The 67,729-nt window shown below is 52.9% G+C and overlaps 5 protein-coding genes and 1 long non-coding RNA gene across 7 annotated transcripts in view; 5 read left to right on the top strand and 1 right to left on the bottom strand.

Annotated features, from left to right (window-relative positions):
* Positions 1-1,401, top strand: part of GOLPH3L (golgi phosphoprotein 3 like) — a 7,108-nt gene extending 5,707 nt beyond the window's left edge. For both annotated transcript variants that reach the window (XM_055791912.1, XM_055791913.1), the window contains exon 5: positions 222-1,401. In XM_055791912.1, coding sequence (XP_055647887.1) covers positions 222-649 — 428 coding nt within the window. In that variant the 3' untranslated portion in view covers positions 650-1,401. The remainder of the gene's footprint in view (positions 1-221) is intronic.
* A 597-nt stretch (positions 1,402-1,998) lies between these two features.
* Positions 1,999-8,059, top strand: ENSA (endosulfine alpha). The gene is made up of 3 exons (XM_055791914.1): positions 1,999-2,172; positions 5,055-5,180; positions 6,947-8,059. Exons 1-3 carry the CDS (start codon positions 2,116-2,118, stop codon positions 7,115-7,117), a joined length of 354 nt encoding a protein of 117 aa, XP_055647889.1. The 5' UTR covers positions 1,999-2,115; the 3' UTR covers positions 7,118-8,059.
* Positions 8,060-13,786: 5,727 nt separating this feature from the next.
* On the top strand, positions 13,787-18,675 carry MCL1 (MCL1 apoptosis regulator, BCL2 family member). Its single transcript, XM_055791911.1, has 3 exons — positions 13,787-14,398; positions 16,169-16,416; positions 16,913-18,675. Exons 1-3 carry the CDS (start codon positions 13,834-13,836, stop codon positions 17,027-17,029), a joined length of 930 nt encoding a protein of 309 aa, XP_055647886.1. The 5' UTR covers positions 13,787-13,833; the 3' UTR covers positions 17,030-18,675.
* A 7,413-nt stretch (positions 18,676-26,088) lies between these two features.
* LOC129782887 (uncharacterized) lies at positions 26,089-42,180 on the top strand. The gene is made up of 3 exons (XR_008744999.1): positions 26,089-30,059; positions 40,515-40,691; positions 42,105-42,180. It is a non-coding gene; the product is annotated as an uncharacterized LOC129782887 (long non-coding RNA).
* A 3,310-nt stretch (positions 42,181-45,490) lies between these two features.
* Positions 45,491-50,830, bottom strand: LOC129782886 (hydrocephalus-inducing protein homolog). The gene is made up of 3 exons (XM_055792249.1): positions 49,671-50,830; positions 47,666-48,065; positions 45,491-45,923 (listed from the first exon to the last, which is right to left on the bottom strand). Exons 2-3 carry the CDS (start codon positions 48,035-48,037, stop codon positions 45,756-45,758), a joined length of 540 nt encoding a protein of 179 aa, XP_055648224.1. The 5' UTR covers positions 48,038-48,065; positions 49,671-50,830; the 3' UTR covers positions 45,491-45,755.
* A 13,149-nt stretch (positions 50,831-63,979) lies between these two features.
* The window catches only part of LOC106112476 (vigilin-like), a 10,353-nt gene continuing 6,603 nt past the window's right edge, over positions 63,980-67,729 (top strand). Inside the window, exons 1-5 of the mRNA XM_055792397.1 lie at positions 63,980-64,055; positions 64,193-64,367; positions 64,974-65,127; positions 65,678-65,893; positions 67,545-67,729. The exon at positions 67,545-67,729 is cut by the window's right edge and continues 22 nt beyond it. Coding sequence (XP_055648372.1) covers positions 63,980-64,055; positions 64,193-64,367; positions 64,974-65,127; positions 65,678-65,893; positions 67,545-67,729 — 806 coding nt within the window. The remainder of the gene's footprint in view (positions 64,056-64,192; positions 64,368-64,973; positions 65,128-65,677; positions 65,894-67,544) is intronic.

The raw sequence follows: 67,729 nt of genomic DNA, 5'->3' as shown, positions 1-67,729 counted from the left end.
CCCAGGGCTCCTGTGCCCTGCAGCTGCTGGGAGCTTTGCCAGTCTGAACTGATGGGGGAAGCGGGTCAGAGTCAGGCTCAGGGAAGGACTGAGGTTTCCTGCAGCAGGGACTGGTGTCTGTGCAAGCACAGGTGATCCTGGGCTGGAAGCAGCCTGGGTGCTGGTGCTGGGGGGCAATGCTGTTGCCGCCCTGGTGTCGAACAGGGTCTCCTCTCCTGCAGGGGAGACCTGGAACCCCTTCAAGCTGCAGTACCAGCTGAGGAACGTGCGCGAGCGCATCGCCAAGGCGCTGGTGGAGAAGGGCATCCTCACCACGGAGAAGCAGAACTTCCTGCTCTTCGACATGACCACCCACCCCATCAGCAACGCCACCGAGAAGCAGCGCTTGGTGAAGAAGCTCCAGGAGAGCATGCTGGAGCGGTGGGTGAATGACCCCAACCGCATGGACCGCAGGACTCTGGCTCTCTTGGTGCTGGCCCACTCCTCAGATGTGCTGGAGAACGTTTTCTCCAGCCTGGCAGATGACAAGTATGACGTGGCCATGAACAGGACCAAGGACCTCCTTGATATGGACCCTGAGGTGGAAGCTGCCAAAGCCAGGGGTGCAGAGATGATCTGGGCTGTCCTGGCAGCCTTCAATAAGTCCTAAAAAGCCCCCAACCCCCCCAGCCCCGTGGGGGAGCCTTGCCCCCTCAGCGGGAGGCCGGGAGTGATCTGGCATGGGCTTGCTGCAGCAGTGGGTGGGCTCAGCTTGGGGGGGCTGGGGGTTTCGCTCCCCCTGCCCCGGGCAGGGGTGAGAGGGTGAGCACCCAGCTGCGGGGGCAGGTCACGCTCCTCCCAAGGCTGGTGTCTCTGGGAGAGGCAGTGGCAGCTCTTCACCCCCCTTCCAGTGCTGCCCGCCGGTGGGGTCCTCCTTGGGCTGGTGTGGTGGTGGGAGGTGGCTGTGGGCCTGCGGGTGCCAAGCGGGCAGAAATGGGGCTGCGGAGCCACCCGCGCTGCTGGTGCGTGGCCGTGGCTCCATCTTCCCCGCATGGGTCTTGCCCTTGAGCAGCCCGGGATCCCCTGTGGGGCTGCTGGGGCCTTGGGGCTGGGAGCGGGGGGGTCGGGGCAGGGGGAGAGGGTGCTGGCCTGGGGCAGGAGGCTGGTTCAGGGGTTCCGGCAGCAGGGACCACCAGTGCGGACCACCTCAGGCACTGGCCCGGGGCCACGCAAAGCCCTGGGCACAGTTGCCATCGAGGAGCAGCTCGGCAGAGGCTGGGGAGCCATGTCCTGGGCTGACCCCCCCTGGGGCAGCCCCCCCACCGGCTGTGCCCCCTTGGGCTGAAGCCCCCCAGGCTGAGCCCCTGTTGCACACCTGCTCTTTCTAGCAAAAGGAAAAGTTTAACTGTGATTTTTTTTTTTTTTTAAAAAAAAAAACCCTCCCCGCCTTCCCCTGCCCCCAGCCTCCTGTAGTTCATGTAAATGCATTTCTCCAGCCCGAGCGTGTCCGACGTATTTAGATGTGTCCGAATAACGGGGGGCGGGAGGCGTCCCTGTCTCCCACCGATGCTGGTGGCCCTTGTGCCATGGATCTTGTGGGTGGTCCCAGCTGCTGCCCCGAGCCCGGGGGTCTGCGGGCAGCGCCCTTTCCCGCCCCCCCCCGTTTGGCCCGCCCCGGGGCCCATCCGCCCCCCACCCCGGTCCCACGCCTGCCGAGGGGATACTGCCGGGGGGGTCCCCGAAGCCGGGTGTCGGGGCGCCACCCCCCGGGGCCGGTGCAGTGCGGGGCCCCGGCTCCAGCCCGGCAGCTCCGGGGTGGCCCCGCCCGCGGTGGGGCGCTCGAGGGGGGCGGGGCCGCAGAGCCCTTGCCCCGCCCCCGCGCTGCTGCCTCGATTCCCATTCGCCGGTGGCCGCTCCAGCCGGAGGGTGCTGCCCCGCCGCTCTCCCCGCCCACCGGCAGGTGTTGATTGGTCAGGTATGATGTCACGCGGCCGCCTCCCTATGCCCATTGGGCACAGCGCCTGTCCGTCGGGCAGCTGAGACATTGGGGGCGGCGGCGGCCATTTTGGAGCAGAGCGCGGGGCTGCAGGGAGCGCGGGGTGCGGAGGGACCGTGGATCCCCCCCCCCTTCCCGCCATGGCAGCCCCGCTCGGTACCAGCGCCCGCGCGGAGGAGACTGGGCAGGAGAAACAGGTGCGGAACGGCGGGGCGGGCCCGGCCGGATCCCGTTGGCTCGTCTCTTCTGGCTGCCCTGCGGGCGGATTGGTTGTTTCTGTTGTCCGTCTGATAAATGTTGGTCTCTCATTAGCTGCGGGACTGGTGGGGGTTGGACTTCCGGCAGGGCCGGTGGGATAGCTCGGTCCCGGTGACGGCGTGGGGGGTGCGTGGGGGCCCGTGGGATGCCGGGGGCGGGGGGCGCTGGCAGAGAAGGCGGTTTGTGAGGCGGGGGGCAGCTGCGGGGGAGCGGCCCGGGGGACCCCGGCTGCCCCACTGCAGCGGGGTGAGGCCCGGGGGGCCGCTGCCCACCGGCGTTGGCCTCGGCCCCCGGGTGTCCGCCTCGGGCCCAGCCACCCGCCCGCCGGCGCCGGGCCGCCCGCCTGGTGCCACAGCGCGGCATGGGCCGTGGTTTCGGGCGGCTGCTGCGTCCCTGGGCCGTGGGCCCGACCCCGCGTGGCTGCCGGGCTCGGGCAGAGCTGCCGCCGGCCGCCTCAGCGGGAGAAGCTTTTTCTGCTTCCCCGGGTTCGTGCAGCTCTTGTGGGTGGGCGCAGGAGGGAGGCGGCCGCGCTGCCTCTGGGGCTCCGGGGGCGGGTGGTGGGTGCTCTCCCGCGGTGAGGGGGGTGTGTGTGCTGGGACGCGCTGCTGGGGGGGCCCCACATCCGCTGGTGGGTGATGGCGATGCCGGCGTGGCGTTGGCTCCGCTGGCCGCTGTGGGAGCGGTGCCTGCCAGGTGGGCAAGCAGCGGGGTGCAGCAGCGCACCCCACGCAGTGCGTGGTGATGGGAGCCAGTGGCGCCTGCAGCTGGGCAGGGAGGAAGGAGGCTCGGCGATGCAGGACTGAAGAGAGCAGGCTGAAATGATGGAAGGGCCGTGGAGGGCCAAGCTTTGGCTCCTGCTGCCAAAGCCCCCCTCAACCTGTGTGATACGGGGGCTGGTGGCACGCCTTGCTCTGCCGCAGGGCCAAGTGGCACATGCTGGCTGCAACTCTTATTCCTGGAGCTGTCATGGAGACAAGTAAGAAGAGCCGGGCTCCTTCGGGCCGTGCGTGGGCGAAGCCCTGCAGCATGCAGAAGCTGAAGATCGTGACGAGACTCTTGGCACCTTCCCCCGCCTTCGCTCCCCACTTCAATCCCCTAGGGACCCTCATGGATGGGGGCGTAAGGAGGAGCCTGCGCAGCTGAGGCTCCGAGTGGGATGTTCAGGGCCTGCGCTGCTGCTCCCAGCTCCAGTTGTCCCAGTTTTGACTGTCAGGAGCTGCCATTAACTCAGGTTTGCTTTGTCTTTTTGAGGCACACCTGAGGAGCTGTTTCATGACAGCCTCTGCGCGCGCGGTCTCACAGCCTCTGCAAAGAGCTGCTCCCCTGGGTCAGCGCCAGTGGAAGATCACATTGGAAACCTCTTGTCATGCTGGCAGTGCTTTCCAGCCTGGGGGCTCGTGGGCTGCAGCTTTGCCCTTGGCTGCCTAGGAAGGAAGGAAGGAAGGAAAGTCCTGGCAGTTGAACACGTGGGGGCACGTCTTACCACTGCCAGGCTGAGCTTCAGTGCCTGGTACCTGGGGAGCCCGGGACTCCCATCCCACCCGCCTATGCACTGCACGATTGCCAGGTGCATCCTGCCAGCTTGTAGGTCCTGTCCGATGCTGAGGGCTTTCCCGCTTCACAGATGGGGCAGAGGCTCACAGCAGCAGCGTTCTGCCATGCTTATTGCCTGGAGCTTGCCGTCTCTGTAGGCTGGGAGCAGTTCAGGGCCTCGGCACTGGAGAGAAGATGCACAAGGCATCCATTGGCTCACCTGGGCTGGCAGGGGCAGAGATGCCGCTGCCAAGTCTGCCAGCATCGTCCCTGATGGAAAGGGAACAGCAGTTAAGAACACCCCTTGCCAACATCCTGTGGAACAGCGACTCATGCTCACACAGTGGCTTGTCCCCAGGTGGCTGCTGGTGGAGGTGGCCAGTGTGATGTGATCCTGTTGGAGCTGGGCTGGTGGGCAGCCACAACTCTGCCATACTGCAGGTGAGGCTCTGCAGGCCCTGCTGGAACCCTCACTCCTTCCTGCCCCAGACCAAAGCTCCTGTCCCCAGGCCTGCAGCCCTTCCCTGGAGGAGGGAGCGCACCTCCATGAAGAGAGGCTGGTGGCTGGAGAGCAGATCCCAAGCCTGGGAACCCAGCCTCAGCATCGTTGCTCAGGTGATGCTTTTTCAGTAGCTGTGTTGGGAGTAGGCCTTAGGGCTCCTGCAGAGGGGCCAGGTGACAACCAGGGCCTGGCACCTCCTGTTGCAATCAGTCCCAGGCTTCAAGCAGGCTAGGTGGCATCTGGGGACATCCTGAAGCTCCTGTGGCTGTGAACCGGTGCCAAAGTGCTGCTTTGCTGCCTGTGCCAGTTGTCATTCCCAATAAACTGGTTCTGGAGCAGAAGGGTTTCTTCTGTCTCAGCTGTACTGCAACAGGGTGCAGCAAGGCTGAACCCTCCCAGCGCTGCTGTAGCCCATCGTGCTGGGCAGCTCTGGACTGAAATCTGTTGATGCTGGTCTCACCTGTCGCTGCTCAGGGGAAGGCACTTGTCCAGCAGCAGTTTGTGATGATGTTTTAAGCGCAGCTGGCAAAGCCTAACGTCAGCACAAGTGCCTGCAGTGGCTGTCATCTGGGGAAGAGGCAGAGAGAGAGTCTGCCTGTTTCTATGGGTACTGGACGTGAAAGCTGTTTCTGATGGGGAAGGTGTTCATAATCTCTGAGTGTGTCCAGGTTTTCTAGGGAACCACAGCTTGCTCAGCAAGGATGGACTGTTGAATATTGTGTTACGGCATCACAGGTGTGTCTCTGTGGGGCTGAAGGGTTTTCCACCCCGCTTTTTGTTTTTTAGGACACACAAGAGAAGGAAACTGTCACTCCTGAGAAAGCAGAAGAGGCAAAACTGAAGGCCAAATACCCCAACCTAGGCCAGAAGCCTGGAGGCTCCGACTTCCTCATGAAGAGACTGCAGAAGGGGGTACTTACTTCTCAGCCATGGCTTGTCTGCATTCTCTCCTCCCTCAATGGCACAGGCAGCCAAGCTCCAACCAGGCCAGAAAAATCACACCAAAATTCCCCAGGCCAAAAAGTCAGAACCCGTGGGCCAGGCCTGTGCTGGACGTGGTGCCCAGTGGGCACAAGCCCAAAGCAAGGCTGCTGTGACCAAGCAAGGCCTTGGGCATGCTCAGAGCCCAAAAGCAGCTGCCCCTTGGGTGGTTTTGCTCTGCGTACCTCCCCCACCAGATGTTCCCACTGGGGGAACCTGGGGTCTAGAGGTGAAACAAGCATAAACCTCCTGCCTGTTGCTGTGCTCCCTGGGGTTCAATGGGCCACTGAGATGCTGTGGGTCTGAGTTTTTCTCTTTGATCTGCACTTTGCATGGGTTCTGGGCTGGTGCAAGGGGCATGGAGAATGCCAGTGAGTCGGCTGGCTGTGTCTCCATTGCTGGTACCTGTGTAAAAAGCCAGCCCTCTGACTGTGCTCCCTGGAAATGTAATTAAATCCCTCTCCGGGAGCCATCTATAGCTGCTTGGGTTTTTGCTGCTGTCTCTCCTCCTTGCAGAGGCTGGTGCAGAAAACAAATCCCTTCTGAGCTGTTGGCAGCCAGTGGCTGCATGCCTTCCCCAGCTCTGAACACACGGTGTCTCCGTGTCACGCTGCTGTCACGCTGCGTAGGGTTTGGCTCTGCTGTGTGGCTTCCCTTTCAGCTTGCACTGACAGCTGTCTGCTCTGCCTGAGCAGCCACCCTGTGCGCTCGCTCTCACCGTTGACATGATCACCGGGACTGTTGTTTGATGTAATGGCTCCTAAAGCCAAGCACAGAAAGGAGGGTTTTGTTTAATGGCTTGGTATTGAAGTGGTGAAGGACTTTTTGTCAGGACTGGACTCTCTGGGCCCCGCTGGCACATTGGGGTGGAACAGGATGCTTCAGAGCTCCTTGTGCCCAGCACAGCCCTGTCTGTAGCACTGGCACAAGCTCTGTGCTGGTGTTCAGCCTCTCCTGCGCAGCCGGAGGGTGTGAAGGAGCACAGAGTCCCATGGTGATGAGTGTGATACAGGAACAAAATGCCCTTCAAACCCCAGGCTGGTGGTGCTGTGCAGCAAGGAGGTGTCCTCCAGCCACGCCTTCGCAGGCATTTCTCTGAGTTCTGTTGGGAGCCTGGGCAGTGCAGGGGGAGAAAATCCTGCCTCTGGCACAACCAGGTCATCTGTTCACCAAATGGGAATAAACTGTACCAGCAGATGTCCCCTGGCTTGGCACACTCTCTGCCTGGAGGTGCCTGCTGGTGTGGCTGTGCCTGCCTTTGGCTGTCAGGGGGTTCCTGGACAGGCATCGATTCCCTGTCACGCCGAGTGTGGTGCAGGGGCAGAGCAGGACATGCCTGGTCTTTCGCCGCTTGGCGTGGCGCTTGTTGGGTAAAGTTCACTGGCTACAAACGCCCCAAGTGGGTCAAAAGTCAAAAATGCACCCTGGTGTCTTTAGTCAGGCAGCTGCTGCGGGGCAGAGCTTCCAGCTGGGGTGGGTGTGAGTCACTGGGCTTTGTGGGTGGCTGCTAAAGGCCTTTTGAATTGGACCAGGCTCCCTTGCTTGGATTTTTCCCTTGCGTGATGTTTCTGTGACCTGGTTTTGAGCAACCCCAGCAGCTCCTTAAAGGATCTTATTTGTGGCCAGGTGTCTCTGTCTCTGCTATGTCCCCACACTCCTGCAAATCGAAGTGACCCAAACTCTTTTCCCTCTTCCAGCAAAAATACTTTGATTCTGGTGACTACAACATGGCCAAGGCAAAGATGAAGAACAAGCAGTTGCCAAGTGCAGGGCCAGACAAGAACCTGGTGACAGGAGACCACATCCCCACACCGCAGGACCTCCCGCAGAGAAAATCCTCACTTGTAACCAGCAAGCTGGCAGGGTAGCCTGCACTCGCAGGCTGGGTTTTTTCCTATTTTATTTTTTTTCTTTTGGCTAAATGGATTGAACTTCACTGTACCATAGGGATGGGAGCACAAGAATCCACGTAGTTATTTGAGTATTTACAGCAAACACGCACCAGAACTGAGAAGGTGAACGAGCGGTTTCAGTAGCCTGGGATGCACAGGCAGATTTGGTTGGGCTGTTCCTTTCAGCGAGTCAGTTTTCTGCCTTAATATTCATGCTGTTTAAAACCATCCTCGCTTGCAGAGCCACTGAAGCACTGCCTCCTTGCTGGGAGAGTCGAGCAGCCCTGGGAGAAGCAGGGACGTGCTCTGAGGAGTCGCTGTTTGCTTGGCACCGAGTAGGAGGGCAGAGCTCAGAGCTGTAGCATGTGAATGCTTTTCAGGCATCTGGTGTTGGCAGAGGAAAAACCAGCTGGGCAAAAGGTGTGATTCATGATCTGGAAGTTAAGTGTGTGCATTAGAGCTTCAAAGTGGAGAAATTAGCTGATAGGCAAAAAAAAAATTACAGGCTGTGTTGCTGGGCTGAACTGCCTGGGATCTGTCCCCTGCTTGCACAAGGCTGAGCTCCCAGGAGGGGACAGTGTGGCTGATGGCTGTGGGAGAGGGCCTGGTCAGCGTTTGAAACTGTCCCCGTGGCTTGGAGCTGTGGTGAGGTGTTTGCTGTTTCAGGTGTAGAGCCCCACCATAGCTGCATCTGAGTGTGGCTGTGATGGAGGGGTGCAGCGTGGGGCTCACAGCTGCCCCAGAGGGTTTGGGGGCAGTTTCTGTCTCCGTGGTCAGTTCTGGCCAGCGAGGCGGTCTGCTTTGCCGAGGGTGAGAGGCGGCTCCTCTCGCAGCTGCCGGGCAGGCAGCAGAGGTGCTGAGCTGAATCCCACCAGCAGCAGGGTGCTTGGGGCAGAGGAGCTCGTGGCCAAGCCACAGGCAGCCCCCTCTCTGGTCACAGGCAGCCCCCGCCTGGCGCTGGCAGAGCAGGGGCCAGCGTAGCTGGTGAGACGGATGTGAGCTGATGGAGCTGATCTCTGGAGGGAGAGAGGCAGGACTGGGAATGACCAGCCTGGAAGGGGAAAAAGGCATCCGAGACAGAGAACATGGAGAGAGGAACAGAAGCAAACCTGTGTTGACGGTCTCAGGCACCCCAAGCTTGGATTTCTTTCTTTTTTCTGTTTTTTGTTTTGGTTTTTTTTTTTTTTTTTTCTTCTTGCCTGTTCTTTGTTCCAGGCCTGGAAGAGAAAACAAACAAAACCTGAAAAACAAAGCAAAAATCCCCCCCCAAAGGTTGGCAAGATGGCTGCAGCCTGCAGAATGACGTGTGCACTTGGTGCATATACTGTCTGCTCCTCACGCAAAGTGGCCTCCCGTCCTGTGCAGTGGAAGGTCTCGGCATGCCTGTGCCAGGGCAGCAGTAAACCTGCCCAATTTAAGCCCAGTTTTGAAGGCATATGGACAAAAGGAAGTTGAGTGGATGGTGGGGTTTTGTGGGTTTTTTTGTTGGTTTTGGGTCTTTTTTTTTTTGGTTGTGGTTTGCTTTTTTTGGGGGGGGGGATTCCCATCAGGTCAGGAGAAACCAAGGCAGGGAGGCAATGGGCGATGCTCTGCATGGGCATGGCTTTTGCTGTGTGTTTTCGGCTGGCTGATTCAGGCTTTCCTGAGGACCTGTTTCACCCGTCACGCTTTCCTGCGGGAGTGAGGAATGCAGTGTTGTTTCCCAGGAGAGTGTTTGCCATGGGTGTGCTCAAATGCTTGTGTCTGCCTTCAGGTGGCTTGGAGCAAGCCAGCCACAGCTCCACTCATCAGGGCACTGTGGCCACAGAGGACAGTTTTCTCTTTGTGGAGTGGGCAAGGAGCGTAGCGGGGCTGGGGGCTGCCCAGTTGTCGCCACGGGTCTGTGCTTTGGTCTCTGTTATCTTTCCAGACCCTGCGTGACCTGGCTGGGGCGATGCTGTCAATGGCTGTGCAACCTCCTTGGATGTTCTGCTGTCTGTTCCAGCCATGTTGTAAATAGATATGAATCACATATATAAATATATATATAATTTTTTACATGTTCATTTCTCGTCTCTTCTAGAGTGCTATGCTTGCTTTTTGTTTTGTTTAAAAAAAAAAAAAAAAAAAGAAATGCAGTGAAGAATTCAAAGGGGCGTTGCAGCTTGGGAGCTGCGCCTGTGCTGAGTGGGGGCAGAGGGAGGGGACAGCTCTCAAACTACGTCTTTCCCCCGTTTTCCGGAAATGCTAGGCGTGCTTGTGCAGCAGGGGGAAGCGATTGTGATGACAGGATGAGAACCAGCAAGAGCAAGTCCGTACAAGGGTAGTAGCCATGGAGTGGGGTTATTTCCATTCCACCCCCAGAGCCAGGCAGACAGCGAGAGTGTGATGATGCTGTTCTGCCCCTCTGCCTCCCTACCTCTCACAGGAGGGGGTGCATTGGGAACTGCCCTGGATCTTGGAGGCATTTACATCCTTATCCTCTGCTCCTCATAAAATACTACCACCAGGATGAGCTGGGAGGTGCTTGGTGCCCCCCAGGGTTGTTGGACTGAGCCACCAGGAGGAAAAACATGTCTAGCACCAACTATCAGGGTGTCTGAGGGACTTGTGTGGCTCAAGCAAGTATGTCAAAGTACAGCCGTGGGGTGGTGTGGAGCACAGAGGGTGAGCTCACGGGTTTTATTGAGGCAGGGAAGGCAGGTGTGGCAGTACTGCACCCTGGGGGTGGGCAGCGGGTGAGAGGGGGCATATGGAGAGACCCTAATGGGTTTTCGCAAAATTGGTGAAGGTTCCTGCCTTTTTTTCCTCTTCCTCCTTCGGGGCTTGTTTCAGTGTGGTACCCCTCTCTGTGTGCTGTGCAGGGGCTATGGAGTTGGGGGTGGGGTGGGGGGCCGTCCCCCAGCAGTGCAGCCATGGGATGTGCATGGGGCTCACCCCCAGCTACAGGGTGTAGCGAGGGCTGTCCCCAGCACTGGGCTGTGCAGGGAGCCAAGCCCTGGCAGAAGGGCTCTGGGCTCTTCATAGGGCTGTCCCCTGCCTGTGGGGTATGTGGTGGGCCGTCCCACAGCTATGGGGCCCTGGGGTGTATGTAGGGCTTGGGTGTGCATGGGGCAGGCGGGTGGAGGGGGTATATGGGGGTCATGGGGTATATCGGATGTGTGTGGGCTGGGGGGGGGAACACGGGCTCTATCCTGCTGGGCAGCCACAGGGGCCAAGTGGGGCCAGTAGCCACCTTAGCTCACAGCTGAGAGACTTGAGGCGGGGAGCATGGGGGAGAGATGGTTTTTATCCTCCTGCCTTTGAAACAAATGCCCAGTGCCCTCCATGCTGTGGGGCAGGAGCTCCTGGTGCCCTCCCAGGGGTCAGGGCAGCCCCACAGTGGCTCCCTCTGTCCCATTGGCAGCCATCCCGGGGGCTGTAACTCCAGAATTTTCAGCCTTGATGTCACACGTTTCCTTTCTAGAGAGTTCAACAGCCCTGCTGATGCTGTCACCGGGGTGAGCTGCCGTTCAGACAAACACACTGACCCTCCCTGGGGCTGCCTGTAGCCTCAGCGCTGCATCTTCCCTCCCCCCCCCGCCCCACAACTGGCCGTTTCACAGCCCGTCAAGCCCATCCCACAGCAAGGCCGAGGCCACATGTTTGCACAGGGACGTGCTGTTCCAGCCTGGTGCCAAGTATGTGCCGGTGTTTGTTTGTGCTTTAAAGCTTGGCACTGCTGGGGAAATATGTGCTGGGCGCTGCCCCAAGCTGCCGGAGCAAGCCGAGCTCGCCTCTGTTATTGCTCCCTGAGCCAAGAATTCTCTTCCTGACAAGGACGCATTCCTTGGGGCCATGGGAAGGATTTTGAGGGGGCTGGGTTTTGTCTCACTGGACCCCAGTGCAACTCAGTCATGCTCTCGCCCTGAATTGTGGGGGTGGCAGCTGGGAAGGGAGGTGGTGAGGGGGTGAAGGGACACCCAGGGTGGATGCATGTCCCTGTTTCTTGCATGATATGGGGCACGAACGCTTTGGGGTACTGTGCTCACCACAGCTTCCTCCTTTGTTGGTCCCAGCGGTGCATGGTGATGCTCACGTAGGTGACAGAGGCTTGGGTTTGCTAGAGCTTCTGTCCCCAAAAATGCTGATCAGAGGGACTGCTTCACAGTGGCAGCTCCCCATGTCCTTGTTGCCTCCTTGGAGCAGAAAGACCCATTTGAGGAGCTGTGCTGGCATTCTCTCACATCTGGCATTTTATCCCCCTATCTGGGGTTCTTCCCACCCTCCTAAATCCCAGGGCATCAGGATCGCCTGCCCTTGAGACCCTACTGTTGGGGTGGCTGGGAGCTTCCTGGGTCCCTTTTGCAGGGCTGTTAGGGGTTCAGCAGCGAGCCCACCCACCTGCATCAGGAAGGAAAACCAGAGCCCACCTCTCCCCCCCCCCCCTGCTGTGGCCCCTGGTGCAGCATCTCTTGTCCCGCCTCAGTTCAGTGACATGGTGTGACTTTGGCCGGGTGACTTGGGGCTGGTGACAGCTTCCCAGGTGGGGGCCAGGGCATTTCATTTGCCTTTGGGCAGAGCAGCGGTGCAGAGAGGCCCGGCAGGTGTCTCTGATGTTGCTGGCCTGGCCACCTGTGTGCCCTCAGGGCCTGCAGGGAAACCCTTTCCTGGCTTCAGGGGAGGTAATCAGGGGCGTGATTTCTGGTGGCCCCAACCCCCACTTTCCAGTGTCTTGGGTCTGGTTAGGCACAAAGAAGCTCTGAGGCTGGAGCAGGTTGGGCCGCACTGGTGCTTGGCTCTGCAGGCAGAAATCCCCCGCAGGTGAGCCCTGCAGGACGGCAGCTGCCTTTGCCCCTGTGGCGCTCTGAGCCTTTCCGAGAGGCAGGGATGGAGCAGAGCGTGGGCCCTGGGACACAGCCCCAGCAAGGTGTGCGGCAAAAGGGTGAGACCTCCTTTCCTTCCTCACTGCCTCATGGTAAAACTGTGGCATTTGCCTTTCCAGGGAGTGTCTGATGCACCTGTGTTGCCACAGATCCCTGTGGCTTCTTCCCCAGCCAAATTTTGCCCAAACTGGGGCAGATTTTGAAGGTGTCGGGGCTTGGTTCCAGGGGGTGAAGGAGGGGCCTGTGGCCTGGAAAGACCAGAATTGAGAGCTGGTGCCCCAACAATGCCAAGACTGGCAAAAGTGCCCCTGGAGTGGCCCTGGCAATTGGTGCTTGTGGAGCAGGCCTGGCCTCCCCAGGCACCGAGTAGCCCTTTCACAACTCACCTGCAGCCAAGTCCTGCCACAGCCTCGGCGGGACAGGGTGCTGCCCTGCTTTGTTACGCCACAGCCCTCACGGAGCCAGTGGCTGCAAGGAAGTTTCAAGTAGTGCAAGAGATGTGAGGCAACCCGCTGATGACTAGAAGAAACAGGGCAGTTCCCCACGAACATCCTGCTAAGCAAGCTGAAGTCAGAGAGGGCTTTAACCAGACAGACCCAGGTGAAATTCTGAGTGGGTGGGAAGCCGCATAAAATCACAGAATAGTTTGGGTCGGAAGGGAACATTAAAAGGTCATCTAGTCCAACCCCCTGCAGGGAGCAGGGACATCTTCAACAAGATCAGGTTGCTCAGAGCCCTGTCCAACCTGGCCTTGACTGTTTCCAGGCATGGGGCATCTACCACCTCTCTGGGCAACCTGCTCCAATGCTTCAATACCCTCGGTGTAGAAAATTTCTTCTAGTCTAGATCTTTCAGCTTAAGTGTCTTTTAGTTTAAAACCATTACCCCTTGTCCTATTGCAACAGGCCCTACTAAAAAGTCTGTCTCCATCTTTCTTATAAGCCCCCTTTAACTACTGAAAGGACACAATAAGATCCCCTCGGAGTTTTCTCTTCTCCAGGCTGAAAACCCCCAACTCTCTCAGCCTGTCCTCAGAGGTGCTCCACCCCTCTGACCATTTTTGTGGGCCTCCTCTGGGCCCGCTCCAACAGGTCCATGACCTCCCTGTGCTAAGGACTCCAGAACTGGACACATTACTGCAGAGGGGGGCTGTCTCACCAGAGCACATCAGACTCCACGCTTCCAAACAGCTCCTTTGGTGTACACCAAGGGCATCCTGGCTCCTTCCACGTGCCAAGGCTGCAGTCCTGCTGGCCACAGGCTTGCAGCCTTGCTGGGGATGCTGTGTGTTGCACAAAGCAGAAAGAAAACGGGCTGAGTCAGGGGAAGGACATGCAGCCCCTTGGGAAATGGTGCAGGCTGCGAGGGCTGCGAGGCCGGTGCCCAGGGGGCGCCTGCTTTGCCGGGGGGAGTTGGGGCACTGCAGCACCCCGTGGTGATGGGGCGGGAGGGGGTGGCACGCCTGGGTCTGACCGGGCTGGGAGGCACAAGCAGGGCAGACACAAGGCACCGAGCAGGGCCAGGCCGGGGGAGGCGGCGTGTGCAGCGGGGCCGGGGGTGCCCGGTGTGGGGCCGCAGGAGACCCGGCGGGGTGACGCCTCTCCGCGGGGGCGGCGGGGGCTCTTTCGCCCTTTTTCACCCCGAAAAGCCCCGGCCTGGCGAGGCGTGACACCCACCCCCCCGGGCCGTGCCGGAAGCGGGGCCGGAAACGCGGCCGGAAGTGGACCCGGCGCGGCCTCGCTCCGCCCCCGTCGTGCCCCGCGTCGCGTCGCGTCACGTCACCGCCGCCATATAAGCGGCAGCGACGCTCACCCCCGCGCAGCTCGCCGTTCGTGCGCAGTGGCCGCCATGTTCGCTGTGAAGCGGAACGCCGTCATTGGCTTCAACCTCTACTGCGGTGGCGGCCTGGCCCTGGCGCCTGCCTCGCCCGGAGGGGGCCCGACGCCGCCGCCGCCCGCCGCCGCCCCCGCCACGGCCGCCGCCGCCGCTGAGGTGCCCTGGGCCGCCGCCAGTCGCCCCGAGGTACCCCGCACGCTGATTGGCCAGGCCGCAGCCCCCCGCTCGCTGATTGGCTGCGGCGCGGCCCCCCGCGCCGCGCTGCCCCCCGGCGGGCGGCCGGGCGCGCTGTGGAGCCCCGAGGAGGAGCTGGACGGCTGCGAGCCCGAGCCCGAGCGCGGCCCGGCGGGGGACTCGCTGCCCGGCCCGCCCGACGGGCTGCGGCAGGACTCGCTGGAGCTCATCAGCCGCTACCTGCGGGAGGCGGCGGGCGAGTCCGAGCCCGGCGCCAAGAAGCTTTTCCCGGGGCTGCTGGGCGGGCCTGGCCGGCCCGGCGATGCCGTGATGGAGAAGGCGCTGGAGACGCTGCGGAGAGTCGGCAACGGAGTGATGCAGAAGCACGAGCTCACCTTCCAGGGTGGGTGGTGGCGGGGGTGGGGGGGGTGTGTGTGTGTCTGGGGTGGGGGCGCCTCGGGTCCGCTGCGGCTCCGTCTGGGACCCGCGTCGCCCCCCTTTGGAGGCGAGTTACGGCCCCGGTCCCGTCCGCCCCGCTATGGGGTCCCGCGGGATTTCGGGGGCTTTGCCGCTCGACGAGGGGGGCACTGGGATGTGGGGTCCTGGGGGATCCTGCTGCCTCTGCCGGGTGGGTGGGCTGCGGGCTGGAGCGAGGCCCCCGCGCCGTCCCCTCCTCAGAGCAGAGGGGAGGCCGCTCTGCGCTTTCTGGATAGGATGTGGCCCTGGTTTCGAGGTGGTTAGAATAGCTGAGGAGTGATTAAAAATGAAACTGAACTTTGCTCGGTTGGGAGGAAGAGAAAAAGTACTGGTAACGTGTGCAGAGGAGATAATCTGGTTACAGATTAGCCCCAGTTCCTCCTTGTGTCTTGCTTTTCTCGGCATGATGATAACGCAAATAATCCCAAGCGTCCAAAGATTAGTTAGCTCAGGAGTTTAAATTTCTCATGCCCCAGGCTTGGGTGGAGTGGGGCTTCTGGGGGAGAAGTTCTCCAGGACAACGTACTTGGGTTATAGCTGTTTTAATGTATTTCGTCCACTTCTGATGAGTCCTAGAATAGCCCTAGAAACTTGAACCCCAGCGTCTGGGCTTGGATGAGCAGATGTTCCTGCTGCAGAGTGCCCTGGGAGTGGGCTGGAAGTGAAACCTGACCATTTTGGCCTGGTTTGGTGTAACTGGGAAATGAGTTGTGTTGGGGTGGTGGGGCTGAGCTTCCGGCCTCGGGGCTGGGGCTGGGGCAGCCCTGCAGTGTCTGATCCCAGATCAGGGTGGTGTCTGGCACAGAAGGGGAGTGTCTGCATTTCCTCCTGCAACAGCCTGTGGTGAAACGCCTGCCTTCTTGTAGGAGGATGTTCCAGCTTTTTCTGTGTGGCTTTTTATGTTGGTGTGTTGTGTGTGGTTTTTTTTTTTAACTTTAACCACACAGGGCTTTGGCTTCATCCTTGTCTTCTTAGCTGTGCTGCTGTGAAAGACTGAGTTCAGTTACCCTGGTCAAATTCATATATGTGCTCATTGAACAAGCCATGCTTGGGAGGGATGTTTAGACCAATGTGAGCTGGTGTTGGTATCCGAGGCTTCTGTAGGGAGGTTACCTTCATGTGTGCTGAAAAGGAACTGGCTTCAGGAAGGCTTCCTGTTAGTTTGAAAAACAACAAGTAATGCCTTTCAGTTTCATAAAGGCTTGTCTTGTTTGCTTATTCATGAGGGGGCACTGCAGGTCAAACTGAGGAATTCTGTTGTTCCAGTCACTAAAACCACATTAATAAAACAGGGACACATCTGCCTGGCTGTAGGTGACTCTCTTTGGTTTTGGCTTGAGGGCAGGGGCTTGCACCAGGCTGCGAAACAGCTTCTGTGCTGTGGCTCTTGTGTGGTGGGCTTTACAGCCCTTGTGAGATAGAGGAGTATGACATGCACAGAGGTGACAGCTATGCCTGAGGTGGGGAGGAAGGAACTAGAAATCGGTTGTGGGCTGCTTTTTGTCTGGCCCAGGCAAGTGTGAGCAGCAGAGTGCTCTGCAGAAGCATGCAGGTTCTTGCTCTCCATCACTGACACTTGACAGTGACTCTTTCAGCTTTTGGACCTAGAGTGTGGGGGTTGCATCTTCTCACTGGTGGCCTTGTGGAGTATTTGGCGTTGTGTGTGTGCCTGCCTCTAAACCACCATCTCTTGCAGGAATGCTTCAGAAGTTGGACATCCAGAAAGAGGAAGATCTGCAGTCGGTGTGTGAAGTGGCTGCCCATGTGTTCAGTGATGGAGTAACAAACTGGGGTCGAGTGGTGACGCTAATCTCATTTGGTGCCTTTGTTGCAAAACACCTGAAAAGCATAAACCAGGAGAAGTGCATCAGCTCGCTGGCAAGGATCATCACGGATGCTCTCGTCTCATCTAAGCGCGAGTGGCTTATGAGTCAGGGAGGCTGGGTGAGTCACTGCCTGTCCTGAACACTGTGAGCTTTTCAGAACAATCCAATATTTTCCGACTTCTGTGACCTGCTCACTGACAACCACGTGTGTCAGCAAAGCACAGATATGACTCACTGCTCCAGTTAAAACCAGAGTCTGAAACATCTAGCCAGAGTTCTGGTGTTTCAGGAGCTCCTTACAGCAAGCTGCTTGAAGCAGTCTTGACCTAAAAATGTCCCCTGCCCAGCGTGGAGGGGGCAGCATTCCCAAACCTAAGTCAGTCCTGGGTGCACTGAGCTTCCTTGAAGCCGGTCCACAGCTGCTTTGGTGCTGTCTCCTGATTACCACCTCTGCGGGGTGGGCTGTGGCTGTAATGAGTCTGGGGGAGCACACTCAGTGAATGTGCTGGGCAGGCTGTACCCCGTCCCACTCTGCCAGGGGAAAAAGGCTTTCTGTGCCTCCCTGACAGAGAAGGGTGGCTGACAGGGAAGTGACTTTCCCTTCTTTCTCCTAGGATGGCTTTGTTGACTTCTTTCGAGTTGAGGACCTAGAAGGCAGCATCAGAAACATACTGATGGTGTTTGCAGGTGTGGCTGGACTGGGAGCAAGCTTGGCCTACATGATCCGGTGAGCCAGGGTGTGCTGCAGAGGGACAAAACTCTGGGTGGATTGGCTCTGTTTGGGGCTGGAGAGCTGATCACTTCCTCCTGTTGAGTACTTGCGAAGCTGGACTTGAGTGACCCAAGGAGAATACCTAGGCATCCCCTGAGCAATCCTTTCCTAAGAAGGAAGGTGTGATCCAGTCAGGTTGTGGGTACCGCTGAGGATTTATTGCTCTGGGAACAGAAAGTGGAAGAATTGATACTCTGCTTCTTTCAAGAGGATGATGACAGAATGCTCAAATGGACTGCTTCAGTTTTATCCCAGAGAGAACCGATCTGCTTAGTGGCAAGCCAGTGAGCACCAGCAGCTTTTGTCTGGACTGCAGCCTCCTGGGCTTGGCACGGCAGCTGTGCGTGGAGCAGATGTTTCAGGGTTGTGGGTTTCTGGAAATACCATCTTCTGCTGCTGGTGTCCTGCCTGAACTTGTGGCTTTTCTGTTGGAGCAGAAGCACTGAACACTGGGGTGTGAGCCTGTGCCTGCCCCCAGGTGCGCTGGTGAGCGGGCCTTTGGCCACTGCTGGCTCCGCACACATCCACCCTCTAGAAGTGGCAGAGCTGTGCCAGCAGCTGAGTCGTGTGACCTGCTGCCAGAACACGGGGTGCTGGAGCCCTGCGTGGCTCCTTCCCTCCCAGCAGGGCTTCAGCCAGGTCACTGTGCAGGCAGAGGGGTGTTGGGAGTGGGATGGGTGAGGTGGGGCTCAGGGTGGTAACCACAGCCAGCTGCAGCACAGCCACGTTGGCCTGTCTGGCTGATTTTGGCTATACTGGTGCAACTCGCCACACGCAGGCAGTTTAAAAATAGGGAGTGCATTTGTAAGTATGTAAAACCCCACATGGGGTGGGGAGGCTGTAGAGAACCTGTAAATATCTATAAATCTGTAAAATATGTACATTTTTACAGAGCTAATGATGCAAAAAGGAGGATTTTTGAATGTGGTAGAACTGCTTATGGGTGCACTGTACTTCATTCCTCATGTGAAGTAGCATTTTTGTGGCGAAGCCTTCTCCTGCCTTGACTCCAAGCAAGCCTTTCTCTGATGTACTTGAGCAACGTTGCTAGGGAGCGTGACAAGGATCAGTGGCCTGGTGGACTCGCTGTGCCCACAGCTTGCTGGCCACAGTTGATGTTTCTGTTTGTTTTAATCTTTTGTTTTGTGGGGGTTTTTTTTGGTTGTTCTACACCTCCTAGCGGGTGGGGAGCTGTGGAAGTTGGTATCTGTCACTTCCTTATCTTCACTTTGATCCTCTAAGCCATGAGCTGAACGAAGCTGATGTTTGAATGTAAATGTTCTGGAGCAGACTAAAACTTGTCAGCTCAGATCTGCAGCTTGTGCAAGTCCATTGGTGCCGGCCCTGGGCATGGTCCCTGGTCCCCAGCTGGTAGTATTGCTTCTTGGTGGGCTCACAGTGCTCATCTGCCTTGTGCCCTCTCTCCATGGGGGGTGGGACCCGGTCCTGCACAGCGAGGAACATCCTTGTCCACCGTGCTTGACCTGCAGCCTGAGTGATGCCTGATGGAAACCCAAGTGGAGAGCTAAAAGATGGTGCTATTGTCAGGCCTGCTTGTTTGTTGGACAAGCACTTAGTTTTGTCAATAAATGTCTTTTGTTCTCAGTCCTCTAGTGCAAAACTTGCAGTTTTCTGTAATGAGATGCTGATGTGTTAAATGCTCCTGCTCTGCTTTGCTGGTGTGGGCCTGTTTGCATGGGTGCTGCCTGTGGGGCGGCCTCTTATTAGAAAGCCTGTGGGCTGTGGAAAACTGCTCTGGGTGTCCTGTGTCACCTGCTGGGGCTCCCCAGAGCCGCTGCACCGTGTAGGTGGGTGGGGGAAGGCCGCGGTGCCTTGTGCTCGCTGCCTGCTCGGGCAGCTCTTCTCGTGGTGCGGTGGCTCTGGGTGCCGGCGGCCGGGGCTGTCACCCTCGGTGTCAGTGAGGCGGGGGCCGCACCCCCCGCTAGGGGGGACATCCCGCACCGGGGGGTGAGCCCCTCCCGCGGGGGGGACGCTCTGTGTGGCTCCAGTTGTCTGGTGTTAGGCTTAGCCCTCTGCCCGGGCAGTGCAAGTGGGTGTTACAGGTGCCGAGGGGGCTTCTTTGGGGGGGTGGAGGTGGGGAGCATCTGCTACCCCCTGAGCCCCGGTTCCCGCGGGCAGGGGATGGGGGCGGCAGCCCCGTCCCGGTTCCCGCGGGCGGGGGTCGCAGGCCGTGGTCGGGCAGGGGTCTGGCGAAGCGCTTCCCCCGCCGGGACCGGCCCTGCTGCAGGAGCCTGGGCTGAAAAAGCCCCCCGGGGTCTGGGCGGCGGGGGCAGGTTCCTGCGGCGCTGGCTGCCCGGAGCCGCTGGCGGCTCAGCCCGGCCGTGCCGCTGCTGCCGAGTGGGGTGTGGGGGGGTGGTTGTTTTTGGTGGTTTTAAAACTTTTTTTTTTTTTTTCCCTTTAAATGCCGCGTCTTTGCGGGCTATTTTGGGCCTGTGCAGCCCCCCCCTTCCCCCCCCCCGGGTGCTGCGGGGCTCTCATGCAAAGCTGGGCCTTTGCCATGGAAACATGCAAAGGGCCGGGGGTGGGGGTGGGGGTGGGGGGTGCTGGCGTTTCCTGGAAGCCGCCGCGCTCCGGTAGCGCCTGGCGCGGCGCCGATAAACCCGACGCTTCCTCTTCCTCCTCGGGCTGGGCTTTTCGCAGAAGCCGGCTCCGACTTCCACGAACCTTTTGAGTAAATAAGGGGTGGGGTGGGGGATTTAAAGGGGCCGCTGTGCTGATGGGGGGCCGGGGGGGGCGCAGGGCGGCTGGGGGTCCTCCTTCACCCGGGACCCCTGAGGAGAGGGGCGGGTGTTTCTCGCCTCCGGCTGGGCTGTGGGGCGATGCCTGCGGTTGGAAAAGCAGCACCCTCCCCTCCTGCTGCTCCGCACCGAACGGGTCCGAGCCAGGATCCGGCCCCGCTGGCAGAGAAGGCTCTCGAAAGCTCTTATTGACCTGGGGGGGGGGGGGGGCGCATGCAAATGCAGAAAATCCCCGGGCTGGGCGAAAAAAACCCAATTTCTGCCCATTTCTGGCTCGGTGGCCCCAGTCGTGCGTTGGGGTTGGGATAATATTTGATGTTATTTCTCGGGACGGGAGCCCGGGCTGCTTGTAGCCCAAATGGGTCTTTTTCCAGGGGGGTCCGGGAGGTTGTGGGGTTCCTCGTGGCTGCCCTCCTGTCTTGCTGGCACAGCACCTCAACTCGTAACCCGCCCTGGGGGGCGCCCCGCTCCCCCCGTCTGTGGGGCGGCGGGTGCAGCCCCCTCTCAGAACCGCTGTATTGGGGAGGGGGGGGGGCGGCAGTGCGGAGCTGGGTCCGTGGGGAGCCCGTGGGGGTTGAGTCAGGCAAGTCCTGGCAGGTACAGGACACCCCCGCCCCCCCCTTGGGAACAAAGCGCTTGAAAGAGAGGCTGTGTGGGGAGAGGGGCTTCCTCGAGCAGCACTGACCCCCCCCCCCCCCCAACGGCCCCGGGGTTATCGGGGTGCCCACAGGTGGGTGCTGGGAACCGCCCCCCCAGCTCCCTGCGATTGTCCCCGCGGGGGGGCGCCGGGCCGGGGCCGGGGTCCTCATTTGGGCCGCCCTGAGCGGTTCGTGTCGGGTTCGGCGGCCGGGGGCTTCCCAGCGCGCTCCCGTAACGCGCCCGCCGGGCCTCAGCGCCCCCCCCCCCCGCAGCAGCCCGGCCCCGCTGCCCCCCCCCCGCGGCCCCGCCCAGCGACACGGGCCGTGACAGTTTACGGGGAAGTCACGTGGGCGCCTTCCGGGAACCCGGGCGTCCGGTGCCCATCCCCCGCCCTGGGGTGACACCGGGGGGGGGCCCTGCCGGTGAACCTCCTCCTCCTCCTCGCCTGGACGCCTCAGTCCCCGTCGCCGGCGTGGGGGCTGTGGGGGTTGGGCAGGGGGGGTGTGTGCTGAGCGTGGCGGTGTAAGCTGTGAGCGTGGGGGCAGGGGTGCTCGTGGGGAGGCATATTGGGGGTTGGTGGGTGTAGGGCAGGGGGGGTGTACGGGTTGTGGGGGGGCTCCCCAGTTACAGGGTTTTGAAGGTGGGGGGGGCGCGGGAGTGAGCGTGGTGTTACTCAAATGCAAGTCCGCTCCTGGCGTGTGATAAAGCCAGTTGTACACACCCAGGTGAGACACTGTTTTATTACGGAGTTGTGCAAGTCTGGATGCTGGCAAGCAAAGCTGGCAAAGAAAACTAGTGAGCAAAGCTGGCGAGCAAAGCTAGTGAGCAAGGCCAACGAGCAACGCTGGTGAGCAAAGCTGACAAGGAAAGCTGACGAGCAAGGCCGGCGAGCAACACTGGTGAGCACAGCTAGTATCCCAACTTGCACAACCCCATAATAAAACAGTATCTTGCCTGGGTGCGTATGACTGGTTTCATTGCACGCCGGGAGCGGACTCGCGTTTCAGTGACACCAGCTCTGGCGACCCTGGAGGGCCCTGGCTGAGCCCTGCCTGGCTGGGCTGGCTGCAGGCGGCGAGGTGCTGGTCGGGGGGGCTCCATGGATTCCTCTCCCTTGCTGGGCGGTAAGCAACTCTGAGGTGCAGTGCCAAACCCGAGATGCCCTATTTGTATTGAATACGTATAAATGCTTGTTTGTTTGAATTTGGTTTTTGGATAACTAATCTCTACGTAAGTTGCTGCACCAGGATCACAGCAGGAGCTTAAAAGAGCTGGTACATGTAGATTCAGTGAGTTGATGAACTCCAGCTGAGTGTGTGTAGGCCTAGATAAAGAGATTCTTTTTGAGCAACTATTATAAAGTGGGAACCAGTTTACCAAAATACCACCCCGTACCCCTTTAGGATGCATCCTTACCTGTTGGAATAAGTTTGGGGGAGACCCATGACAAAAGAAGAATAGAAACATTGTACTCTGTGGTGGCTGATGTGTAAGTTGGAGGATGAGGAGAGTTGGCTGAAAATGGAACCTTGAATTACAGTACTATATTGCAATTAATATTGTTTTGCAGGAGATTAAAAAAATGGGATGAAGTACCATATGTTGGTCTTTTTTTCTCTCTACGTAATAATTACGAGATAAGAAATATAGGCTACTGAATACTGATCCAAATGGAATATGTGTGCTAGCAGAAAGTGGGAAAAAGGAGTTGCAATGTTGCGTAGCATGTGAAATAGGGAGAGGCTGTTTTCAGAAGAGTGAGGAGGATGAGGATGTTAAATTGTTAGTTGCTAAATGGGAAATAGAAACCGTTGCTGAAAGTAGCAGCAGTAGTAGTGCTTCTGTGGAAGATCCAGCTATAGGGCCCAGGTCTGAGACCTTCAGCCCAGTACCTGGAAGAATGAGAGCACAACCACCAGTAGCACAAGCCCCACTGAGGCAAGCTATGGTACTGGAAGGATTACTGGTATTCGTACACGTTTTGTTTACTACTTCTGATCTGCTAAATCGGAAAGGGTCAGTAGGACCTTATAGGAAAAATCTGGATAAAATGCATTGAATGGTGGAAACCATTCTGATGAACCACAGTCCAGTTGGGGAACATGTACAAACTGTTGAGTACCCTCTTCGTTCCTGAAGAAAGGAGACTGGTGTTAGACAAAGCTCAGGAGGAAAATGAGAGGCAGAATGCATGAAATGACCCAGCCTTATTTATGCCTAAACCAGAACCTAACTGGGACACTAATAGTGGGGAAGGAAGGGCAATAATTAAGCAGTATCAACAATTAATTCCGTGTGGAGCATGGCATGGAGTCCCAAAACAAAAGAATCTGGCCTAATTGTACGAGGTTAAAACAAGACCTAATCTAAAATCCATCAGCCGTTAATGAAAAGCTGTGTGAGGCTGCAAGAAAAGGGATGGATTTGGATCTGGAGAATCCAAATATTAAAATGATGTTTAACATGCTTTTTATTGGATAACTGCCCCCTGATATTTGTAAGAGAGTACAGAAAGTAGATGAGGCTGGGGGGTGACCATTTTTCAGTTGACTGAAATTGCATATGAAGTATATAATAGTTAGGATGAAATAGAAAAGAAGGAGAAGCAGAAAGAAAAATGTAGACACCAAAACCGTCAAGCTAACTTGCCGGCAGCTGCTATAGCGCAGGGAAATAGAGGTAAAGGAGGAAATTTTAGAGGTAGGGGCCGAGGATGGGGATTCACACCACATCCTATGGGAGCCGCCATAGGGGTAACTCAGTGTGCCTGTTGTAAGAAGGGGGGACACTGGGAAGCTCGCTGCCTGTTATTGGAAGGGCAGGCACAGACAGCAACAAAAGGGGGCCTTCCCCCACAGCAGATTTATTACTGCTAGAAAATTATGATATGGAATGAAGGTGATGGGGGGTGAGCTTAGAGGCATCCCCAGCAGATCCCCTGGTTCCAGTAAAGCTGGGGAACAAAACCATAGACTTGTTATAGATACAGGAGCAACTTGTTCCATAGTAACTAGTTGTAGGAGGCCTCTCAATGAATTTAATATGTTGGTTGTTGGGGTTACTGGAAAGCGAGAATTAAGGCTGGTTTTGAAACAGTGGAATGTCAAATTGGAGTTAGAACTTTAACACATGAGTTCTTGTGTATGCTGGAATGCCCTGTACCTCTTTTAGGTCAGGATTTACTTGTTAAACTACAGGCTCAAATAATGTTTTCTGAGAATTCTATTCAGTTGCATATCCCATCAGAAAACACCTGGAAGGTGCAAATATATCTGCTGCAAGGGGAACAGTGAAGCAAACTGGAAATCTCCAGAGAAATCCTGGATGCTGTATTTCTGTTGGTGTGGGCGACTGCAGTACCAGGGAAAGCTAACACCCCACTGATAAAGGTAGAATGGAAACAGAACTCCAGACTGGTAAGAAAAAACCAATGTCATATGAAAATGAAAGCAAAAATTGGATTAGAGACTTTGATAAATGAATTCATGCAATATGGACTTTTAATCAGAAAATAATAATCCCATCTTGCCAGTGAAAAAGCCACATTCTACAGAATACCAATTGGTGCACGACTTGAGAGCAGCTAATGGACTGGTGGTAGGTGTCCATCCCGTGGTGCCGAGCCCCTACCATCTTTTGACAAATGTAGTGGGGAATGATGTCTGTTTCACTTCTAGATTTGAAATGTGCCTTATTCTGCATACCCCTCGATTCGGGAAGCCAAGAAGCTCTTTTCTTTTGAATGGGAAAGTCCCACCACAGGAAGAAAGATGGAGCTTTGCCGGACAGTCCTACCGCGAGGTATTAAAAAGTAGTCCTACCTTGTTGGGTAACGTACTGACAAAAGAGTTAGCAGCTTGGTAAGTAAGAATCCAGATGTGGCTGTGTTACAATATGTTGATATTTTGTTGGGAACTGAGATGGAGCAACAATGTATTGAAGCCTCAATTTGTTTGTTAATTTTTTTGGGAATGGCTGGATATCCAGTCTCCCAGAAGAAGGTTCAGTTGGTCAAGATGACTGTTGCATATCTTGGGTTTGAAATATCCCAAGGGGAATGTAAACTAAGCAGTGAAAGAAAGTAAGCCATTTGTAAGATTGCACCCCCATGAGCAAAAAGGGAATGCAGAGGATTCCTTGGAATGACCAGGTGGTGTAGAATTTGGATCCTGAATTTTGGACTTATGGCTAAACCATTATATGAGGCCATAAAAGGGCCAGGGAATGTATTAGAATGGATTCCTGAATGTCAAAAAGGATTTGATGATATTAAAGAGGCATTAATGGAAGCTCCAGCACCAGGATAACGTGATTTGGATAAGCCATTTGCCCTGTATGTACATGAAGGATTCCATACCGCCTTGGGGGTTTTGCCTCAAGTGCTGGGGGAATGGAAAGGGCTTATTTTTCTAAACACTTGGATCAAGTGAGTAAGGGATGGCCAGCCTGTCTCCGTGCCGTGGCCGCAACTGTGCTACTGATTCAAGAAGCAAGAAAACTCACTTTGGGACAAAAGATCACTGTATTTGTACGACATGCTGTGAGCTCAGTGCTGGAACGACGCGGACTTAATAATCCTGGTTATCACCATTGGTTATCACCTAGTAGAATGATCCAGTATAAAGCAGTGTTTATGATTGGAACTGGAGGTCTAAGTTTAAAGGTAACAACCTCTTTGAATCCTGCCGCTTTGCTGGTGGTATCTGATGGTACAAACTGAGAGCATGACTGTGTATTAACTATCGAACAAGTCTTTTCCAGCAGGCCAGATACAAAGGATGTTCCACCGAAAAATCTGGAGGGGACCGTCCACACAGAAGTGGTTTTACCCTGAATGGGGAATGTGATCCAGATACGCAGTGAGGATGTGATTGAATCACAGCCCTTGGCATCAAGTACTTCAGCACAAAAAAGCTGAATTAATTGCCTTAACTAGAGCTTTGGAATTGTCACAGGATAATCAAGCCAGTATATATACTGACCCTAAATACGTCTTTGGAGTGATACATGCACATGGGGCAATTTGGAGAGAGAGAGAACTTCTAACATCACAAGGGTCACCTATTAAGCACGGATCAGAAGTACTGAAATTACTAGAAGTGGTTCAGAAACCTCAGAAGGTGGCCATAATTAATTGCAGGGCTCACGGACCTGGACGTACGAGGTCATACAAGGGAATTGTAAGGCTGATGAAACAGCAGAGCGGCCCACAGAGCAGTAATGGGAGCGCCCTGATTCCTCAAAACGTCATGAGAACTGAAGTGCCCGAATACGATGAAAAAGAGAATAAATTGGCTAAAACGCTAAAATGTCTAAGGACTTCCAGGCAGGTGGTGGGTGACATCTGCTGGGCAGTGTTTGGTAACAGCGCCCATGATTCAGAAGTTGCTGCAGCAGGCATGCGCAGGAGCTCCCGTATGCTGTAATTGCAAGCATTGGGAGAGATGCAGCAGAGCCAAAGGTTCAAAGCTATGCTGATCAAATAGTAAAACAGTGTGTAATATGTTATAAAAATAATCCTAAAATGGAATTAAGACCTCCACCTGGAGAGGTAAAGGAAGGGAATATTCTGGGAGAATATTGGCAGATTGATTTTTCTGAATTACCAGATGCATTGGTATTGGTAGATGCTTTTTCAGGATGGCCTGAAGCTTTCCTGTGCTGGACCAACCGAGCTAGAAAGGTAATGAAGAAATTATTAAATGAGATTATACCAAGATTTGGAGTTCCAAGTGAGGCCTTATTGGACAGAGGCTCACATTTTATTTCTAGGGCTGAAACAAAAGCCTCTGGACCCTGACCTTTTTGACCTGGTGTTGCTTTCATGTGTCAAGGGCTGGATTTTCTGCGTGAAGCCTCCCAGCTGATCTCAAAGGGAGGTTGCCAAAACGCAGGGACTGGGGCTTTGTGGACAACATACACACCTTTCAGACCCCATCAAAACTATCCAGATTCTGCAAAAACTCCCACATTTAACTTACATCAAATAATCCGTGCACATAACTGCCTGTGTTGCCAGAAATCCCGCAGGACCACAAAGCTCACTTTGCCAGGGGCCATCAGGATCCACCCCAACCCCGGAAAACCCCACTGCTCACCTCATAGCTGTGGGCTGATCCAACAAAAACCTTCCCAATGTCCAGCTGGTCAAAGCTGAAGCGCAGCTGGGGCCCTATGCCGCTCCCTTTGATGCGCAGGGGCAGCCTGGTCTCACGGCCTGGGGAGAGGTTGCCATGTCAGTACCAGAATTCCTTCAGTTCGCCTGGATTTTCCAGGCAGCCTCAGAGCCAGACGCTGACTCCGGGCTGGGTGGCACCAGCACTAGGTGCTCCGCGAGAAGATACAGGACCCCTCTCTTCCCTCAGCAGATAAACTTTGGGGCTGGTTTCTAACTTCTGACGGAGCCCTTGGGCTGGTTTGTAGCTTAGCAATCACTTTGCACCCTGAGAAAGTGATGCTGCGAATAAAATGTGATTTCGGAATTCCTTCCCGTGCACTTAGACAAGCTTTGAAATCTGTTCAGTGAAGGCACAAATCTCACAGAACAGAACCGGAGATAAAAATCTGCTGTCTGTATCGCTGCCATCAGAGACGACCGCACAGGAGCTGAGAAGGAAGAGCCCAAGCAAGGCCCAGCAGCCAGCTGACAGTGATACCCAAGCAGCCTGCTGGCAGCGATGTGTGCACCCGAGCGCTGCCTCAAGCAGGCAGAGCATCTCAGCCACCACCTGCACCTAACGTAGGGCTCCGTACCGGGGTGCTCCAGGGCTCACCGCCTGCAGCAGCGCTTTGTTAAGACAGGGCTTTACGGTCTCCAGAGAGCTGCACTCACCTGTTCCCACCATCAAACCAAGAGCTCAGCTTTGTAAAGATGCCTCACCTGAAGGATGCTGAGCAGTTACGGAAAAGCAGCCTCCTCACTACTGAAACCAGATAAGCTCTAAGTGTACTGCTAACACACATATCCCTTGCTGCAAAGGCAACTGAGACCACAAGGCTTACAGCGGAACTCCAAGATGCTGATTTTCTTCCTTAAGTCTGCTAAGATGGCATAGTGCAGGATCTTTCAGTCTGAAGGCTCTCTTGAACCATTGGAGCAGCCTAAAGTGCCTGAATTCTAGCTCAGATTTTGGCTTAGGTCACTCTGCCATCCCATTCTACTCTTGTACGGAAAGCGAGTAGCACAAGGAGCGGAAGAAAGCCCCAGAAGTTGTACACAACCGTCACTGTGGCTTTTGTGCAAAACTATTCCTCTCTCCTTCGAGCTCCATTTGTGTGACACCCACCATTAACTAAAGCTTAGGGATTGAAAGTTATTTTCTTTTCTTATAAAAGTCTGCTGCTTAGTCATTCCAGAATGTCCAATCCAACTTCTTATTGCAAAGAGCAGCCCACGTGTGAGTAGATCTCAACTCGGAAAAAACCCTCCTGGAACAGCCTTTTCAACGATCGCTGACTTTGGTCCTGCAGCCATGGCATGGGGATGTTTGATCATGTCCAAAGCCAGAAAGGAAGAGCTAGGGAGCTTTTGCTGAATTCAGTGGGTTTTAAGTGGATCCAGCCAAAGCCCAGCTGACAGCAGAGATGAGTTACACTTCACAGCTCAGGCACGCATCAGAGGGCTGTGTACTTCTGTTGCACAGACACCCGAAAAGAGGCAGTACTGAGTGCTCACTGTTCAGAAGATTTTTCCATCTTGCATCACATGTGGCTTAATTTTCATTAAAAACTTGACATTCTAAACCATCAGAGCTCTTAGGAAATGAAAAAGATTTCCAAGGGACAAGTTTTCTCCATAATCAGGGGTGAGGCACGTCCCATGGCCACTATCATCAAAAAAATATCAATGGCAGTTCTTTCCCTTCTGCAGCAGGCCCTCAGCCTCTCCTGGAAGGTCTGCGGAAGCTATCCTTTCTTCTACCCTACATTGATGCTGGAACTTTAGGAAACCCTGGGAGTTTTGCGCTCTCTCCTTCCAGGTGAGCCTCAGAGAGTGCTCTCCTGAAATGAGGAGGAGCAGAGTAAAATACAGACCATTCAGGACAGCTGAGAGAAAAAGAAAGAAAAAAGAGAGTATGTCCTGCTCCTCGCTAGCAGCTGGGGCTTCCAGGAGCACCCAGCCGCTGCCCAAGGCTTGGGTACCCCGGGCTGGGACCGTGTGATGCTCCCACCACAGCATGTCCCAGAGCACATGGACCAGGGCATGGAGGGGCCGCAGCCTCCTTGTCCTCAGTCCCAAAGCCACACCTGGTTCTGTGGAGTGAGAATTCGGATCTCAGTCGGGTTAACACCTTGGCACATCATGGAGGGATTACAACTTGGCATTCAAAGAAATAGGGGTGTGGGTGGCCCAACAGCACAGAACTGTTTCCCAAGTCCCTAACTTCTGCTGCTTTCTGGCACTCATTTTTTTTGCCCACAGAATGTCCCCAGGTTTTGAGGTTGGTTTTGAATGTGATTCTCATCCAACTACATCAACACAGAGATCCAGTTTTACACGATGTAGGACATGGCAAGGTGAAGGAGTGATCAGCATTTAGGATTTTGCTTCTCCTTGCAAAAGTGGCTTAGAAATGGGTTTTGGAAGAAATCGGATGTAACCCAGTACATTTCCATATCCAGAAAAAAACAACATAAAAAGAATTTTAGGTGATTGAGCCCCCCCACCATGTGCTTCCTTCCAGCACTCAAAAGCCATGGCTTTATTTGCATGAATAACTAAGAAAGTTCATTTTGAGCTTAAACAGAACAAATTTCAAACCACTTCTTAACTGCTGGCTTTGCAAGTTGCACAGTGCTGATGAGTTCTGTAAATCACCTGATCCAGAAGCATTCTGCTAAGCAATTTATGGAGGCAACTGCAAAAAAATGTGGAGGCCAGCCACTTCCCCGTGGGGCACGAGATCCAACTGCACAATTCACAGTGCTGCATTAGGGCAAAATTTCTAAATATTCTCTGCAAGGAGCACAGTGTCTGCAAATTGTCCTCCAAAGGGATCTGTGACTGGCATGCAAATGCACGAGGAAGTTATTAACTTTTTGAGGCTTGTAAATTTTCTTCTGCATTCACACAAAGACAGCTGGCTGAATTAAAGGGTATCATAGTATTAAGGAAAAAGAAAAGCTAGGAGGCATCACACTTGTTAGGACCAAAGATTTTGCTTTGTTTTAATAAGCAATGGGGAAGAACAATTTACTCTTCAAATAACTGCACAGTTGATGTCAGGGTCTCCAAAACGCAGGCATTTGAAATACTGTCTTCATTTAGAAAAGAAGTAGAGGAGCAGTTGAGGGTTTGGAAGTGAGATGTAAACTAAACAAAGCGAGAAAACGAAATGGGTTCCCAACATGGATATAAAAAGGGAGACAGCAACCCAGGGTTGTGCGTTGAGGTCTGTGCTACCAAAACCAAAATGAAATCATTATTCTCCCCTACAGTGTGGGACTGCATTGCTCAGAAGAAGGCAGGGGAAACACGGACAAAAGGAGCCACCTTGATTTTCCTTCTTTCTCAGCAGGAAACAAATACGAAGCCTGTTCTGGCTCAAGAAGACTGAGCTGCCTATTTGGGACTTCATCAGGTTGCAGTGGGTAAGTGATCTGACTGCAGTTATTTGTTAGAGGATGTTTTGATAGCATCTAAAATGATTGAGTGCTGCAGTCAGTCCATTCTCGAACTGAGCACCGGAGTTCTTCCTCCATGGGTTAAAATGGGGGTAGTGAAGGCTCCTTCTGCACCCCATCATATAAGCTGCCTGTGGCAGCACTTCCCCCCTCTCCCTGGATCCTTGCTGCAGCTCTTTGCCTTTGCTGCAGCTCTGTGTCCTCTGCAAGACACCAGGCGTGTCCAGTTATTTTGTGGGTTTGATGGCGTGGGTGCAGCAATGATGACAGGAAAGATGCTTCTGATGTGCCTGTTTCAGACCCTGCGCAGGGGTTTTGGTTTTGGTGTTCAGAAGCTGGAGAGTGCCTGTGCTGTCAGGGTTGACCTCGGAGCCCGCAGCAGGGCTTCTGGGAGGTGCTGGCTGACAGTGCTCTGTGTCCTTCTAATGCTGCAGCAAAGGAGAGGTTAATAATGCAAGGTGCCTGCTCGTTGCCCGTGGCTGTAGGCTCCTTTGTTTCTGCAGGAGGAGAAGAGCTATGTAAACAGTGTTTCCCCGGGGACGGGGGGGGGAAGGATTTTCAGCCTGGGTGGAGCAGCTCCCTGCATGAACTAAGTTCTCTGTGCCCCTAAAAGAGAGCAGGGCCACCAGCCTGGTTTGGTCAGACCCCGCTAGGATGGAGCAGGGTGGCTCGCTTGTGCGCTGCGCTGTGCACGAGTGTGATCCCCTGTCTGCTTCCTTGGGACTAGCTGCAGCCTGTGCTGCTGGGCATGTGTCTGTCAGGAGCGCAGGCAGCCAGCTGGGAGCCAAGTGTGAACCGGCAGGGATGGCTCCCAGCTGAACTGGATGGTGGCAGCTGGATGCTGTGAAGGAGAGCAGAGGTGAGCTGCTGGGGCAGGGGGGGTGTTGGCAGGGGAGGAGGGGCTTGGTCCCTGCTGGAGCAGAGCTGGCTGTGTACGACCCCAGGAACAGAACGGAGAGGGGGCAGTGATACAAACCCTGTACCCCCAAGTCCGTGGTTGTGAGCATGGATGGTGCTGTGATTTGTCAGCCTCTGGGCTCTTTCTGAAAGTGTGCCTCTCCCCCAGGGGAGATGGCTAAGCCCTGTCCTGGGGAAGAAGCCTGGAAGAGACTTGGTTGTCCTTCCCCTTCGCTGTCTCAGCTCTGCCTGTGTGTCTGGGCATCCAGCTTTGTGACGGGGGTGGTCTGCCTTACATTTCCATCTCCAAGCATGGCAAAGCCCAGAACTGGGTCAGAAGCGGTGGCTGCAGTCTTCTACATCCTGCAGGGCATCCTGAACCATGTGTGTAGGCCTGCCAAGTGTGGGCACCCATACCGACTGTAATTTCAGGTCCGTGGCTGTTTGAAAACGGCAGCTTGGCAGGGCTGTCTGGTGTCTGTAGCCATCAGGAGCCATGGCTCTGGTGAAAAAACTGCAAGACAAGCTGGCTGTGGCCTCCCTCTTGTCGTCTGCCAGCAGGCTGGCTGACAGCACACACCTGCAGTGCCATCTCCCCAGCCTGTTCTCTGGGAATGCAGTGTATTCCTATCGCTCCAAGTCCCCGTGAGCTAGAAAAAAATAATAGTCTGCACTGTTCACCTTCCCCGCCATCAGAAATGAAGCAGCTTTGGCAGAATGTGTGTGTTTTGCAAAATGCTAGAGCACCCCAAGGGCTTTGCGTGCAAAACATGACCGAATCAAATCAAGCTGCTTTTTGCAGAGAGTGTGGGTCCCCTTCTGCCTGATCACCAGGGTCTCTGCAGCTCCCCTTGCACGGGGCTGCATCAGCTCTTCCCTGGCAAAGGGAGTTTGCCTCCTGTGGGGCTGGGAGCGTGTTGTGCAAGGGTGACCCACGCTCTCCCTCCAGTGATAGGCACTGCAGGGAGGCTGAAGAGCCTGTCTGAGCTGGGGCCCTCTGGGTGCTGTGCTTCTCTAGCCTGGGTGGCTGAAAGTAGCTCCTGCAGACCATCTTGGCGTGCTCTTGCCAAGTGATACCTCTTCAGTGCTGTAATTTGGAATTTCCACAGCGATAAGCTGTGCTGCTGTGTGTGCGCTGCTGTAGCTGCCCTCCGGTTGTTGGGCGTGGGTATGTCCAGCCCAGGGTCTGGCAACAGCACATAGAGATTTGCCTCCATTACGTGTGGGAGCTGGGATGTGGGAAGAGGAGCAAAGGAGAAAAAGGCTTTAAAGTCAAGGTATGTGCATAAAAAAACCCCAAACAAACCACAAAACACCAACATAAAAAGCCCCCCAAAATTGAGCATGTTTCTCTCTGTCCAGCATGCTTGAACTCCCCTGTCCCAGGCTTCTCTTGTACTGTGAACTCTGCTTTACTTTAGGTTGAACCTGTCTAAGAAAAAAAAAAACAAACTGGCTAAACTTTGTGCAAAAATCTCTAAGGTCGTGATGGGTCTTCACCTATACGAGAAAACAGAGTGAAATAACCGTATTGCAATGTCCACGTGGTAAAATGGGGGTGAACAAGCTGACCTGTGATCAGAGGCTGACGAAGGAAGGCGCTGGCTGGGAAGAATGGTGGGTCCTGCCTTCCCTGCTTCCCTGCCCTGCGTTTGCCTCTGCCAGGTAATGACTGGCTCATCTCGGTGGCAGTGTAGGGAACACAGGCTAAAAGTGAAGTCGCCCACGGGTAGCGTGTAACTCTGAGATCAAAGTCCAGAGGGAGGAGGATGAGCCCTGGCTGTGCTTGTGCTGAAGGCACCGGAGGGTGATGTGCTGCACACTGGGGTGCCTTTTTATTGCATGCCTTTGTGTTTTGTTGCTCAGTCCATGGAAAAGACTGTGCTGAGGATCAGATGTGTCACCGTGTCCCTTTCCTGTACCAGGCTGAGCCTTGCCTGAAGGGCTGCAGTTACCCAGGATTGCAATGCTCGTGTTCCCAGGTGCAGTGCGATAATGGCTGTGGGCCTTCTGAGGTCCGGTTATTTAGGCAGAAGCCTTTTTGAGAAGGAAGTATGGGGAAGATTAATATACAACACAAATTCTTTTTAGATGATTATTTCATGCCCTGCAATCCCATGGCATTGGCCCAAGGCTCAGGTTTTGAGGTGTCCTGCTTGGCTTCTTAATGAAATACCAGCAATGCTTACTATGAAGTGGGAATAAATCTCCAGCTGTCTGATTTGGAAGTGCTCTCGTTTGCCATCTTATGCAGCTTCATGTTTCCACTGTGGTCTCACCAGCTAAAGAAGCAGTTCTGGTCTCCTAGCTGGAGGAGCCTCTGTGTCCTTGAAAGGAACGTGAGGGATTCAAACAACACTCAGCAAGCAGTGACCTCCCTCGAGCCCTGTGTCAGACCCTGCACAAGGGCAGGGCAGAGGCACCCAGGTGAAATGCATCTGTCTGAATGGACCACCGGTGTGCCTGGTGCCCAAGCTCCTCAGCGAGGGTGTAAGGGCACCTGTGGGCTCTGTCAAGAGCTGTGTGTGATGCTGTGCTTAGCAGGGTTTGCTGGCTGCGGTGCTTCCCCGAGAAGGACAGGTCAGTTGTGCTGGTTTGTGCCCGGGTGTGAGCCTGCGCCGAGAGCCCTGCCGCAGGCAGGCTGCGAGGGGCGCGGTGGCAGTGCACCAGGTTTGCTGCTTGAGCTGGGGTCCAAGTTATCCCAAAGTGAGCAGGCCAGAAGAGCAGCTGGTCCCTTCTGAGGGCAGTGCTGGCACCTCTGTGGGTTGCGTGGCTTGATTTTTAGGATCTGTTGTCATAGTGGGTGTTTCCAGATGGCGTGTGGCTCTTTGATGATGAGTCTGGAGTGCTGGCTTGCTTTCTTAGCCCTGGGGGAAACCCTCTGGGTCCTGCCATGAATTACTCTAAGGGCTGCCCTGTTTTGCGCTAAGACGGGCAGGGCTGTGGCTGTGCTGAAGCTGGGAGGGTGTGTTGGAGGCAGTGTGGCTGCATGCTTGCTGTGGGCGTTGCACGCGTTCCCTGAGCTGCTGTTGGTGCTTGGAGAGCAGGCTGTGCTAGCCAGGCACCTGCAGTGCCTGTGCCCAGCAAGTGCAGGGAAGCGCGGCTGGTTCCAGTTGCCCTGGGGCAGGGGTAAGTGGGAGCTCCCTGCTGAAGCCGTGAGCTTGTGTGGTAGCTGGGCACAGCTGGGCTCCTGTTTGTGGGTCCCCCTGGGCTGGCAGAGGCTGGGTGGGAGCCGGTGCTGAGCATCCCTGCAGCCCTCTGCTGTGCCTCTCCACGTCCCTGCCGTTGCCACGGTGGCATCGTATGATAAGTGGGCATGAATATATGTAACTTTTCAGTGAGAAAGTTTTGAAGACTGAGATTGTAACACTTTGGGTTGGATTAAGGCTCGTAGGAGCATTTTGGACAACTCGGCTGATGCCCGACCTCTCAGGGCCCTGGCAGGTGAAAGCAGCTGGTGGGTACGTGAACACCGTGCAGCCTGTGCTGTGCGCTGCAAGTCGATGCTGCAGAAACTAAGAGATGGTGCAGAAACAAGGGGAGTGAGTGGTGTTTAGGGATGCTGGCAGTGTCCCGTGTTCCATCTTGGTGTGCGCTTAAAGGGTGGATTAACAAATGATTGCAGATCAGCAGAATGGAGGTTACTGGTCTTATGCTTTTTCACGCTGCCCGGGGAAGCGGTTGAGTCACTGTTCCTGGAAGTATTGAAAAGGCACGTAGACGTGGTGCTTAGGGACATAGTTTAGTGGTGGACTTGGCAATGTTAGGTTTATGGTTGGGCTCAATCTGATGGGTCTTTTCCAACCTAAATAATTCTATGAAATGCGGTCCAGGTGCCAGAAAAAGAGTAAATACAGAGGGAGCTGCAAATCTGCAAAGCTAGGGTAGCAGAGATCAAATGCTGGGTGAGGCAGCTGGGAAAGGGACAATAGTACTGTAAATACTTCAGGCAGGAACCAGTTACTGTAAATGATAGTATGTGAGGCTAGGGAATCTCCAGCAGACCCTTGGAAGTGAGCTTGGTCTGGCAGTTGAAGTTTATTGAAAGAAATAACAGGAAGGTATAACATGAGGCTCCTATTAATTATCTCGGCTATGGTAGAGCTTTTGTAATAAATTGCAGGATGGCAGAATCAAAGTGATAAAATAGAGGGGGACTGGAATATAAAGGTGACAGGTGAGGCTTCCTGCGCAGCAAGGCTTGATTTAGAAAGCACTGAACCACTTAGCAGTGGGCTGGAGGGGCAAAAGGGCAGTCTTGGAAAATCTGCTTCTCCTTTCCTGGCTTCCTTGAGACGCTGTGTATATGGTAATTATAGGTAAGCAGGTGATTTCTAAGCAAGAAATGTGATGGTGCTACTTAAGCCTGAACAGGGCAAGATGGTTTAACTGAACAAAATTGTTCAATAGCATCCTGATTCTCACTTTTAACGGATCTCCTTGTCTTGCTCTTCCAGCAAAGTGTAATAGAAAAGCAAATTAAGCAGTTGCTCCAGAGAGAGATGGTTTATCTTTGCGGAAGGAAGAAGAGGATTTATTGTGTATGCCAAAGCAAGACTGAGCCACCAGTCTGTGCTCCTACCAGAAAAGCTGGGTGTAGTGTGTTGTAGCGCAGCGTGCGGGTCCATCCCCAGCCTCTGCCTGGAGAGCAATCGGCTGGTGTCAGACCGGCTCAGAGGCTGGTGCTGTTGCTGCAGCACGAGTGATGTGGGGTCCTTTGAAACAGGAGCACGGGCACATGGCATGGTGACAGCTGCAGGATCTGTATGGACAGAGCTGTGCCTTTCTGTCAAACTGCCCTTTTTCTCTTAATGGGCATTGAGGAATTTGCTGTTGGTTCTTAATTTCCTGTCTTGTTTGAGCACAGTATCGTCAGAGAGCGGTTCAGTTTCATTTATAGAGGGAAGCTGCTGGACATGCACACAAAGGGATTTGGATGCTTTAGGGCCATATCCAAGTGCTGTCATCAAAGTGTTCCTCAGCACAGCTTTTGCCAAGCTCATGGGCGCTGAAGGGCCACTCTGTGCCTGCATTGGTTGAGCTTTCTGAATTTTCAAGACATGAAGCCCTGCCTTGTGCCTGCAGATACTTTGGCTGTACGGCCCTAGCCCGTATCGTGAGCCAGGTAGTGTTCAGAGGTTAATACTGCTGCCCTAAGGAGAAGAGGTGCTTTTATTTATTCCTAATGTAGCTCATGGCCAAAACACTCACTTGGGAGCAGGGTGATCCTGTGCAGACCCTTCTTTTCTGACTAAGCTGAAGCAAGGACTCTCTGTAGTAGCTGTGAGCCCACATCATGAAACAGATCCTTTTCTGTCACTTTGAAGATTATCCTGATCTTTCTAATTTTTTCTCCAGAGGCTCCTTATGTGCATTTGATCTCTGCTACCCTAGCTTTGCAATCTTGCAAGAAACAGCAGTCCCAGCAAACTGGATGCTGGGTTTATGGTAGGCATCATCTGTCTGACAGCCAGCACGAGCTGTCAGCTGCCTGCTGCGGTGATCTGCCTGTGCTCAGCCCTTGTAAGCCTGATGGTAGAACTACGTTGAATCCTGGTATCGGTTTCACTTGCAGCCTCGCTGGTCCTGTCCTGTCTCATTCAAATACTTTCTCTCCAGTTTGGCCCGTGAGGTTCTACAGAGCAAATGGAGACTTTCCCTTGGAGTGATCTAGGTGGCTGTTCTGAAAGTGGGCTCGGCTCATTCCCACTCATTGCTGAACTTCTCTCCCTTTTACTGCACCCCAGTGTTTTGGTTTGAAGGCTCAGGATGTGCTCTCCTCCCCCGCTTCGTGCCCCTCTAAGATAAAGACCTCAAGCATCGTCACCGCTCTCAGTATTTCATTAACGTCCTTCCTCAGCACAGCAGCAGCGATGGTTTGTGTGGCGGGTGGTGCTGGTAAGCCTGGCAAGGCACAGTTTGTCGCGCAGGAGCCGAGCGAGGGCTGTCAGCAGCTCTCTGGGCAGAGGACCCCAGCAGCTGGAGGATCTAAGGGCACCATTGGGCAGCTCAGCCCACGCAGCGCCCTTTAAGGAGGAGCGCAGAATGCCGGTGAGCCGGGGTGTGTGTTCAGCCGCAGCTGTCAGGCTGGAAGCAAATGCAAGCAGCTGCCTAATGCACCCCCCCCCCAGGGACTGCCTGCCCAGGGTGAGACCACTGAATTCAGTCTGTTAAACATACAGTGAGCAGCTGGGTGAGGAGCACTGGTGAGTTATTAGACTCTAATTAGCCAAGCCAGGGAAATCTGTCATCTGAGTGTTTCTTCTCAGTGGCTCGGCTTAGGCAAGCTCCAGGTGTCGTAGCAGAGCTTATGTTGTTCGGAGCAGCACCCCAAAGGCTTTTATTCCTGTAAATTCAAGATTACTCTCTGGACGCTTGTGAGTCCGTGCAGCATCCCAGCAGGACCCGAGGGATCTGGTATCTCGTATGCTGACTGTGGGTTGCAGGCTGGTGTCCCCAGTTTGCTTCCTCAAGCGAGTGTGTTATCATACAGTAATGCTTCATCTTCCTTCAGTTGCTTGCTGAATAGAAACACAAAGTCCGTTTGATCTGGCAAAGTGTTTTCTCTAGGTTTTGAGAAAAATCCAGGTGACTTTATTCTTTCTTCTCTGTTCTTATGCTTGGTTTGTTGGAGTTGTAAACAGTTCTCTCTACCTGTTCTTCCCTCTGAGCAGGCTGTGCATTATGGAATTATTATAGCTGCAGCCCCGTAACTCAGCATGTCATAGCTCTTTAATTTTTGTGGGGGCTGGCCTCTGAGCTCTATGTGCTAAGTTGATGGGATGTATTATAGTTGTTTAATATTTATGCTGCAGCAGTGCTGGAGGCTCCAGTCAGTTCAAGATTCTTCTGGACAAAGTACGGAGAATACCCAGCAGCAAGCAGAATCAAAGCCTCGCTTTGTGCACAGAAAAATAACTGTTCTTTTTGTCGTCTTCTATAAGCTGATTTTTTTCATTGCTTTAAAGTATTATTACGGTTGTCAGAGATGCATATATTTATGCCAACGAATGAAGAAGCATTTGCAATGCTGGGGACTAAGGGGATGTCAGTGGTGCCTTTGTTGAAACCAGTCGCAAGGTGGTTTTCAAGAGCGGGAGGTCCCTGTCAGATTTCCATCCAGGGAAATGTTTTTCCCCATCTAAGAGGAAGGAGGTGCGAGGCCCGTGGTCCCCAGCAGCCAGGCTCCCATTCTGGAGGGTGCTGAGATCACTAACCCAGCTGCTTCAATCCCTTCCTTACTGCTCCAAGCTGACGGATACAAAGGCCACGAAACAGCTTTTTATTTATACGGTAACTGCACAGGGTTCAGCCGGCTGCTGGGGTACAGCTGTCAGCCGGCTGCTTTGCCTTGCTGATGGGGGGGGGGGGGCATTGGTGGGCAGGGGCGAGTGGGGACGCGGGTGCCGGCTGCCGGGCTTCGAGGCCTCCGGTGGGCCAAGGGGGATGCAGGGGGAGGGGCGGGGTGCTGGCTGCCGGGCTTCGAGGCCTTCAGTAGGTATGTTAATGTGTTCCCGGGAAGTTAATGAATAGACATGAGTGACTTGTATAAAGAGGGGGCTGAAAGGTTCCCTTGGGGTGCATGACTTTGGTGGAGCATCTTAAGTTAGTTGGTGTAGTATTTTATAAATTGATTTTAACAGGAACTGACATTTATGCAAAAGACATGTGAAGAACCTATTGTTGAACACTAAAACCATTCACATTTTAAAAAAAGTGAAACTGAGGTCTAAGTGAAGGCAGTTAGCCACTGAAACAACTTCTAAAAGAAGTAGAACATCTGTCCCCTTTGCTTTTGCATCAAAACTGGATTCTTTTCTAGGTGGTGTATTCAGGTCTAAATTAAGCCTAAGTTACAGGTCTCTGAACTACAGTGCAGAGAACCCCTCCGCAGACAGCATTCTCAAACGAGAAATAAATGCACGTATGATTTTGTTACATATACACACAGATAACATTAGGCATTATATGTTGGTGATGTGGTAATGTGATGGCTATTTAACAATGATCCTCATCAGGAGAAACAGGATTTCTTTTGTTTGGAGATAGACACAACATTGAGGTCAACCCATTTCTTCAGCCAGCTTACATTTTTCTGGACTCTTCAACTTCAGCCATGGCAATTAATCTAAAAAGTAAGCATCATATATTTCCCTTTTCACATATGCAAATACTATTTTTAAGAAACACAGAAAAAAACAAAGGAAAGCGAAGCCGGATACCGTTAATGATATTCACAGAGGAGGAATGTATCCCTTAGTCCTCAGAGCCGACTTTAGGGGACAGAAACAGCAACAAATTGTTACCAGTATTTATCCTAGCTAGTGCTAGCCAAGTGGGAAGGCCTCATTCTGTACTTGGTGATACCAAGGGTCTGCTAAATGGCATTTTCGCTTCCTCCTCACTCAAAGTAGCAGACTAACAGTCATCAAATAGTCCTGACAAAATTAAGTACTTCAAAATATTGAATGATGAATGATGTACCACTTTTCTATAGGGCGATGTACGTATGTTTATCTAAAAGTTGGGAAACGTCCAAGGGCCCTTATTGCTAACATGATGGATGTACTAATTGCTAAGTCCTTGGATTTTGTCATCTTTAAAAAGGCTATCTGGTCCTAAGTTCCTGTTGTTTATACAACGTGGCAGAGACAAGGACTTGAATCATGGTCACTAGTTTAGTGAGGTATGTAAATGAGTTCCTGGAAAGTTAATGAATAGGTATGAGTTGCTTGTATAAAGATTGAAAAATCCCCTCGGTGTGCGTGACTTTGGTGGAGCGATCCCCCACGCACCCAGCGCTGCCGAATAAAGATAACCTCCGCTCACTCGAATACTGGGGACTGATTCTTTAAATCAATTTGGCGACCCAGATGGGGCCTCCTCTGCTCGGCTGCGGGACCCATTGAGAGCGGGGACTCCCCTAGGGTACCCCTGGGGATTTTCCTGGAGGGGCTCCTCATCTCATCTGGATCACCGCAGGAGCAGACAAGGACTCCATCTTGCAGAGCAAAGGTACTATCTTTATTCAAATATTATATTAATTGTAAATATTATATTAATTTGAACAGTACTGTTTTGGATATTTCTGTTCTGGGACCGGTCCATCTGTAAAGCTGTCTGTAAGACATAAGATCATTGTGTGCTTATGCGGGATGGCGTATGCTGGGTAGCTAGCACCGCAGATATACAACTGATTCTGTTCTGGTATTCGATCTGGTATTAAGGTAATATCAGAACCCTGATTCTGTTTTGGTCAGAAGACTGACATGTTTGATGATTTGAAGTCAATCTGTGTATATAGGATTAATAATTATAGGGTTACTACTACTACTAATTATACTCATTTTATGCTGGAAATGTGAGAACATTTCTGTATAATATGAATGTTGGTGTGTGAGTACTGTCTTGAGCATCCGAGGGGTGAGTGTAAACCTATATATGTTTTAAAGTGCATATAGTGTAAAGAATTATTGAGTATATGGTGGGGGTTGCTGCTAAAAGACAAAATCTGCCTCTGAGCAGCTACTTTCTGCTGTTTGGGCATCAATTTGGCGAGCCAGCCAGGAGAACTCTCCACCAGTGCTGGAATCCAGGGGCCTGGGGACCCTCAGGGCCCCTGACTGCATCTTCTGTCGGCAAGACTCCCCTGCCTCTCGGCTTCTCACACAGGTGGACAAGGACTTCTGTACAACAGAAAAGGTATTTATATTTATTCTTTGTTTTGAATATTTGATTGTCTTAAGATTTGGTTTTACGCCATAAGACGAAAGACGGGACGCTGTCTTGCAGGGTTGAGAAGAAGGGACGCCTTCTGAAAAGGGTAATAGCCCTATTTGATTGTCTTAAGATTTGGGAAGCTAAAAACTTCCTTTAGGTTGTCTTCAGATTTGGGGAATTCCTAGAATGTAACAACTGAAATAGCGCTCTGTGTCTTGTTTGTTCCATGTGTTGTCTCGTTACATGTTCAAAATTGGAGTTGGAAAAAAAAGAAAAATCTGGTAATTCTAGGCAAATAGCTGGAAACTTAACACTCTGCTTAAAGGCCAGGAAAAAATTAGAATCTGTGTTTTGGCAATTGTTCATTGAAATGCGTACTTTGTGTGATAATGCGAACTGTCAGTGTTCCTAGAGTTGTATGTAAGTGCACGGTATCGGCCCGCGGCCGCTGGCAGCCCGACCGCTCGCCCAGTGCCGCCGCATGTCCCGGCCCGCAAGTCTTCCAGGCTCCCGGCGAGGGCCCCGCACCGCCACAGCCGCTCCCGCGCCGCGCGTGCCGGAAATGAACCCACCTCCCGGGCCGTTTGCGTAGCCCATATGTATGAGGCCGGAAGCCCCGCCCCTAGGGGTCAAGCAGTTTCTGCGCATGCGCTGCGCTTAGTTTCCCAGAAAGGCTTCTGCGCGTGCGCGAAAGCAGGTTGTGGCATATGCATGCGCCGCCGGAAGCCCCGCCCCTTTGGCGTCAAGCCGGGTCTGCGCATGCGCTGCCCTTAGTCTGCATGGGGCGGTGCTGCCGCCTGGTGGAAAAATCGGGTACTGCAGCCAGTCTATCTAACAGACTGCACCGTTTATTATAGGAATGGAATCAATAAGGGAACTCTTCCCACGGCCTGTTAGGAAGTTGCCTGGCTTCACACCTCGGTGGATGAAGTTCTTAGAGTGAACGTATTCAATTCAACTAGTCTAGATAGAGAAGAAAAAAAAAATCACTCGAGAGACTAGGCATATACTTTTTTTCCTTATAAAAACACTAGCAACGTTGTCTTGGCGATAAAAGAGGTAATGAAACTTTTCATTGTAAAATGTAAGGGCATTAAAGAGAACATAATTCGATAGACAATACATAAACCTCTCCAGCTCTTTCCCCGTGTCTATTTGACATTTGTTTCCAAAAACTTTCTCGGGCGAACGTCTTTTGTCTTTGAGCAGTGCAACAGATGGTTTGCAAACAGCGCAAGTCTGCTTTTTAAAAATCAATTCAGACTTTGTAATCACTTTAGATGGGGCACTTTGTATTTAAGAGAAACAAAAGCAATTTTGAGTCTTTCCTTTAATGATACGGGCCTATTCACCTCTAAATTACAGAAACAACATATTTGGTTCTGATCTCTCGAGGTATCTTAATATTCCAACATACTGCGCCGTCAAGATCAACAAAGCAGTTTCCTACCACTTGGCCACCGAGCAACAGGACTGTCTCGAGACTAAGTTTCCTCGAACAAAAACTGAAGGCATCTTCAAGACTCGGTCCAAATGGCTCCATCACCGTTAAATCGTAGTCCCCTTCAGCTCCACACCACTTCATTGTGGGAATGCCCACTAGAAAAAAAGAAACAGTTTATTCAGTGTAACAATTTGATTGATATACAAATCTTCAAGGCTCCCAAGATGAATTCTAAGAGGGTCAGGACTCTGAATGTTTGTACTCGCAGTGATCTTATGTACTCAAGATCTTATGCAACCCTCAGCCAAGGAAAAGGTGAAAAACTCACCATTGCCGAACATTTCCCCATCTGTAAGCTGCCCATCCTTAGCATGAAGGACTCCAAATTTAAAATTCACAGGTCCCGGAGAAATAAAACCAAATATTATAGGATAAACAGACAATCAAACAAAAGACCTAAAGTAATGTTTCCTCTAAGGACTTTTATATACATCTTTTGTATACGTCCTACACACGGGAATATACACTTCATACCAGCTCCATTACATGCTCAAGTAGCAGATACCTAATACTTTACTTTTGATCACAGATTACGATTTTTTATGATATTACGAAGTTGGTCATCTATTAATATGATATATTATTATGCCGGTGCTTAAAATGATTTTTGATCTCAGATGTTGCACAGAAACACCACATTTTTTTACTGCAATAAGCAATTGATATCTAAGTCCTTATATATCACCAAGTGAGTGCTAGGAGTGAAAAGTTTACATTTACCTCTTGGTCTTCAAGAGCCAATAAATCCTTAAACAAAACAGTATCTTTAGCACACCGGTACTGAAGACAGCACAAAACCCCCTGTAATGTACTCGCGTATTTGTTTAATTTCAAAGTAGCCAGTTCAACTGATAAAGACAGCTGATTTTGTAACTGTAACCCTACTCCTCATTATTATCCTGCCACCGAAAGAAACAAACCACTAGCATTTATACATAATGACTTATCTTTTCCAGAAAAGAATAAAAAGCCACAACCAAAGAAAAAAAAAGTCGTCACCTCCTACCTTCTGTATCCCAGGATGATGAAAAGTTTCCTTCGGGCTCTTCCCAAATTTTTCATGGCTAACAGCACTGAAATGCAAATGAAATACTGCTTTATAGGAGAGCAAGTATACATTTCAACATTAAACCGCTCACTGGCTGTAGTTAGAATCGATTTCAAAAAGAATTGTTCAAAGAGCCTTGCTTACGTGGAATTTTTCGTGGAAGAGCCATTTATTTCCCACACTACTAACCGCTGAGACTTCCTAAACTTCTTTTGGATTTTAAAAACAGAAATAACTAGGACCCTGCACGGAGATCAGTTTTAAGTGTGCTGTATTTACTTATAAAGCACAGAACTTTATTCCGTCATCCTTCACTTCAGCTTTATACATAATTGTTGTGAGCATTTTAGGAAGACTCAATAACCTATTCTATTTCATAAGCTTCTCTTCTATCTCTTTGAAAATAATTCAAGGCGTGTCAAATGAAAAACGAGCTGTTCAGCATCAAGTTCACACCCCAAAGATCCACAAGCAAGATCAACTGCTTCAATCAACAGAAAGACCTAATTTAACTCGTGTTTCTACATGACTATTATTTTTGCCCATTTTTTTCCCTAGCATTAACTTCTGGAGCTGCGCAGCATGCCACGGAGTGCCAAATGCAGTCTGTCTGAGGCACACTGAGCTGACAGGGAGGTTACATCTGATGCAGCTTTCCATCATTGCTTATGCTAGGCCACCATGCGGACAGGATTTCCTGTAGTTCCCTTTGAAAGCAATTAAAATGCTAAAATTAATTTACAAAAAAGCAGGTTTGTCATGTAACTGAAATTCTTTGATATAGTTGGTACCTAGACTCACGCTGGCTGTGAACAGGGTGAAATGGCGAAGGACTATCAGCCAGGCCCAAGGGAAGGCTCAAAGGCTGTAAAAGCTAAAGAATAGTCAGGGAAGGGATTTTAGTCCAAGCCCAAGCGGGCAAAAGGAGATGACATTAGTCCTGCTGCCTGCAGGTGTGTGGGAAAATCACCTTGAGGTGGGGGGAATTCGAGAAAATTGCGTCCTAACAGAAGCATAGCATTATGGAAAGCTTTTTTTGGGGTAACCGGTGATGTTATCATCCACGTGCCTAAGCGTGGCTTTGTAGCTCCAGAGGCACAGCAGGACTCCAGGGTATGGGCTAAGCAGAAAGCGTTAGTAGTGTCATACAGCCCCAGCTCGGCTGGAGAACATGGTCTCCTCCCCAGCGTCCAACTGGTGGAGATCATGTGTTCCCTGAGCATCTAGCCTGACCATGGCTGGCAGGTGTTATTGCCACCAGGGAGAGTTGAAAGCTGCTTGCCAGGTCCCAGGCAAACAGCCTGGGTCTTCGCCAGGTACAGACAGGACACTAGGAAGAGGAGCTTCAAGGAGAGGGCAACAGTGCACATACCTCAGCTGGCTCGCGTGGCCGCCCGTCAGGAGTGACCAGTGGTACTGGATGAGAAGCGGGCTACAGTTGGTCATCTCAACGTAACGCTCCACCTCAGTGTCGTTCAAGATGCAGCCAAAGTCCACGGCCATGGTCTGGAACTGGAGATTTGGGGAGAAGACTTCTCCCCGAAGAGTGACCTGCTCCACGTGAGGATGCTCGAGCAGCTGTATCTTCAGAGTCTTCTCTGCCACCCAGCTATTCAGATGCTCCTCGTGAGCAGGGTTAAATCTGATGAAGAAATGAAGTTCTTCCCTTACCTCCAGCTTCATTGGCTGCAAGGAAATTAAAAGGATCAGCGACCAGCGTAATGAAGTCCAAGGTTGGATAGCATGGAACATGTCAATGTCTTAAAGCGTGACCTCAACGTGGGCTTCTCAGCCCACCCTGCACGTTCTTTACAGCGAGTGCCTGACTGCAAGCACCATGCTCTTGTCAGACTACTGCAGGCTCATGTTTCTGCGCTTTGCATCGATACCAGGGGGAAATAAATATTGTCCTACTGAATTCTGGACCCACAGAGGCTCTGTGCTAAACACACAGCCGAACCAGCACTCCGGCAAGCCAGGGCTGCTGCCCCGACTCCAGAGAAACTCCTTTATCCTCACAGCACAAGTGCACCGGCACAGCAGCCTCAGCCTCGCAGGGGCCAGTCACCAGCACAGCACAGGAATGGTGCCCGCACCTCCACCAGCACGTGTCCAGCAGAGCCCATGTCCAACGCCTTCCACCATCGACAGGGCAGGTGCCAGGCGACAGCGGGAGGAGCATCCTCAGCCTTCCCGACGGCAGAGCTGCTCTCGCAGAGGGAAAGCTGCTATTGAAGTTGGCTGAGGACGGCTGCTGCAAGTCCCAGGAGATACCTTTACTCCATGGCTTGCCCAGCCCTAGGTGCCTGCTCCCTTCTCCTCATGGCTTTGAGCCACAAAGTGTCTTCCAAACTCAGGTATTTTTGTTTCTTCCAGCGGCTCACTTCAGATCTGATTGAGTTTGGGCCAGGCTACTGCTGACTCTATGGAAGACACTGCCCTGCCAGAGGACCTCCCAACAGAAACGCACCGCCACATCCCTCCTCCTCAAAGCCTACTGTGGGAAGGTCCTGCTTACCTGCACATCTGCAGGGAGGGGCTGCCGGGCCGCATCGCAGACTAGGAAGGGTTGATCTAAGGCCAGGACGACGCTCAGCAGCAGGGAGGACAAGTTTTTTAAAGAAAGAGGCTTGTGCTGTAGGCTGAGGATGTCACTGGGTAGCTACAGAAAGAGGAGACAAGAAAAAAACAACCTGAAGTGGCCACGCACCTCCCTTCCCTTCCGACGCATTTCAACCCCAAAATTGCACACATCTCTTATTCACTGTCTGTATTAGTTCCTACTCTTCTACAAGGTTTTTCTTTCAGAACGTCAGGTGCTTTTCATGTTTAGAAACCACAGCATCCCCCAGGGGGCAGGGAAACAGTCTCACATACAGATGAGGGAACAGCACCTTGAGAGGAGGCAGCTGCTTGACCAAGGTCAAAACCAGAAAGCGAACCCAGACCGCTTGTCTCCAGTTTACCCTCTCTTGGGCAGAATGGCACAAGACGATTTTCACCCCCAGTAATTTCGTACAGCCTTAGTGGCTCCAGGAACCTCATAAAAGCAGGGATGCTAGTCAGAAGAGAAAAGCAAGCAGGATTTGGCCTGGAGCAGAGAGCCTGCAGTAGCCTAAGGTGAGCCTGGAACATTTACGCGCACAGCCAGCCAGCTAGAAACCTCAACGGTCTGGTTGCAACGCGTGTCCTGCTGTCCCTGCTCCAGTGACAAAGTGTCTGTAGCCTCACAGTCAAGCTCAGCCTAAGCTATTTCTGTTTATGCACTGTTCTGGCCTTCCTGCAGGGTTCACATCAACTAGGCAGCGGTTGGGAAGCTAGTTCTGGATGTATCGATATCCAACAGCTGCAGTGTCATAGTACTCGATAAACCAGAGCACGGGGCATCAAGCAGAACACAGGCAGACATCAGGAACAGCTGAAAAGCTTCTCATTAAGTGTGAACCGCCCGCTCACAGGATTTTGTGCTTCTCTGGAAGCCTGGGAACCAGAGGAGAGGCCTGAAAATACAGAAACTAAATAATGAACCATCTTCTCTGCTTCAGACACCTCGTGGGAGAGGGAAAGATGATGCAGGAGTCAGGACTCAGAGACTAAAGGGCTCCTGTTTTGCATTGGTGTTGTCATCACTGCAGCTGAGGGATGACTGCAGGTCCTTTGAAGGAGGTGAGGCTGAGGGAAATGCAAAGAGCTAGCATCCATGACAAGAGCAGGGAAGGCAGAGAGAGACAAAAGATGACAATTTCCCTTCACCAGCCTGAGGAATTGGCAGGAAGCTCCGTTTTTCTCAGCTTCCCTGCAGGATCGGTGTTCAGACATCCCCATGCCTTGGAGGAGCCTCAAAAACCTCCCTTCATCTTGACTACACAAACGGGTATCTCTCTACAAGTGGCTACAATCCCCCCTCAGCACAGCAGCTGCAATCTCAGCTTTACTTCGTTGAAGTCAGAAAACTGTCTCATCGCTAAGAACATCCTCACTTACTTCACAAAGCGCCTCAGGAAGGGTGAGGAGGGGTTTAGCATCGCTCAGCTGCAGCGATCGGCTCTCTCCCCGCCAGCCCCAGCGCACAAGGCGGCTGTGCAACGGCCATGCTGCGCTCGCGGGTCCCACTGCCTCACCTGTGCTCTTGGCGCAGCAGCTCGATCCTGCCTCCACCTCGAGAAGGGCAGAGCTGTGACTGTCCCCGACCCCAGGGCAGCAAAATAACCATCTTGGCGGTAGAACCATCTTGTGGTAACGGCAAAAGCTTGCTCTCGCTCAAATCGATAGCCAAAGCCCCGTGGACTTGGGGAAGCGGTTTAACCGTCCCTGTCCCCGCTGTGTTTAACAGGCACGCACACCCTGCAGGCTTTTGGCCATCAGCCACGCTATTCAACACCAGGATGCAATCCTGAGACTTACCTTCTCCACCCAGAACGTGATTTCTCTGGAAGACACTTGCAGAACGGGATCAACAAACTCACACGTGACATCCATCTGCATTATCGGTGCCTTCCCCGCCTTGCTCCCCACCACGGCATGACACAGCAGCTGCTCCTTCACCACCTGGGGAGTGCTGGAGGAGCCTTCCAGCACCATCTCCAGAGTCTTGCCGGGCATCAGCTCTGTCCTCAGCGCTCGAAGCTTAAACACAGGGCAGGTGGGTTTGGGGCTCTGGGAGGAATCTGTGCCTTTGGTGTTACTGATGGCACGGAGACGGTCACGCTGGCAGAACGTGGGGAAGCCTTCTGTTGACCAATACAGCTGGTGGGTGCATCGTCCTCTGTTTGTCATCTTGAAGCGGTAACAGCAGGGATCAAAGCTAGAAGAGAAGCAGAGTTGGAAAACGTTACGGGAGCTGCTATTTCCCAGCGGTCACCCAGTTTCAGCACCCCGATGGCATTATCTCACCGCATGCTCAGCAATAAAACCACCTGTGAAAAGGCTGACCTAGCTCAAAGCTTCAGCCAAAGCCAGACCTCAGCTGGTCTTAAGTTCAGCATCCAGCAGCTGGTCAGTTTGCGTATAGCAAGGAAAAGCTTCGCAAAGATCCATCACCTCAGGTACTCGCAAGCAGAGCATCACCCTTTGGTGCTCAGCACTCAAAGGGTTTTCCAAGGTGCGTCTTGCAGGTCTCCCTGCACCAGGCACGAAGCTGGTCTGCCCTGGCTGCTGGTGGGTGGATGAACAGCTCTGCTGCCATTTCACCTGCCCCTGGGGAGCTGCTGCCTCAGGTGGCTTCCTCTGAAGATGCTACTGGGGAGCTGGCAGGGTGTAGAGACTCATCTGGAGATCTGGGCACCAGTTATCCCACCGCTGGGGCCCATCTTACCCCCCTCACTCCCCCATCTCTTAGGGAGCATCCAACTCTCCCTGCCCCCAATGCATCAGCTGAACAGGGCAGCTGGTTTTGTGTCTTAGGAAGGTAAATGCACTGTGAGAATGCAGGATCAACATAAGCTTCCCCCAAGACAAACACAGCAGCAAGACCACGTCTAGCTGCTGAGGGAATGGAGTGACAACAAGAGGTTAATCACTACAGCTAGATATAAACCAAAATGAATATTCAATGGAAATTGGTTCCATTATGTAAAGAAACACTAACTGCAGGCCAGTGTGGAATAATTATTCTACCCTCTATAAATCTGAGCACCACCAGGAAATGAATTGTTCCTACAACAATTACTGGTTTTTTGAAAGGTACAGAACACGTGGCTTGCAAAACGCATGTCTGCCACAAGCAGCTAAACACCAACACAGAAGAGACAGATTAGAACAAACGAGTCTTTGAAACACACTTTATAAATGATGTGTTGCAGCGGAGACAGCAAGGAAAGCAGGCAGGGGAAACAAGGAAAGAGCGAGCGCCTCTAATAAAGAGCAGCCCAGCCGGGGAACCAGGGAAGACGAGCAAACTGATGGAAGATACAGGGCAAAGAAACTCTGCAGCTCCTCCAGGACTCCCAGGCAGAAGGGAAATAAACCAGCACCATTAATTCAGTCGAGGAGTTGCTAACAAGCTACCACCAAGGTTTTCCGCTCTTGCGAGAGAATAGTCCATAGTGAGTGGAAAAGCAAGCAACGTTATTGCAAACAGAAATATGTTTATACTTGTAATGTAGCATTTTCCAGCAGGAGGCTTCTGGGACCTGCTGTTTTCCTCCAGCTCATTCTTTGATAAAGTACGGAAATAAATATATTCCAACTAAAGACAAGTCAGGGACAATCTAGCAACTGGTTTCCATTTTGGTGGCTTCTGAGGGTATCTAATGACCTTCAAACGGCCATAAAACACTCCTAAAGGAGTTCCTGTGGCTTCAGTGAAGCAGAGCCAGGACCTCGAGCACTGAAGAACAACTACCCTGAAGGACTACAGCAAAACTCCTTGCCGAGCCCACGTGGGAAGTGGGAGCCGAGAGATCCCTACCTGAAGCGGAGGCCCAAGTTGAGCTCCGGAGCAACAGGTTTCTCAATGACAATTGTTGTGCCCGTGCTGACAGCCTGGATGGGGATGACGTAGGGCCGGCTGTTCTCTATGGACACCTTCACCTCATCGTCCAATCTCTCAGTGTCATCCAAGTTTGCTATGATGGCCACAGACACCTCGCTCTCGGGGGGGATCACTCCTTTACTGGGTTCAATCCTCCAGCGCGAGCGTTTGGCAGCCTGTAAGATGAGCTAAACAGTAACTTAGGATGGAAACCATGGACCCTGGTCTCCTGCGGGATGCAGAAAAAGGGTTATAGATACGAGGGTAAAAACCATAAAGGCTTCATTTCCCAACTCTGAGCTACAGTGCCTGGAAACGGCACCCGTGCAGGAGCTCATACAACCTCTATTTTACCCTCCCTTAACAGACTCACTTCGTTAAGCCAGCTTTGTCTGACCCAAGGCCTGCTCTACCCTCAGGAGAATGCTGTTGTCCTTCCAGCCTCCCTCTTGGAGTGCACACACAGGGAAGCCACTTGATATTTCCTGGCTTCCCGACAATGGTGGCCGGCTCTGCCATAAAGGCTCCAGGCCAGAGGAAGCCAGGACTGCTCCAGTCCCCCCGCAGCAGCCACATGGCTGGGGGATACTGCTGAGATCCTGAAGAATAACTCTGCAAAAGCGGTTGATAAAACCCCAAAGTCTTCCTTCCCAAGAGTCAGGCTTCTCAACAGCCCCTCAAGGGCTGCAGCCCTCTGTTCCCACGGATCATCACCTGCAGTGAGGTGCCCCAAGGCCCTCTGCTTTGGCAAAGTCGGCTCTAAGTGTTTATAGCAGGGCAGCAAAACAAGAAGCAGAAAGAAAACCGCAAGACATGTGCCCTGTGGGCATGGCCTGGGCTTCCCAAGCACTCTTTTCCTCTGGTTCCTCACGGGCCTCCCTCTACGGATGGGGCAGTAGAGGTGCTGGACCCCTCCAGCCCACCTAAAGCCACATTCACAAGGTGCAAGCTCGCAGAAAAGAAATGCACGCAGTGCTCCCGGGCCAGCAGGAAATGCACTGGGATGCAGACATGTGGCTTTCAAGTGTCCGTCACAGCATCAGTGCTACATGCATCACAGTTTAGCGCTGTGTTTGGGATGACAGGCACCACTCATCCAAAACTCTATGGTATTGTCGAGAAGATGGTTACTTTCCTTTTTTTTTTTTTTTTTTAAATAGAAAACAAGAGTGTGATCAGAGGCCTGACATGATAAAAGCAAGTGCTCGATCCAGGCGAAGTTAGCTCGAGTTTCCGTCCGTCGGGCTGGCAGCTCTGAGCTCTAACAGGACACCAGCCAGCCCAAGGGAGAAGAGCAGCAGAAAACCAAGCAGCACTTCGAAGTCACGGAAACATTTAAAATAACGCCCCAAAATGACCTCTGCTGACAAGGTGAAGGCTAGCTGGAGGCCAGGGAAGCGATAACTTGCTGAGCATTCAGGGTCCCAGCAGCAAGTGTAGGTGCTCCAGCTACGCTAACTCCTTAGGCTGGCTGTGCCCTCCATGTAGAGCAGGTCAGGGCTGCATGCCTGCATCCCATAACGGAGTGTGCCAAAGGCATCAAAATGATTCCGGGCACCGGCAACATTTATACACTCAGCTCCATTTAGTTTTTCCTCTAGGGCTGCAAAAAAGAGCCTTCAAAAACATTAAAAAAAAAAGCAAGACAAGACTGGGATGGAGGCAGGTGGCTGGCATGGGGTAAACACTGGGGCCTCACTGATCACGGAGGATTCCCACCAACCCTCCCCTGTGGTCCCTGCAGCTGGTCGCTGGCCTCGGAGGCATCGGCTGCGCTGCTGCCAGCCAAGGGCTACCCAGCCAGCTCATTCACACCAAGCCAGTGGGCGTTAGGTTTTCACTGACATTAATGTACAACTTTTCCTCCGATTCACGCCAACACAGGGTAGCTCGCTTCAAAAGGAGACCCGATAGCTCTGCTCCAGAGGTGAATCTGCAAGTCTGCTATCTGACAAAGCTCATTTATCACAGCTTGGCAACAAGCTGGGCAGTACATTGTACCCAAGCAACTATTACTGAGGAATAATGACAGGCTGTCTTGATGGAGCCAGACTCTCAGTGTCCCAGGGTGACCCAGCACAGACCCACCATGCCCTGCCAGGCCAACAGCCACTCCAGAGGAGCACGATTTGCATCGCGTCCTCATCCTTTCCATTAGCATTTGGTGTGGGTCCAAGGGGCAGCACAGTGCACCACTGAAGAGGAGACCTGCCAGGACCAAAAGGCTCTGCCGGACCAGCTCCGCTCAGGTTTTTAGGCCAGCTTCTGCCTACACCGGTCCAGGCTGTGTCCCAGAGACAAGAAATCCCTTGGGAACGTGCTAAAAGCATCCATCCCTCTGCTCTGAAGACCAAAATCTAACTTCTGATAAGATCCCTGCTCCTTGCTTAGGCTTGAATGCTCCAGAACATGATGCAATAGCTGCACGCACTGGGCAGACAAAGACAGCGGCTATTTCTGTCCCTGCAGGAGCTCGCACCACTGGACGCCAGAGTCTGAGCGCCAGGCAAAGGCTGGCATCAACCGCTCTGAGAAGCTCAGCGCTGAGATCGTTAGCTTCTCCTGGGACAGATTTCATTGGGAATAAGAGCTGCCAACGTTTGCTTCTAGCGGGCATCAGCGCGCATCAGAGATGAACGGCTGGATGGCTGCCCCAAGGGATGGCTGAGGAGCCACCATGCTGCCCTCTGCAAGTTACTTCGAGCCCATTAATTGAAGCCATCTGGTCATTCCGGCCTTGCACGAGTGAAAGAAGCAGCAGAACTCAACATGAAAAATGCAGCTGTACTTTACCAAGCCATAGCTCTGGCAAGAGAGCACTCACACCTCGTCAGGCAGATCCACCGCCCTCGGCAGGGGTCACGCACGAAGGGGAAATAACCCCCCGCCACATCGGCTGCGCACAGAGCCTTGTCCCAGGGGCTTTAGCTGTCCTAAGGGGCGAGAGCCTGTGCTCTTCATAGCAGAGTGACTCCTCACCCGCACAAACTGCCAGTGGCAGAAAGAGCCCAGAAGCACCCTAAGGCCCACAGGGTGGGGATCAGAGCACAAGGCTGGCCGGATGCTCCCACCAGCCACCAGCCTCCTCCTGGCACCTCGGCACCAGCATCTTCTCGGCAAAAGCAGGGGGACCGCTTTGGTTGAGCCTCTTGCCCCAAAGCAACATCAAGGAGACGTTTTGTGAAATCGAGGCAGAGCCTCTAAAGCCAGTGGAAAAAAAAGGAAAGAAAAGAATTAAAGTGTGGCACTCACTGCCACTGACAACGGAGCCCAGTTTGTCACACTTGCTTCAGCTAACAGCAGCTGCTGAGTGAGCCAACAAAGCTTGTCTCCATTTGTGTCCCCTGGCCATTGCTCAGCCCTCCAGGTCCCATCTGCCCTCCCCGCTGGGCTGGGGAGACCAGTGCCACCACTCTGCACATGGGGGCTCTCCAGCTGGGACATGGCCATGGCTTGGCCAGCTGCTGCCAAGCACAGGATTGAACAACCAAAATCCTCTTGCTTTTCCCTTGGGAAGAGAGCTCAGCTGAGTCACTCTGGCCTGTAGCAGCGTAACTGCCTTGTAGACTTCTACCCTTCTTGAACCCTGTTGGCCAGTGGGTGCAGCACAACACAACAAGTTCCCTTTTCCTAGATGAGCAGAATAACAATTTCTTCCATTACTGAAACACAGCAATTTTGAAAGACCATGAACCCATAGAAGATACTGGGTGCCATAAAATCCAAACTCTTCCCTGGGGCTAGGTTTCAGGCACCTTTTCCAAGGTCTCCTCCAAACCTTTGCTCCCCCTTTTAAGGCCCACGTACCCTGGACCTAAGCCTGGGTGACACTGGGAGGGACACAGCCTTCTACCTTCCTCGGCTTCTGGTTAAACCCCTCACCAGCACGAGACTGGACGCTCCTGGCCACAAGCCCTGTTCACGACTGATGCTGTGTGTTTCCAGGCACTGTCAGCTACAAACAAAGGGCTCCCTCCAGCTCTGGCAAAACCAAACTGGGTGGAAATGCACAAACTGGTACTGCTGTATAAGCAAAACACAGCCTTTAAAGCCAAACCAAGGGTTTCATTCTAAAGGTGAGCTTTTGGAGCACCATGAGGCTCTGGTGGGACAGCTCAGGAAAGAGTTAAGCCTAACCATCTTCAAAACTTCTGCTCGCCTTGGAAGAGGCCACATATGCAGGGCTAGCGCTGCCCGTACCCTGGAAAGTTAATTTAACCCTAATTTCTAAATAGCACTGCAGACATCATGAGAAGGGCACAGCACTGTCTGCCTCTGTCTCTACTATGAGCAAACACTGACAGGCTGGCTAATTATTCAGCTGCTTTGGGGGCGGGGGGGAGTAATTTACAGTAGATTTGAAAACCACCCTCTTGCCGATTCAAGTCTGCTCTGACTTCAGTGAGAGCAGCTGGGGAGAACTGCAGACAATGCTGACATGCTCTTCAAAGCCTTCACTGCCCACAGCCTGCACGATTTGCTCAGAGAGCAACAGAAATGCCCGTCAGCCAGACCCAGAAACAGAGCCACTAAAGCAGCATCGGCACTGTTTGGAAGTTTATCTCTGTGTTTTGCGGTCTTTCCATATGGTCGTTTCGTTAATAAAGGCAATGTCATCAAAAGCTTGAGGGAATAAGCAATGAAGTTCATAAATGAAACAAACCCTGCGCTACAGGGGAGCAGAGAATATGAGAACTGTGTGTTCTGCCCTTGCTTACACCGCACCTGACCAAGAGCCTTTATACACTGCCTGAAAAATCCGTGGAGTTATCCACAGCGAATCCCAGTGACAAGATAACCAGGTACAGCTTTTTTTTTTTTTTAAAAAAAACAACCAACGAAACAAAACTTGGTCTATTCTGCAAGGTCAGCTCCAGTTGAATGTGGCAGCAGCTCATCCCTGGGAACGCAGAAGGGGATCTGCACTGAGCCACCAGGCACCCTCCTGAAGACAACCCAGCTGGCTGTACAAGCACTGCTGGAAACCAGGCAGCAGTGAGCTTCACCTGGAGCACAGGGCTCAGGCTGAAGGAGACAGGACCCCGCATTATGACTGTCATGAGAAGAGGAAACCCCAAGGAAGGTTTTCTTTCTCCTCCTCGTTACAAGGCACTGGGAAACCCTTTGCCACCCTGCAGTAGCATATAACAGACCCAGCACGGGGGTTATGCAGGCAGAAGAAAGCTGCCACTGGTTAAGAAAAATTGCACCCTAGGCCTGCCTTTTCTTTCCTGATCACAGAGACGTGATTCGCAGCTGCCTTCTGTGATGCCAAGAGATGTCAACCTTAGCAGCCACACAAAAGATCCCCGAGAAGACAGCATGACAAAGAATAAGTAGAAAATGATCTCAGAACGATGCTTTTTCCTTTCTGCAGGGAGAGCAAACACTTCCATTAATCCATAACAAGCCTTTGGCCCTTGTCAATATGGCAAAAATCAGACCCTTAGGGAGGAAGGAAAAGAAGATGACAGTGGAGCAGGGAGGAGAAACGGCCACTTTTGTCAGCAGGTTACATCAGCCCCCAGCTAAGTTGCAACAGCTCCTTCATGTTGACCCATTGCTCCAGTCTTTTTTTACCCAAGAAAGACACAAATCCTCCCCTCGCTGGATCCAGAGGATTCCCTAACAGGCTGGGCTGCCTGGCAGCTGGGAAAGCAATCTGACAGGGAAAAGCACACCTGACAGACACAGGATTCAGTGGGTGAGCACAGGATGACACACTGGTCCCAAGGGTTGCAGATGTACAGACACCCTGGCAAGCAGGGATAAGCCAACCGAGGACGCAGGTATGCAGTCCCTACAACCCTCTTCCCACCCAAAAAGCCCCATCTCAACGCACAGATTGGGCGGGTTTTTATTTATTTTCTTCTGGTGGCAGAGATGCTCCCTCCCTGCTGCTCCCTGCAACTGAGAATAGAACAGACACAACTCACCCAGCAGAGAGGAGAGGGGTACAGGGAAGCTGGTGCATTGAGGGGTACTGCAAGTAATTCCTTAAGTCACTATCCCAAAGTGAAGTTCACCACAAATCATGCTGGCTTGCTCAGGTAATGATCTTGTCTCCCCCAAAGCGAGCAGCAAGCTTGCCTTAACAGGAAGAGCAATTTGCACTTGACGGTTAAGAGTACCATCAAGGTGGCAGCATGGCCATCTGCATTACAGCATTTTCCTTTTCTGTTTCAAACAAGACACCAGCCCTTCGTTTGCCCTGTTGCTGCCCCTTCAATTAACCTCATTCAGTTTGTCAAGCTGCCGGTCAGTGCGCATAACATTCCCGATGCAACGCTCCTGTGAAAACTTCAGTCAATAACTCGCTCTTTCAAGTGGAGACCATGATCTCTGAGCCTCACAGCCACCGTTTGCAGATTGGCCAATAAATGGGAGACAGGGAAATCACGGCTCACCACCCTGCAGCAACCTCCAAGCAGGAATCAAAGCAGCGGCTTTGGCGCTTTACAGGACACAAGGCTTGGGTTCAGGGACACGGGGGAATGAAGGATGCCCGTGTCACCCATCAGCTGGGCTAAGGCACAGCCCAGCCTGCTCCGCTCTCAGATGGACACGTGCGCTTCACCCTGACACCCAACTGCATCTCAGGTTTTATCTCCACAATTATTCAGTCCCCTCTGCTTCCCGTCAAGGAGCTGCCAGGCAGCGTAAGGCAGCCAAGGGCAAAACTTCAACTGGGGCAGCAAAAGAGCAGCAGAGCAGGCAGCTGCTGAGGGCCAGGGCGCAGCTCGGGCACATCTCGCCCATGCTGCTCCCATCAGGCAGCCTCAGCAGCGCTGTGCCCGGAGTCTGTCTGAAGAGCCCTTGGTGAAGCGGCTGATGGAGCAGGTTCCCAGGACCTGCCTCCTGGCACGTCTCCATGAGAGCAGCAGCTGCCTTGAAAAGTAGAGATGCTCACCATGGGGGAACTCAGCCCTGTGGAGTCAGCAGGGGGGATCACCACACACACACACAGAGTCAGAGTGGCTGGGGCTGGCGAGACCTCTGGAGATCATCTGGTCCAAGCCACTCTCAAGCAGAGCCTGTCTTTATTGCAGGGAAAGAAACCGTCCCTGAGCCGCCTCGTATTACTGCTCTAGTGACTGATCAGCCCCAGGATTGGCAGAGATGGCGGTGAAGCACGACAGGCTTTATTGCCCAGTCCCATGGGTTAGGGCCCTGAGGCAACGGAGGGGCAGATGTACCCTGCAAGCCCCCTGGCTACACCGCGAGCTGCCCGGGGAGGAGGGAAGGCATTGCACCAGGACAGCAGGACCCGAACAGCTCTGCGGGTCACTGCCTGCTACAGGCATGCAAACCCATCATTTCAACACCAGTACCAGCCATCCCTGGTGGCTTGCTCTCGCCACAGGTGGAAAGCGGGTTTTCATGGTGGATTCAAAGAAAGCTGCCCTGGGAATCCCTCCCCCACTTGGAGGTTACCTTTGTCCCCCAAACAGCTGGAAAAGCAGCAAGGAGGAAATTCGTCCCCCTCCTCCTTGGCCCAGGAGGCTGAGCCTGGCCTCTCGCACGCTGCCTGATGCTTTACCCGCAGACCCAACCAAGCCCACAGAGCCAGTAGGGCAGAATGTGTGCAGGCACTTCAAAAATGCACACAACCTAAATACAGAAGGATAGCACACACAACATGGAAGACTGAGAAACAGAAGCAAGACCACTGGGCTTGTCAGCTGCCAATTCGACACCTGGTAAATGACAAAAGTAGAAAAGGAGATTCCACCTGCTTTTGGAATACCAAGAAACAACTGCTTGCTTGCTTGCTTGCTTGCAGTTTAGAGTGGAAAAGCCCTTTATAACTCAAAATTAAACTCCACGATGCCCTGAATCTGACCCATCTTCCAAAAGATCACCATTTGGGAAGATCTCAGCTGCTTCACCTATGGGACTGAACACCTGGCAAATCTTTCACTGCTAGCGGTCCTGCTGCCTCTTCCAATCCCTTACATTTTAATCATCACCTTCAGACACCTGCTGCTCACCAAGGTCAATTAAGGATGAAGAATGAAGGAGAACAGGAAAATGACAATAGTAACCAGAGTAGGGACTGACAGCAGAGCTCTGAAACAGAAGTGACGGACAGCAAGGCATTACTGTACACAAGTTTTCAAAATGCAAAGACAGGGTCTGTCCACATTTTTCCCAACTCCTCCTATATCCAAACACTTTTCCAAGACCCAGCTGGCTATTTTAACAGAACCATGCCCTCCCAGTCTCTGCATGATACATCAGTCACGGAGCCCATCTCAGTCCCCTTATCTTAACCCTAGCTTCCATTTAATCTCCGCCCTGAAAAAGCACAGAAGCAGAGCCCTTAAAACCTCATCTACCTTCAGGGGAAAAAATAAATATACAAGTTGGCTTTAAGAGCAGATAGCATCTAAAGGAAATTATAATTAAGCTTCAGAGTTGGAGATTTCCAAGGGACTACTTCACTCCAGCACCAGACCTCCAGGCCAGTGCAGCAGCTGTTAAAATTGTAAGTTCCGCCACATTTTATTAATTACTAATTACCACTTCATTACTTCCACTCCAGCTCCCGAGACTGCTGCTGTCACTGTTTCCTTCAGGAAACAGTTCAGGTCACTTCAAAACTGCAAAGAATGACTTGCAGGCCTAGCAGGTCCCACCCACCCCTCCCCCCTAACAGGCCCCCAAATGCTGCCCTCACCTGGCAGGGCAGCCACCGAACCCCTGGAAAAGGTATATAGGTTGGGGCAGGGCTATATGGCCCGGGGTGGGTATATAGGGTGGGGGCGGGGCTATATGGCCAAAGGGAAGGGGGCACCTATAGGGTCTGAGGGGAGGGGTATATAGGGTGGGGCAGGATTATATGGTCTGGGGGGGGGGGGGGGGGGAGGGGGGATATAGTGTGGGGGCGGGGCTATATGGCCCAGGGTGGGGCAGCTATAGGGTCCGGGGGGTTATATAGGGTTAGGTCTGGGGTATGTGGCCCATGGGTGTAGCTATAGCTTCGGCGGGGGGGTATATAGGCCCGGCTGGCCTGGCTCGGATAGGCTCGGCTGCCTGCTCGTCGCTCTTGTGCGGCTCAGAGGCTAGACGCTCCCTCCCCGGGATGCTGTGCCTCTGTGGGATTGTAGGACAAGGCCTCAAGGACAAGAGTCCAAGTACTGATAGCCTGATGAACAGAGACTTGTTAGAACTCGTAGGGCACAAGCCCAGGGAACAAAGGAACAAGCTAACTGCAGACCCCTGAGCCATTACAGTTGAGGAGGCAACCAGACGGACAGAGAAACAAGTAGCCAGATACGGGAACGGAGAGCGCCGATATGTAACTTTGTTAATCAAGAAAGCGACGTAGAAAGAAACCCCCTAATTTTGGATTAGAAATTATTGCTATGGCAAGATAAACTAGTAAGTTCCTATTGTTCTAACGGTGTGCCTTAAATATCAACCAATCAGTGTTTTTTACGCTTAAGATTTAACCAATCAGTGTGTAATATGTAGAAGGTAGAAACGTATATAATTGTAAGAAAATCACTAATAAATGGACAACTTGCTTGCATCAAGCTGCGTCCCATCTCTTCATTCGCCGCACTTGATGGCGATCACGCGGTGGAATGGGACTTGGGCGGCATGCCCTCCCCTCCCCTCCCCTCCCCCTCCCCTCTCCTCTCCGCCCCGCCCCGGCTAGGTGTGAAGATGGATGCCGGTGATGTCCTGGTGCCTCCACCTGGCTCCCACTTCAAGGTTGTGATGCCTGAGGTCAGGGTCCACCTGAAGGCTCTGACGGAGATCTCCAGGGACTTTGTGTTCCATTTCGTGTTGCCTTAGGGCTACAGCGTGCTGGGGTTTGGGGGCAACAAGGCTATGGTATGCCAGAGGTTAAGCAAGTAAAGTGTTAAAGCATGTTATTGTTATGGACAGAATCTGGGTTTGCTGGGCCTGGGTTCCTGGGGTTATGGTAGTGTGATCTTATTATGTGTTCTGTGTGTGGTTTTGGGTTTTTTTGTGGTGAGTGCCTTTTTTCATCTTTTTGGCCTTTGCAGGGTTTGGAAGGGGGCCTTTGGTTTGTATATGATGTTTCTTCTGGTTGTTTTTCTGCTGTGCTGGTGGATGGTGGTGTTTTTTCTGTCTTGTCGACCAGTAATGATGGTTTCTATATCTCCTGCAGGTCAGGCAGTGTTACTTCTGGTGTGGTCTGACTCATTTCTGGTGAGTTGGTAGGTAGGTATGGAGGACTTGTGGTCCCTCCATGAAGAATGACTGCTAGAGGACTAACAGGCAGTTCTGTGCAGGGGTGAGAGGACTGCTGGCCCATAAGTAGTGACTGTTAGAGGACTAAGTGTACTTGAATTTATGCGGGCTTCCAAATTCATGGTTGTTTCTCCTGCCTTGAGGAATAGCCATGGGAAGTCACCAGCCACGCAAAAGAACAAGAGGATTCCCAAGCCTATGTGGCTTTCTGGTTTTGCTTTTGAGTAAGAAAGTCTTGTCTCTACATGAGTACAACTGAAACGGTCAATTTTGCTCACCACAGAAATCAGGGAGCAGAATTTTTGTGCTGTGCCTCGCATGGCTGCCAGGGCATGGTGGGAAGCAGCAAGAGAATTCCTTCCTGGCACCTTCTCCAGGGGAGCCATGCTGCGCTTTCCCAAAATGTATTTTTTCGGCTCTGCATGAGTGCAAAAGGTTTTGGTCAATTTTTCACCACAGAAAGCAGGGAGCAGAACTTTTATGATGTGCCTCACATGCCTGCAAGGACAGAGTGAGAAACAGCAAGAGAATTCCTTTCTGGCACCTTCTCCAGGGGAATTTCCCAGTTCCCAAGAGACTCCTGGTGCCGGCTGCAAGGGGGCTCCCAGATAAAGGGTGGTCCTGTGTGATTGATGTTGGGGTTGGAATTGGTGATGTCTCCTTTCCTTAGTCTCGTTAAGGCTTTGCAGTGACAATTTGGGGCTTTGCTCCTATTGCTCTTTTATCATATCACTCGCAATAGCTACTACTGTTTCCTTTTATCATATTGCATGCTATTTTCCTTTATTATAATACAAGAAACTATCTTTGATATATTTCAATATTTGATATATTTGATCGATTTGATGTGGAGTTCATCTTTGCTGGGTGTCCAGTCAGTTAGCAAGACATAATTTGGCGTAGTGGGCAGCATATGAAGCAAAAATGTCTTTATTTAGGAAAAAAAAATATTCCTCGACTTGCTATTGGCAGGTGGGAACCATTGCCTTATGGTGTTTGGGCCAGAGTGGTCTGGTGGTGCTGGGCAGTTGGGCCATGCCAGGGACAGAGGGATGGGAGCAGGGGAGGGGGCGGGGGAAGGGGTTTAGGGACGGACCCTTGGGAATTGATGAAGGATTTTAGGGATGGACCGGGGTGGGCGGGGGTGTTTGTGGGTATGGGGGTGGTGGTGGTGGGTGTGTGTGTGTGCCGCACCCTGCAGCTCCCCTCGACTGCTTCCTCCTCACCAGCACCTGCTCAGCACCCCAGAGGGGCTTCCCGGAGAGTTCCGGAGAGCCGGGGAAGGGGCTGTCCTGCACCGCCCCTCCAGACGGGGGCCGCGCAGGCAGACCCCTGAGCCCCACCGAGGGAGGGCAGCACTGCTGGCCGCCCCCCTTCTGTTGTGTCTCCTCACCTGCGCCCCGCACCTCGCGCAGCCAGCGACCCCGACCGCCGCTCCCACGCGCGCACAGCTGGCGGGAAGAGGCGGGCCCCTCGGCCTTGTGCCCAGCACAGGCTTCGCTGCAGGCCTACGAGAGGTAAAGCTGGTCCCGGGGCACCCGGTGGCACTGGCCACGCGGGCGGGCGGCGGGGGTTGGGGGTATAGCCTCAGCTATAGCGGGAGGAGGGTGCGGGCCCATCTCTGCTGCCAGGCGGGTTGCGCTGCCTCCAACAAGACAGCAGCAGCAGAGAGACGGGCTCCGCAAGCGGGATGTCCAGCGAGCACCTGACTCCGCTCTGTGGTCTCGGCCTGTCCCATTGGCGCGGTGTGGCCCACGTGCCACCAGGGCAACCCTCCGCAGTGAGCAGGGGTGCGGGGGCTGCGCGGAGGGGCTCGGCCCACCGGCCTCCTGCACCCACCCAACCTGCCGGCCTCCCCAGCCGCTCCCCCATGCAGTGGCCGCCCCGCACTGCGCCGGCAACGGGGAGTGCTCCGGCGGCACCCAGGGTGCGGACAAAAGCCCTGAGTCACGTCGCGCTCCCCCTGTCTGTGGCGGCTGCCCTGCGGGTTGGGGGGGGCCGGGGCCACACACGAGGGGACAGGGCTGTGGGGGGCGGTTGCCCAGTCGCCTCCCCACCGCTCTCCGGTAACAATGGTAACTTTTTCTTTGGTAGGATAAGGGCAGGTGTTCTCGGTCAGGTAGCTAGTCTTTTTTTTTCAATGCACATTAAGCTGCTTCTGGGGAGGGTACGGCCTATTAGAAGAGAGATCTGTAACCCTGGATTTTACAGCTGTTATCGGAGTGGAGAGCCATCCCAGATAAGCCCCCCTGTGCGGTTCACACCTTGTCAAAGAAAATCAAGATGTGCTATTGGTTACAGTATTTCAGCTGATACTGCCTTTCCCAAACATAGTCTTCCCTTTGCATATAGAAGCATGTTAAGCTGATACAAGTGCACTTAGGATTGTGCTGCTGCGGGGATTCAGGTCATTCACCCAGGCCGCTACCAGCCAGGTGGTTAGAGCAGTCAGCAGCTGCACTGAGACCAGTCTAACATGTTCAAACTGAATGCGAGCGTATGGCTGGAAAAGTTCATTCACCGTGGCTGTGAGGGTATCTGACAATTTGATCTGTGGGTTTCTGCAAAATACCAGCTTCATGTGAAAGCATTGTTTCTCCTAAAAAAAAAAAAAAAAGAAAGAAAAAAGAGAAAAAAGAATAAAAAAGTACTCAACAATGGTTCAAATTTGTTTTGTGTTCAAGAATTCTACAGAAGGAAATCCTCAGGCCTATACTGTGCAGAGCTTATAAAATGAACCTTACAGCAGGAGAGCAAGAGTCTGGCAGGTGTCCTTGTGGCTGTTTTGAAGTTGACAAGCAGTAAAGGCAGGATCTGGAAACTGCCTTTGCACTTCCCTTGCGGCCAGAAAGAGAGAAGTTGCAGATCAGTTGGTCTCATCCTTAGCAGGAGTAGGCACCCAGGCATGGCCTGAGAAGACACTGTAACAAGAAATACAAGCCTTTTAGCCCCTGTGGATCAAGCACAAGAGCAGCCTTCTTTCTGCAGCATTACCCTTAGGGAAATGCTGTTGTAACCTTGTCAAAGACACGCACTGCTGCAGGAAGTCCGGGGCTTTTCTAAAGTGGGCTGGGAAAGGCATGTTCACCCAGGGTGTAAGGAGTCTCGCTTGTCCAAGAGCATGTCACTGAGAGGCCCAGAGCCTGTAAAACTTCTGCAACATGGGTCTGTGCAAGAAGTAGGGAGGTGTTCTTTGCATTAAAATATGAAAACAGATAAAGAAGAGACAGGAAAGTAAAACCCAGCTGCAGGATTAGGCCTCTCTTCCTAATGTTCCTAACCTTGAGAGGAGAAACTGTTAGGCTGCATGATGTACTGTAGTGGGCTTTGCAGGTAGTTTTTTGTTTGGCTGATTGTTTTTCTGGGGGTGGGGGTTCTAGAAGCAGTTCCGGCAGAGTCTGCTACCAGGAGGCTGTGGTATTTACTGTGGGCTGCGAGACTGTACCTGGAGCGGAAGGGAAGGTCACGCTCGGTAGAGCCTGTTGTGGGAGGGATTGCAGAGGAGCTGGAGACACCAGGAGCTGCTTTCTGGGCCCCAGGTGCTCACGCACGGTTGGTAATCAAGGCGTAAGTTTTTCAGGAAGAGGCAGCATCCTGGGCCCTTTTTTGTTTTCTCTCCAGGGTTCCACAAGGGTCTTGCACTGACTATGTGTACTTTGGGAGACTGGTTTTAAAATTGCACGCCATTAATAATTGCTAGATTAATGAGAGTATGCTTTAACAACTTGGGGTGTCCCCCTTTCCAAGACCCTTCTTAGGCTGCACATCCTCTGCCTTCTTAATGAGGAGCTCTGGTTTTGATGCCCCCTGAGTTTCTGTGTGGTTCAGCAAGAGAACAGGGCAGCAGACTGGCCCTGTAGGTGCTTTTCAAGAGGCCGGCTGGAGAAGTGCTCAGTAAACGCGTCATTTGCCTTCCTGGAGTGACTTGTGTGCATCTTGAATGCTGCTGGTAATAGTGTTGCCTCCTCTGTCTCTTCCAGTGGCATACCCGGATTGTGTGTGTGTGTGGGAAGTCGATGATGAGCTCGGTGGCAGTTTTGACCCAGGAGAGCTTTGCCGAACACCGCAGTGGCTTGATGCAGCAGCAGGTGAAAGGTGAGAAGACACAGCTGAGTTCCTGTGGTGTGCCTCTAAATAGAGACTGCGCAGGCAAGGTTCCTTGCTGTTAGCCAAGCTCGTTCCATGCCTCCGGCTCCCCCTAAGTGTCCAGGCACGGCGTTCGCCATTCCTAGGCTGGCGGCCTGCCAGACTCTGGCTTTCCACCAACAGGAGCACATCGGTGGTGCTGCACAGTGCAGGGCCAGGCGGAGGCAAGCCTCAGATCTTCACAGAGCTCTGGCTAGCAACGCTGTCAGCCGTGGGGCAGGGCATGTGCAAGCATGGGTCATTGGGCTGCAAGAGAGCCTCGTGGGATCAGTGTGCTGGATTGTCACTTCCTCCTTTGCTCAGCCAGGTGCTGGGGAAAGTCAGTATAACCGTATTGACTGACTCACTGATGGGTTTCGGCACCCATTCTCCAGCTGCGAGCTGGCCCGCTTGGCACAGCCCAGTGCACAGCTGAGTCGAACATAAGCTACAGGCTTTCCCTGGACTCTGCCCCAACTAGAGTGCTTCTGCTTCTCTCTGCCTTCTTCCTGAGCATGTGTCTGTCTTGTCCCCTTCTGACCTACAGCCTTGCTGTGTCCCTTTGATTTCCTTCTGCTTGGCCTGTTGTCCCCTGATGAAGCTCCTCTCAACAAAGTTGGTGATAATGTGCTGTGTTTGCTGCCACCATTCACTTGCACGTTTGCTTCCTGCATCCATAGTGGCACCTACTGCAGTCTGTGCTGTGCTGAGCTCAGCTGTGCTCCAGACTCGGCTGCTCTCCACAAGCATAACTGTAGCAGGATGGATAGTAGTGCACAAGTCCTTTGTTGTCCCATGTTGATGATGCCTAAATAGAGTTTCACTGCCTCTGAATGGGGGCATTCCTGTGGGGAGAGCATCTCATTTGCCTTGTTTGCTTCACCCCAGTAACAGCTTTAACTCTGAAGAAGAGAAGGATCCTCCAACCTACGAGGAAGCCTTCCCTGCGCTCCCTGAGAAAGCACCATGTTTGGAAGCTGCCTGGGAACCTGCTGGTCCCTGGAGCAAAATCCGGCCAATAAAGGCTTCTGTCATCACTCAGGTTGGTGGGAGTGGGTGTCTTATCTCCCTCCTTTTCATCCTTCCAAAAAGTAGGTGAAGTGAAGCTTTCCCTGGAGTATGAAATCCCTTAGTGTGTCGGAGTAACTGCCTCTTTGCTGTCCTTTGCCCTGGGGCACAAGGAAGACTGCAGCTGAATGCTAGGACTGCTCTGGAGGGGGAGGGATGTGTTGAAAAACTGCCCAGAAAAAGCTCTGCATCCCTGTTCCACAGATAGCTGGAACAGGCCTGAAGGGAGGATCGCAGAATTCAAGGAGTGAGTGCTAATGCATTAAAGTATTCCCCCTCCCCCCCCCCCCCCCCCCCCCCAATAGCATGTTCTTTAGGAAAGCACTCAGTTTGGGACACACTGCTTGCTGCCCTCGTACTGCAGCTGGTGTCTCCACTGGAAAGGCTGATGGGTCGCCTAAATCTGGGAACTTAGTACGCCAGTGAAGTCCTCCTGTATGGCAATAAGAGAGGGAGGCACTGACAATCAAAAGCACACTGACACCTTGCTGTGCCCTGCTTTTGTCTGTCCCGTGGCTGAGCAGGTGTTCCATGTGCCACTGGAGGAGAAGAAATACAAGGACATGAATCAGTTTGGGGAAGGCGAGCAGGCCAAGATCTGCCTTGACATCATGCAGAAGACAGGAGCTCACCTGGAGCTGTCTCTCGCAAAGGACCAGGGCCTTTCGATCATGGTCTCTGGCAAGCCGGAAGCAGTCACGAAGGCTCGGAAGCAGATTGTCACTCGACTGCAGACTCAGGTGAGGGCATCTAACTGTTTCTGCCTTCATCTTTGCTCTTCCCCAAGACTTGCAAATGCTTTGAGACCCTTGGGCCCGTGTGCTTGTAAGCCAAAGAGGTATGTTGTTACATGACTAATCCAGCTTTGCCATACGTTTTCAAAGCACCCAATTGGCAATTTGGAATGAGAATGAGGCTTAAAATAGGGTTCCAAGGTAATTACAGGCCGTGGTGTTGCATGAAGCGTGGAGTCTGCGATCTCTGGAACATTTGAGTTGCAACCAGTGACTTTGTGCTGAGGTGCTGGTGCTGGAGGGGGTGCAGGAGCCTCACACACAAAGCTAGTAGTGTGTGAGAAAGGGACTGTGCTTTTCCCAAAGTCCTTCAGAGGAGAACGTGGAAGGCTGGGAGAAAGAAAAATAGAGAAAAGGAAGTCCTGCCAAAAGCCAAAAGCTTCGGGTCAGGGTTCTGCCTTGTGTAACTCAAGCCACACTGGTAAGGAGCCACAACCCTGTTGTTTCGGTTGCTTCAGTCCTCTAGGTTTTGATCTCTTACCTTAAGGTTCTTGAGCTCATAGTCAAGGTGGTAGCTCTTGTTAGGATGTATCGCAGCCAGGTGTTGCAGTGTGTTTTAAAGTATAATGCCAAAGGTAGGTAATGCAATGTTAATACCATGTCTGCTTAGCGCTGTTCAGCCCCTGTGTCATACCCTGCCAGAGGAAAGAGAAAGGAACAAAACCCTACATCCACAATGTGCATCTGAAAAAACAGTTCAGGTCGTGCCGCCACAGATCCATGAGCCACTGTTCTCAAATATACCTCCTACTGCCCTGGCCCCAGGTCTGGAAGGTGTGTCTGTATTCCAGCTTCTCTTAGGCTTGGCTGGCTTCAGGACAGGAACACAGAGCTGAAAAGTCACACCGAGTGATCTTTTCTTCATCTTTTATTTTTCCATTATAGCTTGAATTGTCATTGTCTGATTGCTGTTAGTGGTTACCTAATCACAGGGATCAGAAGCACGATAGCAGTCATCAGCTACCAGACCTGTAAAAACTCAGTGAGAAGGGAAGAAGTCAGGAAGCCCTTGTATACACCAGCCCTTTAATGGTAGATTGAGAAGGACCCCTTTTGCATGTGGGGCCTTCTAGAAGCAGTCCCAGGAGCCGCATGTGCTACACTTTAAGACACCTTAGCACTTAAGTAGCGGTAAGCATCTGCTAGCTGCCTGCCTCCTGCAGTAGGTTTCTGGTGTTGAATTTCTCTTTCCTAGGAGTCATACTGTATGTCTTGTTCTCTGTAGCCTTGGCAGCAGATGCCAGAGTTCAGATAAACTCCAGCTGTGCGCTGTCATCTCAGTTGTTGTCTGGTGTCTTACACTGGAGGAGAGGCACCTCCTCGTCTGTGTCAGAAGGCCTTTGCTAATTCAGAGTACTGCTCCTGTGCAAACAGAAGGGTTTTGAGGGAAAGGTGGGGTTTATACTCCTGGCATGGAGGCACTGTAGATCAGCTGGTACAGTGTCAGCCCTCGGACAGAATGTGCTGGGAAGGCGTTGTGTTTGCTCTGAGGAGCAGTACCACTGAGCAGCGTCTACCTTGCTTTCCCTGGCTCTGTTCCTGTGGATCTGCCAGTGCAGGCAAGGCTTTTCACAGATGCTTGGTTCTTCTGCTGCAGGCTTCAGCAACAGTTGCCATCCCCAAGGAGCACCACCGTTTTGTCATTGGAAAGAAGGGTGAGAAGCTGCAGGACCTGAAGCTCAAAACTGCAACCAGAATGCAGATCCCCCGCCCAGATGACCCCAGCAACCAGATCAAGATCAGCGGCACTAAAGAAGGGATTGAGAAGGCCCGGCACGAGAT

Source organism: Falco peregrinus, chromosome 19 (assembly GCF_023634155.1).
Source record: "Falco peregrinus isolate bFalPer1 chromosome 19, bFalPer1.pri, whole genome shotgun sequence".
Lineage (NCBI taxonomy): Eukaryota > Metazoa > Chordata > Aves > Falconiformes > Falconidae > Falco > Falco peregrinus.
The sequence above is the reverse complement of the archived record's forward strand: the minus strand, read 5'-3'. Positions and strand labels throughout refer to the sequence as shown.

What these genes read in the sequence shown, in the direction of transcription:
- ENSA (XM_055791914.1), top strand. Translation starts at nt 2,116, where the DNA reads ATGGCAGCCCCGCTCGGTACCAGCGCCCGCGCGGAGGAGACTGGGCAG. An exon ending in AGACTGGGCAGGAGAAACAG is followed by an intron (nt 2,173 to 5,054) that starts GTGCGGAACGGC and finishes TTTGTTTTTTAG; the next exon opens with GACACACAAGAGAAGGAAAC. An exon ending in TGAAGAGACTGCAGAAGGGG is followed by an intron (nt 5,181 to 6,946) that starts GTACTTACTTCT and finishes TCCCTCTTCCAG; the next exon opens with CAAAAATACTTTGATTCTGG.
- MCL1 (XM_055791911.1), top strand. Translation starts at nt 13,834, where the DNA reads ATGTTCGCTGTGAAGCGGAACGCCGTCATTGGCTTCAACCTCTACTGC. An exon ending in GCACGAGCTCACCTTCCAGG is followed by an intron (nt 14,399 to 16,168) that starts GTGGGTGGTGGC and finishes CATCTCTTGCAG; the next exon opens with GAATGCTTCAGAAGTTGGAC. An exon ending in TTATGAGTCAGGGAGGCTGG is followed by an intron (nt 16,417 to 16,912) that starts GTGAGTCACTGC and finishes TCTTTCTCCTAG; the next exon opens with GATGGCTTTGTTGACTTCTT.
- LOC129782886 (XM_055792249.1), bottom strand. Translation starts at nt 48,037, where the DNA reads ATGACAAACAGAGGACGATGCACCCACCAGCTGTATTGGTCAACAGAA. An exon ending in TCACGTTCTGGGTGGAGAAG is followed by an intron (nt 45,924 to 47,665) that starts GTAAGTCTCAGG and finishes CTCTTTCTGTAG; the next exon opens with CTACCCAGTGACATCCTCAG.